The 69,490-nt window shown below is 39.8% G+C and overlaps 1 protein-coding gene across 1 annotated transcript; it reads left to right on the top strand.

The window, feature by feature from the left end:
• The first annotated feature begins 19,447 nt into the window (after positions 1 to 19,447).
• On the top strand, positions 19,448 to 68,775 carry gfm1 (G elongation factor, mitochondrial 1). Its single transcript, XM_060834852.1, has 18 exons — positions 19,448 to 19,550; positions 22,842 to 22,994; positions 26,621 to 26,753; positions 30,354 to 30,558; positions 31,777 to 31,893; positions 33,660 to 33,810; positions 34,162 to 34,316; positions 34,998 to 35,082; positions 37,818 to 37,955; positions 39,275 to 39,376; positions 44,259 to 44,315; positions 45,073 to 45,210; positions 47,689 to 47,771; positions 58,815 to 58,977; positions 61,150 to 61,294; positions 62,314 to 62,474; positions 66,076 to 66,129; positions 66,398 to 68,775. The coding sequence occupies exons 1-18, from the start codon at positions 19,488 to 19,490 to the stop codon at positions 66,527 to 66,529; spliced, it is 2,235 nt and encodes a 744-aa protein (XP_060690835.1). The 5' UTR covers positions 19,448 to 19,487; the 3' UTR covers positions 66,530 to 68,775.
• The last annotated feature ends 715 nt before the right edge of the window (positions 68,776 to 69,490 follow it).

Genomic DNA, 69,490 nt, shown 5'->3' with positions numbered 1-69,490 from the left:
AGGAAATCTACTAAGATAACACCACAATTACTCATAATGCCATGTGTTACTTAGTACAGGAACAAGAAAATTGGTCAGATGAACTTGTGGCACTGGGGCAGCTTCTGGGCAGGGTAGGACCTACACAAGTTGGACAGGTTTCACCTGAACCAAAATGGGTCCAACATTTTTTCTGGGAGAAAAAACTGAAAGAACTGTAAACCAGAAACAAAAACAGAAGTTGCTGGAAAAGCTCAGCAGGTCTACCAGCACCTGTGAAGAGAAATCAGAATTAATGTTTCTGGTCCAGAAACCCTTCCTCAAAACCAGGAGGTTTCCTCCTTGTGGGAAGATTTGTGTTTGGGGAGGTTTTAAACTGATTTTGTGGGGGATGGAGCACAGAGTAGATGTAAAGTCAGGAGCAAGATCCAATCAGATATAGAAGGAATATTAGGACAGTCCAAAAGGTAGAAAAGACATGGGCTGGATAAGGCACGTGGGAGATCTAGAAACTTAGAGCATTGACCAGCAAGTGTGAATATGATATTGTTACAATCACTGAGACATGGTTGAAGAAAGGACAAGTCTGGAAGCTCGACATTTCATGGCATAGAGAGTTCAGGCACAATTGGGGCAGGGAAGGAAGTTGAAGGGGGTGGTTGGAAAGGGATGAAAGAGGTGGGCTCATTGTGTTATTGATAAAGGAAACCATCACTATAGTAATGAGTGAAGATGTTCTAGAAAGGTCGTCAATTGAGGCCATGTAGGTAGAGCTTAGAAATAAAAAAGAGACAATTACCTTTCTGATTTAAGCGGCAGCCTATGAACAGGCGTTCTCAATACTAAAAGTTTCCTGTATTATCACAATCTTCACAATGTCTGGGTAGTCACTTGAGGGTGCAAGAGTTAAGGCTGTCTGCTGATAAGTTTACTTTAAGGCAGACCTTGCCATATTTAAGTGATGAATGCTGTAAGTAAAGCATAACAGTAATATGTATACCCCCTGTATTACATTTCTATAACTTATTGGGTGTTTTTACATTGACTATGTGGACCTCTTGATCAATCCTGGTCTGATAGGTGCCAGTTAACAAAACGTTTGTTGTACTACAGGCCAGCTAACAGTTCAGAAGGAGATAGAGGAACAGCTATGTAAGTAAACCATGGAAAGGTATGAGAGAAACAGTTATACTTGGAAGGAACTTAACTTGGCTAACAGTAACTGGTATTGCTTTAGGATCTAAGAATTGTTTTAGCCTTTAAAAGCCCAAGAACAATTGCTTTTATCACCTCTGCAAGCTTGCCAAAAGCTTAGGGGAATTCAAAAATGTGTTTGAAACTATGTATTCTCTGTGACTGAGCCTGAATAAGCTATTTTTGAAGCCATGAAGTGTGATATCTTGAAGCTGCTATTGTTTCTTACAATAGTCCCTTCACTATTTCATCCTTGCAGCATTTTTGAAGTGCATCCAGGAGAGATTTTCAGGCCAGTACATAGATAGTCCTATGAGAGATGGGGTAGTGCGAGACCCAATCCTAGGGAATGAAACTTGTGAAGTGGTTGAAGTTTCAATGGGTGAGAATTGTGGGATAGGACCATGATTCTGTAAGTTTCAAAGTAACGGTGGAAAGGGATATAAGGATAGAGCAGAAGTTCAGTGTCTAAATTAGGGAAAGACCAATTTAAATGTCATTAGGCAGAGTCTGGAAAACACAGACCAGGTGCAACTACACACAAGTAAGTATGCAATTGGAAAGTGGTTGTCTTTTAAAGTGGTATAGTGAGAATTCAGGGCCAGCATGTTCCTCTTAAGGAGAAAGTGAGGCCTGCAGATTGTGGAGATCAGTGTCAAAAAGTGTGGCACTGGAAAAGCACAACAGGTCAGGCAGCATCCAAGGAACAGGAGAGTCGATGTTTTGGGCATAAGCACTTCTTCAAGAATGTGTGGGGAAAGGGGCTGAGAAATAACTAGCAAGGTGAGAATGGGTTGAGGGAAAGTAGCTAGGAAGGCGATAAGTGGATGCAGGTGGGAGGTGATTGTGATTGTGTCGTAGGGAGGGTGGAGCGGATAGGTGGGAAGGAAGATGGACAGGTAGGACAGGTCAAGAGGGCGGTGCCGAGTTGGAGGCTTGGATCTGGGATGAGGTGGGGGGAGGGGAGATTTGAAAACTAGTGAAGTCGATGTTGATGCTGTGTGGTTGTAGGGTGCCTAGGCAGAAGATGAGGCATTCTTCTACCGTTGAGCCAGACTGGTTCTGTTTCCAAAGTCGGAATTTATAAAATGTCATATGGACTAACTGCCTACAGATTGTGCGTTTCTTAAACAAAATAGAATGTATCTGCAAATGCAAATTTACCCCATGGACGTGTGTGTGTGCGCATGTGTGTGTTTGTAGGTAGGCTGGATAGTGAAGAAAGCACATGGGATGCTTGCCTTTATCAACTGGAGTGCTGAATATGAGAGCAAAGAAATGTTGTTACAACTATATAAATCATTAGTTAGGCCAGAGATGGAATACTATGTGCAATTCTCGTTGACACTGTTGGAAGGACAAGACTGCACTCGAAAAAGTGCAGAGGAGATTCACTAGGATGTTGCCTGTGATGAAAAGTCTCAGGTATGAGGAGAAACTAAATAGGCTGGCTTTGTTTTCCTTGGAGCAGAGGAATCACAAGTTTAAGATAAAGGACAAATGGTGACAAATGATTTAAAGGAGATCTGAGGAAAGTATTTCTCACCCAGAGGGTGGCAAACATATGGAATATGCTGTCTGAGAAAATGACGGTGGCAAGTATTCTTTCAACATTTATGAAGCATCTGGATGAGTACTTAAAATGCTGGCACATTGTAGACTGTCCATCAAATGCAGGTAAATGGGATTGGTGTAGTTTGGTGTTTGTGGGTTGGCACAGAAATGGTGGACTGAAGGGCCTTTTGCCAAGCTGTATGGCTCTCTGATAGTCAGCACATGACAGAGCTCTGCTCAGTTAGGTCACCTTGATAAATGTAAGTGAAGTTCAGCTTGAAACAGGTTCTTCAAAGGCATAAGCTTTGCTGTAACAAGACTTCCCTCTGTCCTGTGAAGTTCTAGTGAAAAAGACCCAGCCACCCATTTCTCAATCTGGTGGTATTCAAGGATCTCTGCAAGAATAAAGCTCTGATTTTAACCTTAAGTGCAAATTAAACAGATGAAGAATGGAGTGAGTGAAAAACAACCTAATATCATCATTGTGAAGCTGGTGTCGTGGAGAAAATGTAGAGAATCACCAGGAGACGCACAGAATTCTTCACGAGTAGGTCTTTTATTTGCAAACAAAAAACCGTGACACACAGAAAGCAGATTCTGAATGCCCACGAACCTCAAGGTAATTGGTTCTTTATATCTTTTTTATCATGTTTTTGTTAGCTTATCAGCATGTCCATTCATGGTAATTAAAAGTACCTCACTCTAGCTATACAATAAACTGGTGATGTTAGTTCCCATTATCCTTTAGTTGTGCCACTATAGTTTTTCCTACATTCTACTTAATGTTATTCTAATGTCACAATTAGATATTTTACTGTCAAGGGTCTCAAGCAAGCTGACTCTACTACTAATTAAATATTTAATGTCATGTCTCAAACATTTATTATTACAACCTATTCCAAACCTGCCATGATATTGTTTAGCGGGCGAGGCTGAATCCTGCCACAGTGACCTTTTGACTGGTGTAGCATTCCACAGACCCCTTGCAACAGACCACCAGTGGTCTTCATGCTTTCGCCTTTCCATGCTTTCATGCTCTTTATTTTCCATATTACCCCTTTAAGACATACTGGTCTCACCTAGAGAAAGAAGACAGTAAGCTCAGACCCTCTTGTTCCCAATACTAACAATGTAATTCCCAACATGGACAAATTAATTTTCGGAGTCTGAGACTTAAAGGATTCTTCCATTCCTGGGATCCCTTGGGCCAAAAACCTGTCCTCCAATAACCAGAACAGGAAAAAAGACCCATGATCCCTCACAATCTAGGACCTGCGCATTCTTCAGAAGTATCATTGATGTCCCCATGTGGACATAATCATTGCACAATGGTAGATGTCAGATCATAATAGTAAAGCAGTGGGGTTCCATCGGAGGAGGAAGCACTTCCTGGGGTAGCTGAAATGACCACAATGCTGTGTAGTGATGCAAACTAAAATAGACATAATAAAAGGTAAGGCAAAACAAAAGACAAAGGTGACAACAAGTAAAACGAAACCTATAGTAAGACCAATCTTGACAAATCATGCTCCCCAAGACCCTAATATATTATTCAACCAATCAAAAGCCTGATGACCAAACCCCACATTGTCTTTTAGCTCTTGTCTGAGAGTCTTTAGTTTTTCCATTGCTTTAGTAAAAGATCCCCAGGACTAGTGTTGCAATGTATAAACGTACAGCAATGCTCCCCAAACGTCATACAAATCCCGCCTTTTTCCGCCAGTATCCAGTCTAAGGCCTGTCTTTTGCCATGTCACTTTGGTTATAGCATCCAATTGTTCTCCCAAGGCCACAAGAGCATCATCAGTATAATTGATAAATCTCTGCTGGTTGTAATAAATGTAATTCATTCAGCATTCTTGTTAACCCCTGTTACTGGGATGAGAGCCTCCCAGCCTGTGTAACCCTGGTATTACCAGTCCAGGTCTGCCAGGTTAATGGTCTCCAAGTCTGAGTATGTAGGCCTGTCATCAGAGAGTGGGGTATCAGGGGTGTCCCCCATGTTATCCCCATCCCCGCTGCCAGGAGAAGAGCTATGCTCCACATCTCCATCACTATCATTTCTAGAATGGTCAGTATCCCCAAGAACTTCACTTGTACCCTGTTCAGAGTCCTGCTGAGGGGTACTAGCCTCCTGTGTGCCTTGCCCAAGTTCCTCAGCCTCAGCTCTACCTACCCTCAATGTCAGAGTTAGTTTGTGCCAAGGGGAGGGCTTTAGTACAATGATTAAAGTGGTACTATACATGTCGTCCTTTCACTTGGATGGCGGTAGGTGATGCATTAGTCACTATGAAAGGTCTCTCTCTGCTCGGCTCATTCCAGCATCTTCAGAAGATGCGCACGTACACTCGATCCACAGGCTTAATAGGTCCTTCCTCATTGACAGGTAACAGTTCCCTTTGTGTTTCCTGCCTGTGGGTAGTCTCATGTATCATTGTTAGCTGCCACATATATTGCTTAAGTTCTAAGCTTAACTGCTCCAAGCTAGGCCCTTCGTAGGGGCCTCTCCATTTGGGCACTGGCATAGATCTGCCGGTGAGCATCTCATGCGGTGTTAGATTGGTCATGCGATTAGTCTGCATGCGATAACTCATTAGCGCCAACGGCAGCTCATCGACCCAATTAAGGTTGGTGCTTGCGCAAATCTTGTTTAATTTGACTTTCAATGTCCCATTAATCCTTTCCACCATACCCTGTGACTGGGGATGGTACATACTCCCAAACCTCTGCTTGATTCTCAAAGACTGCAGCACCAACTTAACTACTTTCTGAATGAAGGCAGACCCATTGTCTAAACTAATTTCCAACAGTATACCAAACCTTGGGATAACTTCATTCGACAGAAATTTCACAACTGTGCCAGCTCCTGCATCTTTGGAAGGGACAGCTTCTATCCATCAGCTAAACTTATCAAGCACCACTAACACGTACCTTTTCCCTCGCACCTTTTTTATCATGAGCATGTAGTCAATTGCTAAATACTTAAATGACCTTCAGGCACTGGTATTGTCCTATAGGGTTCATTATCCCCTTCCTAATATTGTACTATGCACACACCTCACACTGTGACAATAAATAGTCCACTGAAGCCTGAAGGTATGGTGACCAGAAACCATCCCGTTTTATCTTCCTGAGCACTTCCACTCGTGCACAGTGATCCAATCCATGTGCCTCTGAAATAAGAATTGTCAACAATGGGATGGGTGCTACCCATAAACCTTCCTCTGTGGTCCATAAACCTTCTTGTTTTTGCCTAGGAGCCCTCTGCTTCCATAGTGTTTACTCAGCCAAGGTAGCCCTCCCCTATATTTCAATTAGGTCCTCTATCATAAGTTCTGGATCTATCTGCACCTGAGGCGCAATAACAGATGAAGAACAACCCAAAGCTTTCTTAGCTGCTTCATCCACTGCCTGATTACCCCTTATCACCATATCACTGCCTTTTCTGTCTGCTTGGTACTTAATGATAGCTAGTGCCTTTGACTTCATCATTGCAGTTGTCAGCTCTACAATCTGCTGGCAGTGTTGTATGGGATCCCCACTACTCTTCTTAAAGCCTCTTTGCTTCCACACTGCCCCAAATGTCTTGAATATCACTTGCTATATCCCCTATCCAATAAACACTAATGTCTCTAACTTCTTGCATCATTAATTGTGTATTAGCCTTTTCTATGACCAAGGAGGAGAAAGTGAGGACTGCAGATGCCCGAAACATCGATTCTCCTGTTCCTTTGATGCTGCCTGACCTGCTGCGTTTTCTAGCAACACATTTTTCAGTTTTACTACGACCAAGCCTTGCTGTGTATACTCCGATCTTACTTCTAATTGTAGCAAAGCATCCCTACCTAACAGATTAATTGGCATCTCTTTAGACACTAATATTGGCAGAACTATCTCCCTACCTTCCATTTATAATCTTGCTGGAGCTATAAATCGAGTTAACTGTGATTTCCTTGAGAATCCTACAGTTTTAACAAATTTACTTGACATTGGAAGGTGACAGGCATACCGCGGCTGTACACAAGTGTATGTAGCTCCAGTGTCTATCATCACCGGTGTCTGCCGCCCTTCTATATTAATTTGTATTACTGGTTCTTGATTAGCCTCCCATGCTACTACAGGGTAGTGTCCCTTCCCACCCAGGTTCACAGGACATCCCTAACACATCCCATACAGGTTTACAGGTCCTGCTGGGCCTGTAGGTATCTGGGAAGTGGCCACTGTGGATTTCTGCCATCTAGGCCTGCTGTGGGGCAGAGAGGGCCCGGTCCAATAACGGCAATTCCTCCTGAAGTGGCCTGGTTGGTGGAGTCCCCAGTACATCTTTTCTACCCCCCCCCCCCCCCCCCACCCCCGACCCTGATTATTTATCTTAGTCCCCCATTCCTATATCCCTGTCCTTGGGGACCCCAGTTCAGTTTAGGCTGTTGTTTAATTCTGCCCTGCCCCAGATACGTCACCTGCGGGAAAGCTTCTCTAAAAACCTCCATTGCTGGCGTGGGACTTTCGGGCCCCTGTCTGGCTACCTGATAGGACCCCCTTGTGTCGGCACTTGGTTCACGCCAGTGTTGATTACTGTGTAGGTTTTTACTGGCAACACCATTTTAGCCTTCCCTTTTTCTTTCTTTTTAAGCTCTTCGAGCTGCATTTGCACTAGCTTCCTTTGCACCTCCTCCTGCTGTTCAAACAGTTTCTCTTTTTCTTTTTGAAACCTTTCAACTGCATGAGCTACAGTCTCTAAATTCCTGGTGGTGGCTTATTGATGATGTCAGACATACCATCTCCTCCAGTCTTGACCTGACTTGGGAGGGCATTGCCTCAATGATGGAATTTTGGAACAACTGATTAGTCTCTATGTCTTGCTCTGTTTCCAGCCTCCACTTCTTTAACTGTTTCTCCAAGTAGGCAGCTAGGTTTTCTCTTTCTCCCTGTGGATCCCCTCTCAGACCCTGGGGTCCAGTTTGGGTGGATAACAGTCTCTTAAAGCCTACCATACATTCTGTCTCACTCAATCAAACCCGACTCCATCAATCATTGGATTGTCTGCCACATTTTTAAAACGGACTTGAACCATTATTTCCTTTAACTTCGGGAGCCCTACCAACCTCACCAGCAGCGCCTTTAAGTCTCCTATAGCCAGCAATCGCCCTGTGGTTTCATTTTCAAAAACCCTGATCCACTTTCCCGCTCCCTCATGTAAACTGGGCAGTGCATTCTTCCACCCTTCCAGGTCCTGAGTTCCCCAAGGAATGTATTGTAGGTTTCTCCCCTCTTTTATAAGCAGCAGTAGCATCCTTCCCTGTTGGTCCTCTTTCCTTTTACCAGCGCTACTTCTCAATAATTCCCCCTCGGGCTCTGAGCCTGATGCTATTTCTAATTCCTCCCATTCTTTAGGTCCTGGGGCCTTTTTCTTCCTTTGACTCTCTTCATCCCTTTCCACTTCCTCTGCGTCACCTTCACTTCTTTTCTTTTCAGCCTTCCTTTCATATCGCCATGAGTATTCCTCAATTGCTTTTTGTTCCCTTAGCCCACACAGCACACTAATTTCATGTTTCAGCTTTTCTTGCTCTCGTTGTATAGTTTCCATTTGCTTCTGCCTGTGCCTTTTCTCTCTTTCCCTTGGTTCATTTTTGTCTTCCGCACTTCTATCCCATTCTAACTGTCCTTCTATTTCTACTGTTCCCTTTATTACTGGATACTGCTTCAATGCCTCTTCATTCAAGGAGGGAGGAGGTCTATTCAACTCCTCCACATCTGGATATAAGGCAAGGGGGGGGAGGTGGGGCTGATTATCTGTTTCCAGTAACTACTTAGCTTGTTCTTTTGCAGTTTCCCTCGTCACCATGGGTGCCTGATAGGTTTCCTTCAGTTCCTCACCCTCTTTCCTGAAAAGTTTCTGGATTTCCATCTCCTGATCCCTCTTTTGGTTCCTATGTTTAGGTTTATCTTTCGGCTTATAGTTCTTAATTAGTCCTTCCATCTCATTGCACATATGTATATCAAAGGTAACTTCGTTTGGCCATTTAGACAATAAATCCTTCGTTCTTTTTTCCCATTTCTCAGAAATGTTTACAATATCATTGCTTGCCACTGGAAATGTCTTACTCAGTATCTCAACTGCAGTCCTCTCTCCATCATAACATATATTTCAGTCTAGCTAATATATCATCTCTGCTCTCACAAATCACTTCCTCATGCTATTCAAGTCCGGTAGGTCTTCATCAACAGTATAAGCAATCCCTAACGCTATAACTTGCAATCGTCCCTTACCAATCTATCATTTCCTAAACATCCTCAATTGCAGCTAGTTAATACAAACAACCTATTCTTATTCATTCAGCCTAAACCAGTCTAGCATTGCACCTGTGAAATGCACTAACCACTCACAGTTTCTTAGGTAAAGACCGCAGATGCTGGAAGCCAGATTCTGGATTAGTGGTGCTGGAAGAGCACAGCAGTTCAGGCAGCATCCGAGGAGCAGGAAAATGGACGTTTCGGGCAAAACCCCTTCGTCAGGAATAGAGGCAGAGTGCCTGAAGGGTGGAGAGATAAATGAGAGGAGGGTGGGGGTGGGGAGAAAGCAGCATAGAGTACAATAGATGAGTGGGGGAGGGGATGAAGGTGCTAGGTCAGGGAGGAAGGTGGAGTGGATAGGTGGAAAAGAAGATAGACAGGTAGGACAAATCATAGGGACAGTGCTGAGCTGGAAGTTTGGAACTGGGGTGAGGTGGGGGAAGGGGAAATGAGGAAACTGTTGAAGTCCACATTGATGCCCTGGGGTTGAAGTGCTCTGAGGCAGAAGATGAGGCGTTCTTCCTCCAGGCTTCGGGTGGTGAGGGAGCAGCAGTGAAGGAGACCCAGGATCTCCATGTCCTTGGCAGAGTGGGAGGGGGAGTTGAAATGTTGGGCCACGGGGCGGTGTGGTTGATTAGTGTGGATGTACCCTTCCACCGACACTATCATTCGTTTGGCATAACCTTCCACTGACACTCTCATTCATTTGGCCCTCATCTTCACCATGGATATCCAGTCCCACTATACCTGCCAAATGCCAAATGCCTTCTTCACTATCCTATCTACCTGCGACTCCACTTTCAAGGAGCTCTGAACTTGAATTCCAAGGTCTCTTTGTTCAGCAACACTCTCTTGGACCACAATTCTCTATTATTTTGCTTTAAATCACCCCTACCAATCTGCCAGCTTTCTAAATAGGTCTATCGGCGCTTGTAGTAAAACAATTTCTCCTTACTTATTTTGCCCCATCTGTTCAGGCCCTCATCTCCCGCGAGGTGGTATCTATAGGGTCTCATATTTACCACATGGAATTTTATTATCACCACATGGAATTTTTATTAATACCTCGTGGAATTTTCACTGCCACCACGTGGATTTTTATTAACACCATGTGGAATTTTTATTCAGGTAATTGCTACATTCTATTCTTACTCACCTCTTACCCCACTGCGCAGTTTTCTTGACAAATTCTCCACGTCTCCTTCAGCCGCAATTTATCCATCGCCTTTGGACCTTGGATTGGAGAGAACTTCCTGCAGGTTTCCACACCTCCGAGTCCCCAAGGACTGTCCCAAGCCAACAGAATAAAGTCCAAATTCACAGCAAAAATGCTAACCTGTTTTTGTTGGGTACCCTTATTCTGTCAGTCTCCGGAGTGCCCCCAGTGGACCGAGAAGCAGCCTATTACTGCCACCCTCTTTCCAGGTAGGTGTCTGCGTGACCCTGCTCACGGCGCCAAATTTGACATGGAATAAATAGAACATAGAACATAGAACATAGAAGGATACAGCGCAGTACAGGCCCTTCGGCCCTCGATGTTGCACCGACCGAATCCTACCTAACCTATACTAGCCCAATAACTTCCAAATGCCTATCCAATGCCCGCTTAAATGACCATAAAGAAGGAGAGTTCACCACTGATACGGGCAGGGCATTCCATGAACTCACAACCCGCTGTGTGAAGAATCTACCCCTAACATCTGTCCTATACCTACCACCCCTTAATTTAAAGCTATGTCCCCTAGTAACACCTGACTCCATTAGCGGTAAAAGGTTCTTAGTATCTACCCTATCTAAACCCCTAATCATCTTATACACTTCTATCAGATCTCCCCTAAACCTTCTCTTCTCCAATGAGAACAGCCCCAAGTGCCTCAGCCTTTCCTCATAAGATTTTCCTACCATTCCAGGCAACATCCTGGTAAACCTCCTCTGCACTCGTTCTAAAGCTTCCACATCCTTCCTATAGTATGGCGACCAAAACTGCACACAATACTCCAGATGAGGCCTCACCAGAGTCTTATACAACTGCAAAATGACCTCAGGACTCCGGAACTCAATTCCTCTGCCAATAAAGCCCAGTACACCATATGCCTTCCTCACAGCACTATTTACCTGGGTGGCAACTTTCAGAGATCTGTGTACATGGACACCAAGATCCCTCTGCTCATCCACACTACCAAGTAGCCTACCATTAGTCCAGTAATCCATCATCTTGTTATTCCTACCAAAGTGAACGACTTCGCACTTAGCTACATTGAATTCCATTTGCCACATTTCCGCCCAGCTCTGCAACTTATCTATATCCCGCTGTAACCTACCACTTCCTTCCTCACTATCCACAACTCCACCGACTTTTGTGTCATCCGCAAACTTGCTTACCCAGCTTTCAAGTCCTTCCTCTAGATCATTTATAAAGATAACAAAAAGCAATGGTCCCAAAACAGATCCTTGTGGTACACCGCTAGTAACTGCGCTCCAAGATGAACATAATCCATCAACTACTACCCTCTGTCTCCTTCCAGCCAGCCAATTCCTAATCCAAACCTCTAATGTATCCTCTAATGTAGAGAATCACCAGGAGACGCAGAGAATTCTTCAAGGAGTAGGTCTTTTATTTGCAAATAAAAAAATGTGACACTCAGAAAACAGATTCTTGAATACCCACGAACCTCAGGGTAACTGGTTCTTTATATTTTTTTTATCATGTTTTTGTTAGCTTATCAGCATGTCCAACTATGCTAATCAAAAGTACCTCACTCTAGCTGTACAATAAACCAGTGTTGTTAGTTCTCATTTTCTCTTTAGTTGTGCCACTGTCGTTTTTCCTACATTCTACTTAATGTTATTCTAATGTCACGATTAGACATTTTACTGTCAAGGGTCTCAAGCAAGCTGACTGTACTAACTATTAATTAAATGTTTAATGTCATGTTCCAAATATTGATTATTACAACCTATTCCAAACCTGCCATGATATTGTTTAGCAGGCGAGGCTGAATCCTGCCACAGTGACCTTTTGACTAATGTAGCATTCCACAGATCCATTTGCAACAGATCACCAGTGGTCTTCATGCTTTAACCCTTCCGTCCTTGCTAACTTTTCTGCATGACATCAGTCCTCACACCCACTCAACTTTCACCAAGGCAAATAATTGGCAGAATGAGTAGACTTCAGGGTTGACAGGCTTACTCTAGAGGAGATGGGCCTATGCAGTCTCCAATCATCCAGTGCTGTATCTGAGCACAGCTCATTTTACTGAAGAGGAAGTGGTGGTGCACTGGTAATATCTCTTGACCAGAGATCCATGATAATGTAATGTGATAAGGGTTTGCTTCCCATCATAGTAAAGAGATAATAAGGAATCTAGAAGGGACGATATAATTAGGGGCTAAAGTAGAGCCCAAACAAAATTGTGGTTGCTGGAAATCTTAAACAAACCCGAATTGCGGGAGAAACTCAGCAAGTCTGGCAACTTTTGTGAAGCTAAAGCAGAGTTAACATTTCAAGTTTCAAATTGTTAATTCTGCTTTCTCTCCACATATACTGCCAGACCTACTGAGTTTCACCAGCAATTCTACCTTTGATATAGTTCGGGGGATGGATACAGTTCTCTGCAGCCGAGCGTTTGAAATCTGCTGTCTGCCCAGTGCTGGGGTTAAGGATATTTCCTTGAGAGTGCATGGTGCCAGGGCTGTTATGTAAGTGTGAGTAGAGGATTGGCTAATAATGGAAAACAGAAGGCTGAACTTGCTGATTTTCAAATGTCTGGTCTCATGTTGCCCAGTCCAGCACAGCCTGCAGTGCCATTTCTAATGTAATCTTCCACACTTCACCTCATTAATGATACAGCTGTTCTCTTTGACACCCTCTGACCTGTGGCCGGAGAGACAGTGGTGTTCACTGCTGCTCGAACCTTCTGGCACTGGACTATTTTGAGATTAATGGGATTATACTTCTACTGTGTGTTTAAAAATCTTTGAATTTGTGTATAAGTCAATAGCTTAGTTTATTCTATTTTATCTTCAATTCTTTTGATAAATTTTCATTCTTTTGTAAAAGCAAAATCTGCAACATTGTATAATTGTGTTTCAGTGAGAGACACCTTTGTTAAAACCAAAACATGATCTGCCAATCCATGCAGCAGTCTGGGATCTGACTTGTCCAGTTATAACCTCACTGGGATCACAGCAGCTTGATGCACATGCAATACCTTTGCCATGTAAGCTGCTGGCACATGCTGCAGGTGGATGTTGACATAGCCTGGTGCTGTATAATGGCAGGTTCTCCCTGTTGACTGTTCAGTACTCCCAAACAGGACAAGTTGCCTTTGTGCGAAAGAAGCAATGTAAGACACAAAGACTGACAACCTCCAAGTAAGCAAGCAAAGAGCTATAAGATACATCCCGTAGAGATGCATGTGTATCCCTACATACAAAGCGACCTGAAAGAAGTTATTGTGCAGGCAGTATTCCTGAGCTCCAATATGGTGTGTCAAAAGACTGACACAGGAGTGTGAGTTCATCCAGATCTATGTGATGAGGCTGTTGATTTGCATGGACAAAGGATCAAGGAGAGTGGTGTCCATGGAGCATGCAGGGACTTTGTGGTGAAAACAAAGCTGAATGATGAGCAGGACAAGCAGTCAGTGAGCTGAAGCCACCAGCTATCCACTCTGACATACATGCCAGGAATTTGCACCAACTAGTTTCTCAGTGAAGGGGCAGAGAATCATGTCTAAATAAGGCATTGGGGGTTTAATGAAATGCGAATATATGAAAATAAGCAAGTTGCTATTAAATAGCAAGATTCTGAAGTTGCTCTTTGTAAAAAGGGGAAATCAGAAAACTATTTCTTAATTTCAAGACTCAGGCTTTTTAATTATCACATTATTTTCCCAACTTTCCTGCCATTACTAATATCACACTGAGAAGTTGGAAATTGTGCCCAGAAATTGGGAATAAATACATCATTGTCAGGTTGGCAAACTGTGACAAGTGGTACGCCAGAGAGATCAGGCGCTGCGACCTCAGTTATTTACAATTTATATTAATGGCTTAACTGAAAGCATCCAATGTATTGTAGCCAAACAGGTGATATAAAGATAGGAAAGCATATTGTAAAGAGGATACATAGAGTCTGAAAGGGCATAAGTGGTTAAGTAACTGTGCAAAAATTCTGAAAATGCAAACTCAGTATCCACTTTAGTTGGAAGAACAGAAAAACAGAATAGTACTTACAAGGAGAGAGACTGCAAAATGTCGTGGTACAGAGGGATTTGGACATTCTCGTACAGAAATCACAAAAAGTTGACAGATGCAACAAGTATTAGGAAAGCAAATGGAATGTTAGCTTTTAGTGTGATGCTGGAAAAGCACAGCAAGTCGGGCAGCATTGAGCAGGAGAATCATCGGGGGGACTTATGCTCGATACATCGATTCTCCTGCTCTCCTCAGATGCAGCCTGACCTACTGTGCTTTTCCAGCACCACATTCCCAACTATGATCTCCAGCATCTGCAGTCCTCACTTTCTCCTCTTAGCTTTTAGTGCAGAGAATGGATTATAAACATGAGAAAGTCCTTCTCCATCTGTGCAGAGTTTTGGTGCACCCAGATCTGGAGTATTGCGCACAGATTTGGTTCATAATTTAAGGAGGGATGTAATTGTATTGGATGCAGTTGAGACAATAATCATTAGGTTGACTCTTGGCAAGAAGGGGCTGACTTATGAAGAAATGTTGAACAGGTTAGGTCTGTATTCATTGTAGAAGTATTAATGGGTAATCTTATTGAAACACAAAGTATTCTGTGGGATTTGACAGCAAAGACACTGAGTGGATGATTCTTCTTGTGAGACAATCTAGACCTGGGTGCATAGATTAAAAAGGGGGGGCGGTGGGGGGGGGGGGGGGGGGGGGTTCCTCAGTTACTTTAGTGTCTTCTCTGAGAGGGTCATTAATCTTTTGAACTCTGTTCCACAGAGTGCTGAAGGTTGAGTCACTGAATGTATTTGAGGCTGAGTTAGATTTTTAATAGTCAAGGGAGCCAAGAAAGGTTGGAGGGTGGGGTTTGGCAGGCGGGGGGGATGGGGAGGCGGGATGGTTTGGGTGTGGATTTGCAGAAACGTAAGTAGTGTTAAGGAACAATTAGATTAGTCATGATTTTATTGAATGGCAAAGTCGGCTCCAAGACAAAATTAGCTTCCTCTGCTCTTACTTCACATTTTTTATTCATGTATCATGTTGCTGGCAAATCTGACATTGTTGCCTATCCCCAATTACCCTTGAACTGATTGCTGTACGGAATGGCCACCTTGCTGTCCGTCTAGAGTCTTATGTGCAGCAGATCAGTTAGATTTCCTTCCATAAAAAACATTACTTAACCTGATGGGGTTTTTTTTCAAATTCCAGCTTTTTAAAATTTAATTCAAATTTCACCAACTACTATGATGGGAAGCAAACCCTTATCACGTTACATTATCATGGATCTCTGGTCAAGAGATATTACCAGTACCCCACCACTTCCTCTTCAGTAAAGTGAGCTGCGCTCAGATACAGCACTGGATAATTGGAGACTGCATAGGCCCATCTCCTCTACAGTAAGCCTGTCAACCCTGAAGTCTACTCATTCTGACAATTATTTGCCTTGGTGAAAATTGAGTGGGTGTGGGGACTGATGTCATGCAGAAAAGTTAGCAAGGACAGATTTATAAATCATACAATCATAGAATCCATACAGTGTGGAAGCAGGCCATTCAGCCCATCAAGTCCACACCAACCCTCAGAAGACCATCCCACCCATACCCATCCCCCTACCTTATCTCTGTAACCCTGCATTTCTCATGGCTAATCCACATGGCCTGCACATCCCTAGACACTATGGGCAATTTAGCATGGCCAGGGCACCTACCTGCACATGAGAATGTGCAAACTCCACAGAGATAGTCATTGAGAATGGAATCAAATCCGGGTCTCTGGTGCTATGTGGCAGCAATGCTAACCACTGAGCCACCGTGTTGCCTTAGCAGTGAGTGTTGAGGCAGGGGGTAAGGGGAAGAGGTGAGGGGAAGTTTAATCCAGCAAATGGTCTGACCTGATTAGGTCAGTGAACGACTTTGGACATCATCTGTCTTTACAGAATAGTATCTTTACTCACAAATCTGTCAAGCAGCATATTATGTAGAACAACCTGGAGGCAATGCAAAGAAGGGCAATGGTGCATCCAATAGGAAGCTTCGCTCAGCCAGCTTTTCTTTGGTTAAAAAAAAATCTGTTTTGGCTGCCAAACAATTCACAAGATGTGGCACTTGCTGGTGGCCTGAAGGAACCTTCCCATGAGATCTTTGACACAGATCCTGTCTGTTAGCTGTGCTTAAGCTTAAGAAGACTGTTGCTCACTTCCTTCTAGAAGACACATGTGCAAGGTAAAGTTGGAGAAATATGCTGAGTGTTTGTCAAGGTTCATTTGGAGGAGCTCGATGAACAAACACTGCTCAGCAGATAGTTACTGCAGACATACAACTGTTACAAGACCATCAGCTCAGTGATTCAGTTGCTGATCTGCCTAGGCACGTTGCCATACAAGACTGGCACACAATCCATGGCTGTGTCCTGAGCAGTAAACTGAAATTTTTTGCATCTGTCTCAAAGGAAAAATAAGGAATGAACACATTCTAAAACCATGCACTATTTTATTTTCTCAGTCTATCACAAGGATGACTTCTGCAATAACATCCTGCAATAACAACGGGCGGTACGGTGGCACAGTGGTTAGCACTGCTGCATCACAGCGCCAGAGAACCGGGTTCAATTCCCACCTCAGGCGACTGTCAGTGTGGAGTTTGCATATTCTTCCCGTGTCTGCGTGGGTTTCCTCCGGGTGCTCGAGTTTCCTCCCACAGTCCAAAAATGTGCAGGATAGTTGAATTGGTCATGCTAAATTGCCCGTAGTATTAGGTGAAGGGGTAAAGGTATGTGAATGGGTCTGGGTGGGTTGTGCTTCGACGGGTTGGTGTGGACTTGTTGGGCTGAAGGGCCTGTTTCCACAATGTAAGTAATCTAATCTGTAAGTCTGTGTGTTTACTGAAAAACCAAATGTGACAAACACCATTGGGATGGTACTTCAAATCTGTCTACCTTGTGTGTCATCATTCCAATACCAAATAGAACTGTTTCACCAAGCAATCCTAATGTTTCTTAAAGACCCTGGTGGTACCTCTATCAGGTGCAAATCTAAGCCAGGATAGTTGAATGAGGACAAAAGACATGTTGTGAAACACAAATTAGAGAGGGAAAAAAGAGAAGCAAAACCTGAAATACTTTGGAGAATTTAACAAATCGGAAATGTGGGCTTAAAATAAACAGAGCACTGTAGAAACCTAAAAAAACCACAAATATTGAGCAGATCAGGTGGCTGTTGTAGAAAGAGAATTTCAGGTTGATAATATTTTGGTAGTCTTCAAAAATGGTTAGAATTGTAATGGGTGTTAAGGAAGTACAGAAGCAAGGCAAATCGGAAACATGATGCGGTTAAAGACAGGAGGTTTAAATGATAAAAGGGTTTAATGATGCTCAAAGGGGATGGTACTATGACAAAGAAGCAAGGATCTACAGGCTGTGCAGATGGGAATGGCAGAATCATCATCAACAGCTGCTGTCCAGAGAGAAAAAAATTGTTATCTGCAGTTGTGAACTCAATATTAAGTACTGAAGCTTGGAAAGTACTTCATCAAAAGCTATGTTGTTGTTCCTTGAGCTTACATTAAGTTTCAATGGAACAATGTACGAGGCTGTTTTCAGAGTGTGAATGGAGTAAATTAAAATGACAGGTAAGTAGAAGTGAGGGTCATACTTGCATTGAACAGAAAGGTTCTGTACAAAACAATCATCCTATGCTTGTTTTGCCAAAATAATGGAAAAATGCATCACAGTGTGAGCACTGATTACAGTACAAATTGAAAGAAGTCCATGTAAATTGCTGTTTTCAACTGGAGGAAATAATAAATAGGAGAGAGAAAGAAAAATGACAGTTGTTTCATCTTCCATGTCTGCAAGGGAAGGTGCTGTTGGAACAGGATGGGATATTCAGGATGGCTAAAGAGTGGAAAAGTTTATTGTAGAAGAACACATCCTCAGAATGCTGAACGGGGATGAGAAGATATGTTTGGTGGTGACATCACACTGGATGTGATGAAAATGCCAGAACAGTGTGGAATGTGGGTGTAGTAGATGATAAGGATCAGGGAAGCATTACCTTGGTTGTGGAAAGGAGAAGATGGAATGAATTATGGAAATAATGGTTGAAGTATCTATCACGACCTAAAATAATTAGGTATAGATAGAATTGATGGTCGTTGTCTTTTCCCCAGGGTGGAGGATTTTGTGGCTAGGGGCAGACTTTTAAGGTAAGAGAGGAGAGATTTAAAAAAGACATGAGTTATACAGAGGGTGGTTTCCATGTGGAATGAACGTCCTGAGGAAGTTGTGGATGCCGGTACAATTACAGCATTTAAAAATTATTTCAATAGACACATAAATAGGAAAGGTTTGGTGGGATATGGGCCAGGATCAGGGAGGTGGGACTAGTTGGTTTGAGATTATGTTGGGCATGGACTAGTTGGATTGAAGGATCTGTTTCCATGCTGTATGACTCCATGACTGTATGTCATAAACGCAAATGTGTTGCTGGTCAAAGCACAGCAGGTCAGGCAGCATCTCAGGAATAGAGAATTCGACGTTTCGAGCATAAGCCCTTCATCAGGAATAAGGAAACACAGTTATGGAAAGTTGTATTGTCAGAACAAATGTTATTAAGATGGAAAAACTGGGAGAATGGAATTGAGGGAGTAAAGTAACCAAAATGGGAGTAAAGTAACCAAAATCGAAGAAATAGTGAATTTTGATTAATTTGCTATCATACTAGAAATTGTAACAGAGAAGATCAGGGAAGGGAAACTAAGAATCGGTAAACGTGAAAGAAAGTCCGAAATTGGAAGCAAAGTTGGCGTCAATCTCTAGGTTGCAATAAAGGAAGCAACAGTCATCAGTGCTGTGTAAGAATTGATGAGAAAAGGGTTGCTGTGTAAACAAATGACTTTTGCCCGAAACATCATTTTCCTGCTCCTCGGATGCTGCCTGACCTGCTGTGCTATTCCAGCACCACTCTAATCTAGACTCTGATTTCCAGCATCTGCAGTTCTCACTTTTGCCTTTACAAACAGGACAGTGGTCTGGTTAAAACAGGGTAAAAACAATGACTGCAGATGCTGGAAACCAGATCACCAGGGGGCGTGCACGGGCAGAGAATTGAGGAGGGAGAGAGTAGTCCTCCGGCCACTAGACGGTGGGTAGAGCGGAGAGGGAAATGAGTCCTCCGGTCAGTAGAGGGCGGATAGTGGGGAGTCTCTGGGCGGCCGGGCACGGTGGTGGTCCTTTTCCCCGGGAGCCGGCGAGCGTGAACGGTCGCGATGTCCCTGCTCCAGGCGGCTGTGAGATTACGGCGGAGGCAGGGATCCTGTGGTATCCGGCAGGTGAGCCGTGTTTCCCGGAGCACGGAGGCGGTCAGAGTGGGGAGATATGAGCTCTCCTTCACCGAGAGGTTCATCAATAATAACCCGCGGGCCCCCCGGCTCCTGACTCCAACCTTAGACCTTGGCCAGTTTTATTCCTTGTGCTTGCAGCATCCCACCCTTGTTCAGGATAAACTGATTCTTTCCGATACAGCTTGCCTTGGTATTGTTACGGTGCAAAACGTTGCCCTTCGGCCCCTCGCGTCTCTGCCAGCTCTCCAAAACAGCATCTTTGTTTAGTGTCATTCTCTTCCCCAACGCTTCCCCACAGCCTCCCCACCCATTTCCCTCCCCCACTCCCCCTTCCAGCAAGCCCTCCCAAGTCCCCCCCCCACTTCCTCCAAGCCCCTTCCCTCCGTCAAGTGCCTTCCACCCCAAGCTTCCCCCACCCCCCCAGTACCCTGCACTTTTCCCCCCCCACACCCCCCAAGTACCCTGCACTTTTCCCCACCCCCACCCCCCCAGTACCCTGCACTTTTCCCCACCCCCACCCCCCCAGTACCCTGCACTTTTCCCCACCCCAACCCCCCAAGTACCCTGCACTTTCCCCAAGCTCGCCCCCACTCTGCACTTTAGAACATAGAACATTACAGGCCCTTCGGCCCTCGATGTTGCACTGCCATGTCATACTAATCTAAAGCCCATCTAACCTACACTATTCCATGTACATCCATATGCTTGTCTATTGACGACTTAAATGCACTTAAAGTTGGCGAATCTACTACCATTGCAGGCAAAGCATTCCATACCCTTACTACTCTCTGAGTAAAGAAACTACCTCTGACATCTATATCTATCTCTCCTCATTTTAAAGTTGTGTCCCCTCGTGTTTGCCATCCCCATACTTGTAAAAAGGCTCTCCTTGTCCACCCTATCTAACCTTCTGATTATCTTATATGTCTCTATTAAGTCACCTCTCAGCCGCCTTCTCTCTAACAAGAACAGCCTCAAGGCCCTCAGCCTTTCCTCGTAAGACATTCCTTCCATACCAGGCAACATCCTAGTAAATCTCCTCTGCACCCTTTCCAAAGCTTCTACATCTGTGTTTCTATTTAAGTAATCACCCTCTTGAATACCCCAAAAAAGCACATGCGTCACCCACGGACTGGTGAGTCTGTGGAATTCTCTGCCACAGAAAACAGTTCAGGCCAAAACCTTGAATGCTTTCAAAAAGAAGTTGGACACAATTTTTAGGGATAAGAGAATTAAACACTGTGGGATGAAAGTGGTACCCACTTGGTTCAGGCACATTTTGAAAATAATATTGAAGTATCAGTTTGTTGTGTATGGTTGTTTTTATGTTAACTAGATTTTAGTTAAATAATACTTTGTTTCTCTTTACATTTCTTTTTGCAAACAGATTAATGATTATATTGAATGATGGAGAAGGCTTGATGGACTGAATTACTTATTCTGACCCCCATTTTCAATGATCTTGTGTCAATGCTTCCAAGTAGTGTATCTAAACCTTAACTACTTGCAGTGTATGAATAAGTTTGTTTTTTTCTCATTTTACGTTTGCTGCTTTTGCAATACAAATCTGTGCCTTCCTGGTTCTTGGTTCTTTTACATGCAGGAACAGTTTCTCTCCATCAACTCTGTCTTGGCCTATCTTAATTTTGAAAACAAATCAAATTTTAACTTGGCCTTCTATGAGAACAGTCCCATGTTCTCCAATCTTTCTTCATAACTGATGTTTCTCATCCCAGAACCACTGTTGTAAAGTGCACTTTCACCAATGCACTCCCATCCTTCTGAAAGTGTGGAACCCAGAAATGTACACAGAGGTCCAGCTGAGGTTGGACTATTAGGTGAATTCATCATAGCTAGCAAATTTCCTTCCTAAACTTCACTACTGCTCCATTAGTTTGAGGTGCTCCTTAAAAATTTTGGTCACGTCCCTGAATATCATATTTGTTGTGATGCCCAGAGCTGCTCACAGTAAGTGTTACAAATTTAATGATGTTCTTTGGTGCAGACTATTTTATGCATGTATATTTTTTAAGAATAATTTTTGTTGATAAGTTCAGTTGGTGGAATCACTACTGGCCTGCAGTTTGATCATTGCACTGGTCATAACTTGAGGATCATTGACCCATCCCAAGAAGACCCACTTGGTTCAGGCACTTTTTGAAAATAATCTTGAAGTATCAGTTTGCTGTGTATGGTTGTTTTTATGTTAACTAGATTTTAGTCAAATAATACTTTGTTTCTCTTTACATTTCTTTTTGCTTTCTCAATCCAAAATGGGATTGCATAACCTTTTTTGAAACAGAAGTGAGTGGTGCAAACTCCATGGGTGCAGCCTGACTGTGTTGGGATCATAACGGTTGTATTGTGCATGTGTTTGTCGAATAACTGGCATTCGCTTTCAACTTCAATTTCACTAAGTACTACTTTGGGTAACAAAATGAGATCTGTATATCAGTGTTCAAATGAAAAGATCCTAGAAGGTGTATTTTAACAGTTAAATCTCAGGTGCTTAACATAAATTGTTTAGATTAGATTCCCTACAGTGTGGAACAGGCCCTTCAGCCCAACCAGTCCACATCGACCCTCTGAAGAGTAACCCACCCAGACCCATTTCCCTCTGACTAATGCACCTAACACTATGGGCAATTTAGCATGGCCAATCCACCTGACCTGCACATCTTTGGACTGTGGGAGGAAACCAGAGCACCCGAAGGAAACCCACGCACACCCGGGGAGAACGTGCCAACTCCACACAGTCAGCTGAGGCTGGAATCAAACCTGGGACCCCAGTGCTAACCACTGGGCCACCGTGCCACCCTTAGAGACTTACAGCAAGGAAGTAGGTCCTTCGGCTCCACTTATCCCACGCCAACTACGTTTCCTAAACTGAGGCTAGTCCCATTCGCCTATGTTTGGGCCATATCCCTTTCCATCTTTTCTATCCATGTACCTGTACCTCTTCAAAATGTTATAATTGTCCTTGCTTCTACCGTTTCCTCTGGCAGAATGTTCCATATGTGCACCACCTTCTGTGTGAAAAAGTTGTCCCTCTGGTCTCTCAAATCTTTCCCCTCTCACCTTAAACCTATACCTGCTAGTTATGGCGAATATTTTAATTGCGAAGTTGGACTTGCCTATTGATCTATGAATTCCAAACTGTATTATCAGCTCATAAGGCAAAAACACTTGAACAGGGAAAAACAGAATCATTGAAAGAAAATGCACCATCATCACTTGCTGTTCAGTAACAATTAATATTTCTCCAACATTTCCTTGCAGCTTATTGTTTACATCTGTCGACGATGTTCATCTGGAATATTACCGAACAAAATGATTCGGAATATAGGAATTTCTGCGCACATTGACTCTGGAAAAACAACACTAACAGAAAGAGTTCTATATTATACTGGAAGAATAGCAGAAATGCACGAGGTATTGTTAATTTTATTTAGAAGTTTTATGTAATAATAATCTGGTGAATACTCTGGGTTCCAGAGATTTCAAGAATAAAGTTGCAATTAATTTGGCATGAATGTGAATATAGTGTATATAGAAGGTATTTTTAGAATTGCATCTCTCCAGAAACAATATTACAAGCTTCACTTCAAACAAGCTGTAAGTTACATGTGTTTACTTAATTATAAAACCACAAATAAATACTGAAGTTTGCAACCTTTCCCTTCTGTGATCTGATATTTTTAACCAACCTGTTAAGAGATGGTATGAAACATCTCTGGGGCAGGTGGGATATAGACATCTGATCCATGATGTCATGTTATTACTGTGTCCAAGATTACTGAATCTGTGATTTTCACAGCACCATTCAAATTTATCAATAAGAAGTGTTGACCTGAACCACCTCATTTTAAAAAAAAGACTTTAGATTATCATAAATGAAAACAGAAAATGCTGGAAATACTTAGCAGAACAGGCACAATCTACAGAGCGAGAAACAAATTAAGATTTCAGGTTGATGACCTTTCCTCAAAACCAAAAAAAGTTAGAGGGTAAGATCATTGAACTGAAATGCCAACTCTGTTTCTCTTCTAACCTGCTGAGTATTTCCAGCATTTTGTGTTTTTGCTTAGTACTTTCAGGATCTACTGTGTTTTCCTCATTTAGTTTTTAAAATAATTGCTAACAAGCTGTCAAGTGCAAGAGATCAGAAACATAGTATGAATTGAATAAAAAGATGTCAGGTTTTGCTGTATAATGTACAGAAAAGTTTTAAACTGACTGGGCGAACATGGTCATATGCATTTGTTACGAAATGTTCAGTGACAAACAGTAACAGGTGATTTTGTAGTGGTTGAGTCGGTTTCCAAACAATATTATTCATTGTGAAGCAAACTGTAAAATTGCAGATTATCATTCTTCAGAAGTTTCTTCGGTGCTAACCTGATGTTTGACCAAAGAACCAAATTTACTCCACATCCATTTTTATAATAATCCACATGAGAAGGGTACCAGGATTACAGTAGTTCACGCTCATTTGGAAACCAACCAAATGCCTGATTTATCCTGCTTTAACTCCACTTACAAGGGCTGTTGTGGTGTCATGGCAGTGTCCCTGCTACACAGTCATGACATATAGGCTTGGTGCAGGAAAAAGAAAATGCTGCTGTTAAGGCCTTGTCATTATTTAGATTTGTTTCTGTTTACTAAATTCCCTGTTATAGTACCCTTTGTAAGTAACCACAGTCTATTAATTTGCCATAGGAGCAAAGGCAATGAGAGAAAAAGTCTTTTCACATAGCAAGTTAAGCTTTGGAATGCACCACTTAGAATTATGTTGGAGGCAGTGTTATTGAGACATTGAAGAGAGTTTCTTGGTCAGATGGTCCGATGGGCTGAGAAGTGGCAGATGGAGTTTAATTCAGATAAATGAGAGGTGCTGCATTTTGGGAAAGGCAATCTTATCAGGACTTATACACTTAATGGTAAGATCCTAGGGAGTGTTGCTGAACAAAGAGACCTTAGAGTGCAGGTTCATAGCTCCTTGAAAGTGGAGTCGTAAACAGATAGGATAGTGAAGGAGGCATTTGGTATGCTTTCCTTTAATGGTCAGAGTATTGAGTACAGTAGTTGGGAGGTCATGTTGCGGCTGTACAGGACATTGGTTAGGCTACTTTTGGAATATAGTGGGCAAATCTGATCTCCTTCCTGTCGGAAGGATGTTGTGAAATTTGAAAGGGTTCAGAAAAGATTTACAAGGATGTTGCCAGGGTTGGAGGATTTGAGCTATGGGGAGAGGTTGAATCAGCTGGGCTGTTTTCCCTGGAGCGTCGGACTAGACAAAGTTTCTTCCCTGGGGTGGGGAAGTCCAGAACTAGATGGCATAGGTTTAGAGTGAGAAGGGAAAGATACAAAAGAGACTTGAGGGGCAATTTTTTCATGCAGAGGGTGGTACGTGTATGGAATGAGCTGCCAGAGGAAGTGGTGGAGGCCAGTACGATTGCAACATTTAAAAGGCATCTGATGGGTATATGAATAGGAAAGGTTTGGAGGGATATGGACCAGGTGCTAGCAGGTGGGACTAGATTGGTTTGAGATATCTGGTCGGCATGGACGAAGCGTCTGTTTCAATGCTGTACATCTCTATGACTCTATTAGATGAATATCTGGATAGAAATAATACACTAGGTAAAAGTACGAAATTGTTACTAGTAACGATGTCCTTCGAAGAGCCAGCATAAACATAATGTGCCAAATAGCCTCTTTCTGCATCTTCTGTGTTTATGTATAAAATGATCAGGAATGCATATTTTTTCCAGTGTAACGCAAATCTCAGCAAGTACCTTGGATAAAGTCACTAACTTATAATTGACACAGTAGTACCTAATGTTTTTTTTTGGAAACAGTAAGACAATTAAACCAGGAAGTAGCTTTGCCCCAAGTGTGTAAGATTTGTGAATAGCTTTATTTTCACTCCTTGGAATTTTTGCTTTCTGCCCACTCTGTTCTGGATAATGAGAAAAAAATGGTAGTTCAATTCAAGACTTTTTTTTTGGCAGAAGCAAAAATGCAGATTAATCCCCATTTATTTACAGGTGCACAAATCTCTGTTACATAACTGCTCAACCTCTAGCGAGCTTTGAGAATATTTGTAGCTCAGGTTGATGTAGGTTTGCTCGCTGAGCTAGAAGGTTCATTTTCAAACGCTTGATCACCATACTAGGTAACATTATCAGTGAGCATTCAGTTGAAGCATTGGTGGCATGGCCCGCTTTCTATTTGTGTTTAGGTTTCCTGGGGTTGGTGACATCATTTCCTGTTCTTTTTCTCTGGGGGTGCTAAATGGGATCCAAGTCAATGTGCTTGTTGATAGAGTTCTGGTTGGAATGCCATGCTTCTAGGAATTCTTGTGTGTGTCTCTGTTTGGCTTGTCCTAGGATGGATGTGTTGTCCCAGTTGAAGTGGTGCCCTTCCTAATCTGCATGTGAGGATACTAATGAGAGTGGGTCGTGTCTTTTTGTGGCTAGTTGGTGTTATGTATCCTGATGGCTAGTTTTCTGCCTGTTTGTCCAATGTAGTGTTTGTTACAGTTCTTGCACGGTATTTTGTAAATTAGCTGCTGTTTGAGTGTGTTGGTGGGTTTGTGGGCTACCACAATGCCAAGGGGTCTGTGTAGTCTGGCAATCATTTCCGAGATGTCTTTGATGTCCAACCACTGCCTCCCAACAAGTTGACTCAAGTGGTCAGGGGAATGCTGTACATACGCTTGCCTTCGTGAAACGTTCTCTGTCAGCTGGTGAATTGTGATTACCTTGATGTGGAAGAGTGCACCTACTTTCTTGAAACATTTAATGAGCTCTGCATGAGTTTTGTTTTAAATAAGTATCCATGATAACTAATTAACCTCTTTGCTTGCTAAAGCCACACTTGATTCTGAGGAAATCTCAGGAATTCAGTGTCAGAATGGAACCGAACTTAAATCATTAGGTTGTTGGTGTAGCCAAAATCTAATCATTAGTTTGGAATGAAGATCATTTAGGTTGCAGTCTTTAATTCACTAACTTTTCTTCGTAAAAAAGATATATACTACTTTTAATTGACAGGTGAAAGGAAAAGACGGTGTGGGTGCCATAATGGATTCTATGGAATTAGAACGACAGCGAGGAATCACTATCCAGTCAGCAGCTACGTACACTGTATGGAATAAAAGGAATATCAATATAATTGATACACCAGGTAACGTGTGAGGCAAAGATTGATAGCCTTTTAATAATGAAATTGGAGCAGATTTGAATAAATTGGAAAGAGAGACAAAAAGCAGTTGTTAACAGGTGGCACAGTGGCTAGCACTGCTCCCTCCCATTACCAGAGACCCATGTTCAAATCCAGTCTTGGGTGACTGTGTAGAGTTTGCACGTTCTTCCCGTGTCAGTGTCCACTGAGTGCTCTGGTTTCCTCCCACAGTCCAAAGATGTGCAGACTAGATGGATTGACCATGCTAAATTTGCCCTGTAGTGTCCAGGGATGTGTTGGCTAGGTGAATTAGCCATAGTAAGCACAGGGTTAAGTTTGCTGAAGCTGTAGGCTTTAAGTCTATTTCATAAAATGTTTCCTATTTTCCTTCCATGTTATTGTTGTTTCTCCCTCGGAGTGTAAATGTGGAAAAATCCAGGGAGCAAAGACTGTTGGCAGGGAGGAACAGGCAAGAGAATGATTGGACCTTAGTGAATGAGGGGATAGTAGGATGAAAGAGGAAGGTGAGTGGGGGTTGAGCGGAGAGATGTAGTAGGGGAGTAGTTGGGAAGATGATTATGTATTTTGGGGAGAAACGTGCTGCTTATAATGTGTATGTTTGGATGAAGGGGAGTAGATTTCTCAGTCTTTATCATGATAATATGCTGATAGTTTAGCTGAGAACTACCAGTCTACATAAAATCAGACATATTTACAAAGTACTTTAAAATACAATTTCTATATTTATGGTGGCTTATTTCATGTTGATATATGATATGCAAGGTTTAATAATATACCAATTATTCCTATACTGTTGCAGATGGAGTTTAGTTTAGGTAAATGCAAAGTTGTGCATTTTGTTAAAACAAACAAGGGCAAGGCTAATACAATTTATGGTCAGGCCCTGCTCATGTTGTCAAACAAAAATACCTGAAGGTTCAGGTACATAGTTCCTTGAAAATGATGTCACAGTTAGACAGTGATGAAGAAGGCATTTGGTACACTTGCCTTCATTGGTCAGACCATTGAGTATAGGAGTTGAGATGTCATGTTGCAACTGTACTGGGTGTTGCTGAGGCCACTTTTGGAGTCCTGTGTACAGTTCTGCTCACCCTGTCATAGGAAGGATATTACTAAATTGGAGGGGGTGCATAAAAGATTTACACATCTGGAGAGTTTGACTTGTGTGGAGAGGCTGGAACATTTTTTCTTGGAGGGTAGGAGATTGAGGACTGACTTAATCGAGGTTTATAAAATCCTGAGGGGCATAGATGAGGTGAAGAGTAAAGTCCTTTTTCCAAGCGTAGGGGAGTTCAAAGCTAGAGGGCATAATTTCAAGGTAAGAGCAGGAAGATTTAAAAGGGACCAGAGGGGCAACTTTTTCACACACAAGGTTGGTTCATATGTGGAATGAACTGCCAGAGAAAGTGGTATTTGCAGATCCAGTCACATTTCAAACACAGATTTTGGAGAAGATTTGTAGCTCATGTTGTTGATCAGGATGTAAGTTTGCTGTCTGAGCTGGTAGATTTGTTCTCACATATTTCATCACCATGCTAGGTAACATCATCAGAGAGTCTCTGGTGAAACGTTGGTGTTCTGCCCCACTTGTTATTTATCTGTCTTGGTTTGTTGTAGGTGACATCATTTCCAGTTTTGTTTCTGACAGGTTGGTAAATGGGGTCCAAATCTAAATGTTTGTTAATGGAGTCCAGGTTTAAATGCCAGGTCTCTAGGAATTCTTGTCTGTGTCTTTGTTTAGCCTGTCCCAGGATGGATGAATTGTCCCAGTCGAACTGGTGTCCTCCTTAGTCTACGTGTGAGAATACTTGTGCTAGTTGGTTGTATCTTTTGGTGGCTAGTTTCCTGCCTCTCTGTCCCCAGTGTAATGTTTGTTGCAGTCAAGAAACATTGCATTGGACAAACAGGCAGGAAACTAGCCACCAGGATATATGAGCACCAACTAGCCACCAAAAGACATAGCCAACTATCACTGGTATCCTTGCACACAGATGAAGAGGGACACCAGTTCGACTGGGACAGTACCTCCATCCTGGGACAGGCTAAACAAAGACACGCATAGGAATTCCTAAAGAATTGGCATTCGGTTCTCCATTAACAAACATTTAGATTTGGACCCCATTCACCAACCCCTCAGAAACAGAACTGGAAATGATATCACCTACAACAAACAGAGACAGATAAATAGCAAGTAGTGCAGAACACCAACGTTTCATCTGAAACTCTGATGATGTTACCTAGCACGGTGATGAACAAATCTACCAGTGTAGCGAGCAAATTTACAACCTGATTTAAAAGACCTTTGAACAGGTACATGAATAGGAAAGATTTAGAGGAATATTGGCCAAATGCAAACAAATAGATCTAGTTTGGCTGGGGAAACCCAGTCGATATGGATGAGTCGGACCGAAGAGTCTGTTTCCGTGCTGTATGATTCTGTGATTCTATGAGTTTCTCTTCCCATTCCCCCAATCTAGTCTGGAGCATCATTCATGGTGTTGTCCACTAGAATGTCAGTGATGCATTCTGGAAATAGTGGTCTGCGATCTTACTGAACTCTCCTTGTTAGCCATATCAACTATGCATGCCCTGAAATACTGCAGAGTTGAATCCCAGGTTATAAGGAGCCAGGCTAGGAGAAGAGAAGAATTGGAGAAATTTCAAGCTCATGGTTGCTTACCGATTATATCAAGTCGTAATGTTAGAGATCATTGCTTTTAGTTTTGTATGTTTGTATTACTAAGAACATAACTGCTCTATTATAACCGACTTTTCTTTCCGTTTGTTTCAAGAAATAGAAAATGTTCTCAAAATGTGATTAGTTTTTTTGTGGATACAAGCCAGTCAAAAGGTGTGTAGGTCATTGTGATGTATGTTTTGCACATATGATATGTGTGGATGTGCACTAGATGCCAGATTTATTTTATGGGTATATTATTATATGAAGAAAAGTAAGTGATCTATGCACACATTATGTAAATATATGCCTGAATTTTATTTATGAGCCTATATATTGCTGTGCGAAATTAGATATCATATCACCATGCTTACTGTAATTGATTGTTGAAGCAGTCAGTTCTTAGTTTGCGACTGCATTAACGAGAGAACTTTTGTTCCTTAAGGTTATCTCATTTTTGTTTTGTCTGCAGTACTTTCCAACATAGGTTTAAATTAGAGTGCAAGTCATTGATCACAAAGCACTTTAATACATCGTGACGATGTATTCAGGTGCTATATAAATGTTCATTTGTGCTTCAAATTTATATGCACATTAGAAAATGAATTAGTAGCTGTCAGGAAAAGCTTAATGGTTTTTGGATAGCGAATCTCTTCTACCAGTTGCAAGCTCGTTGTCACTTGCAACATAACTAATTTATTGTACCCCATGCTCATCGACTCATGTTGATTGTCCTTTTTTTCAAGTATTTTAATAAATTGATTCTTGAATTTCTATATCTGATTTTTGTAAATTATATATCAATTAACTTCCATCATCATACAAAATGTTAAAAATTATGTACTCCAGGAAACAAAGTTAATGTTCTTGTCTATTAATCACACTATTGTTTGCTGCTTTTACAGGGCATGTTGACTTTACAATTGAGGTGGAGCGTGCGCTAAGAGTCTTAGATGGAGCTGTTCTGGTTTTGTGTTCTGTCGGTGGAGTTCAGTGCCAGACAATGACTGTGAATAGACAGATGAAACGTTACAATGTTCCATTTCTTACATTCATAAATAAACTGGATAGGTTGGGTGCTAATCCTAATCGAGCTGTTCAGCAATTAAGGTTTGTTTTATGAAGTCAAACAAAAATTGACAAACTGACTATTTTGATTTGTTATATTGTGATTTTTTTTTCATGTGCACACTAGTATTTTCTACAACCTCTAGATTTGATAGTAATTCTTAGGTTTTCAAACAATAATTTGGGCATCAAGAAGCGCAGGTGTTGTGTTCTGGGGTTTATGGCAAAAGAAATTCTTTAGTGTGATATCTCATGCACAAGCTTAGGCTGTAGGTTTGAGCACTCTGTTTTTAACACATCATTTCACTATTTTCCAAATAAAGATACAGTCCCAGAGGACCATGAATCTGCTTTCTCATTCGAGAGAGAGAGACAGACAACTGATGGTGAGTGTAACCTGAGAATCACCATGCCTTGGACAAAGTTGAGACCTCCATGGTAAACTCAGTCAGTGCAGTTGATTCATGCTGAATCACAAACCAGTCGACTAAGCTAGCTGACTCCTGAGATGGCAGGAGTGGTGTAGTTAGTTGTACTGCTAGAAAGAGAGCTGTTTAGGTCACTGAGGATTTGGGAGCAGCTGGATAATTCTGTAGTGTTAGAACTCAGGAATGCGTAGACAGTTAAGTTCCTTTATTCCAGAACAGTGAAGCTTTGCTCCATTTCAATTGGACTTATTGAGGAACAACTGGAATATTGTGTGCAGTTCTGGTACCTGTATTTATGGAAGGAAGTATTTGCCAGAGAAGTGGTACAGCAGAAGTACAGTAGATTGGTTCCTAGGATGAGAAAGGCTGAATGAGTTGAACCTATACTCTGGACTTTAGAAGAATAAGATGTGATCTCATTGAAATAAAAAGATTGTGAAAGGACTTGACAGGGTGAATACAGATCATTTCTCCTGGCTGTGGAATCTAGAACACAGACATAGCCTCAGCACAGGGTCTGAATCATTCAAGACTGACATGAGAAAATTTCATTTTGAAAATTGAGAACCTTTGCAGTTCTCTATCTGAGTGTGCTGTGGAATCATTTTCATATATGCTCAAGGCAGGGCTAAATTGCTTTTTTAAATATCTCACAAAATCATGGAATATGGGGAGTGGAAAGTAGAGTTGATGTATAAGATCAGTAGTCACCGTCATCATATTGAATAGTGGAGCAGAATCGAGTTTGATCTTGACTATTCCTGTGCTAATTTCTCACGTTAATTGTTAACAAGATTGCAAAAATGAAAATAAATTTATTTTTGAATTGCAGATCAAAACTCAATCATAATACAGCATTTATTCAAATTCCGATCGGCCTCGAAGGAAACCATAAGGGAATTATTGATCTCCTAGAGGAGCGTGCAATTTACTTTGAAGGCCAATTTGGGTAAGAGCATTTTACAAATATGCAAGAGAATCCTTATGTTACATATGTAACCACTAGAGATTTATACGAGCATCACATTCTGTATAAATACAGGAACAGAAGAAATAATATGTTTCATAAAATTACGTTTCCTGAATAAACTGCCTATATTTTTTCAGGTCATCAGATATTTAGCAGCCATCTTCACTTCAATGGCCAAATGGTGTTTTTTTTTTAACCTCAGCGTGAGGTTTATTATTCCTTGAAGAAGCTTAAATTAAGATTCAAATGCTTATCCAAAATTAAATGATATGGACCAAGCTAACTATCTCATACTGTCTAACCATTGACTTATGCATATTTGCAATGACCCCTGTGCTTTTGTATGTTCCTTATTTTAAAAATCAAGAATCCCAAAAATATAATAACTTTTCTACTCTCTTTAAAATTATACCATATATGGCAGACTTTTGATTTGAATACTTATTCGTCTGGGTTCAACTTCAGTGGTCCCTCCCATGCAGATTTTGAATCTCATTGTCAGAACTTCACACTTACTCTTCAAATTGTGATAATTTATTTGCATGATATGGGATGATAATGAAAATTCCTTGATATGTGTACGAGCTAATGTAAGTTTTGATACATGAGGCACTTTTCCTACATTCTGAAAGGTTGACGGATGAACCTTGCGCTGGAATATTAATCAATTTTATACATTTTTCATATGAAAGTGAATAAAGTACCAATTGGTGTTTTACAACTTACTTTTTAATCAACAAAAAAAGCCAAGGTTGTCTCACAATTCCTATTGTCTTGCTCATTTAATTTCGTATGCTTTATAATTGAGGCCTCTTTTAGTGAGAAATTTTAGTAAGAGGCCTCCTTAAGAAATTTTGTAGATTGATTCCAGACTCTGTGGGCATTTGTTCCTTAAATGCAAAGGAAAGCTGGTCTTCTTACAGCTTTGAATACTAAAGTGTGCTGCCAACGAAGATAATTGCAGCCTTTCTAGGTGTTTATAACAAATCAATAGTTGTGTGTTTGAGAGAAATCTGGTTGATGGATCTTTTCAGTCAAAGACTATATGATGATAAAATGTGATTGACTTTATTGCAAGCTTTTGTAGTATTCCATGTAGTCAAGTCCAAATCGTTCATGCAGAATAAAAGAATAATGAAATAATCCTAATTGATCACCAGGAGATGCACTGTTTGCATCCCTCTATTCTGGAAAAACATCTATTGATATAACTTCTTATTCTTTAGCTAACATCTTGATCCTCCTGGAACGTTTTCTCCTTGAGGCTATGTCTAATTTTTTGGACAGATTTTTTTGTTTGATACTTTACCAGACAACTTTTGAAAATTCTTGCAATATCCTCTGCATTCACTTAATCAAAGCACTCAATCATTTCCTCAATACAGTTGTCAAACATGGGTTGTTTTTTTACAAGTCTATGATGACCATTAGTGAGTACTAATGTTTTTTGTATTCTATGCCTTGTAGATCCTTGCACACTACTTTAGTCACCCTGTTCCTCCTCCTCAACCATAGTTGTTATTTCTTAACTCTCCGGTTCTTGGATATAACATCTAAATTGGAGACAATTTGAAGGATAACAGTCCAATCATGTGCTATTTCTGAACAGTGGACTGATGTGATTGGTTGACATTTTGTTTAGAAGCTTTAATTTAAATTTTAAATTCAAACTCTTTACTAAATGTTTTCAACTGAAAATAGCATAGACTTTTGATTCTAAATGAGCATCTTCCTTGTTTGTACAGCCAGAATGTGAAATATGATGACATTCCTGCTGAGCATCGTGCGGAAGCTGCAGATCGACGTCAGGAACTGATTGAGTGTGTAGCCAATGCAGATGAACTGTTGGGTGAAATGTTTCTGGAAGAGAAAATCCCTACAGTTCTGGATTTAAAGGTGAGTTTTTATTTATTATAAAGGCAGATTTCAAGGAATGCAAACATTTACTTTTTAGAGATTATTTATTACTGGCACAGCATAAGTATTTAAGAAGGAAATGGGAAAATAATTCTGATGCTAAAACATTTCACATTTGAAACATTTAATTATCTTATTTTTCAGCAAATTTATATGTTTGTTTGTTAGGAAAGATATGGAGCTAAGATATTGAAAACAAAGCAGCTTTTAACAAAAATACTAAATGTGTTCTGATTCTACTTCAAAACTAATATTTTGATGGAAAATTTTATTTGCCGGTGGCTGTATTTTTTGGCCTAATACTTATTTTTCTTCCCACACCCTTTTTAGGCTGCTATCAGGAGAGCAACTATCAGCAGATTATTCTCACCTGTATTAGTAGGAAGTGCTCTGAAAAATAAAGGTGTACAACCACTGTTGGATGCTGTTCTAGACTATCTACCAGACCCAAGTGAGGTCTCAAATTATGCTATTGTTAATCAAGAGTAAGTCCTTTCGATTCAGTGTTTATTGAATTTGAATTCACTGTACATTCATGTAACTTATGAATAAGTGATCATGTTTTTATTGTTATTTTGTCCTTAACTATTGGTAAAGGCAGATGTCAGCAGGTCTTAAGTGTCATAGATTTTCTATTCAATGGATGTTCTATAATTCAGTTGTCCCAGCAAGCAGTGGTGTTCGCAGAAAGCAAGGCTTCCTCTGTGCTTCAAGTTTGGATTCCTAAGCATAAATTTCAGTTTATTGTTAGGATTGATAAAAACAGCTTGAGGACAATTTTGAAAAGGTATTAAAATATTTTGGTATCAATTTGCACGTTTATAACATTTTCAGCACAGAAAATTTTTCCAAACGTTTCATGGCATGATGATCAAAATATTACTGGTGAAGGCGGTATGTAGGAGAGGTGTACAGGTGAAGGCTACGAAATTGGGGAGGAACTAGGAAGGAATTTAAATACAGTTTTGAATCTTAAACTTAGTGCATTGTAAGTACTAAAAACAAATGTAGATCAATAAGGACAGCAACATTGGTTCATCAGGGTTGGATCAGGGATCTCATGTGAGCAGCAGAAGTTTTGGATGCACTGATGTTTACATCAATTTATTCGCTAGTATGTCTGAAATCAAAATGACAGATTTTATTTGCTGCTTTGTTTTCTTCAGGAATTCTGAGGACAAAACAAAAGTTCTAATGGACCCCAAAAGAGATGCCTCTCAACCATTTGTTGGCTTGGCCTTTAAACTGGAGGTATTTCTAGAATTTACAGTTCATTAAACATTCAAGTCCAGAGGGTGTTAGAAGTTTAACGCTCTTGTTACTACTCAAACTAACAAGGTGCAGAAGAGCACTTTTTGAAAATCATATAAATTTAGCAGACAATGATAACCATATTGAAAATAATTGTGTGTAATTAATAGACCTACTGCAACACTTGTAAGCTCACCTAAAGAACTGAAGCATCGTACAGTTCTTGGAATTGAGGATTTTTATAAGCTGATAAGGCCTCATTATTCCTTAGTTATCTCTGCTAATTCCCATTAATTTATTTCTTAAGTTGTTGTGGTTCTGTTCGCCGAGCTGGGAAGTTGTGTTGCAGACGTTTCGTCCCCTGTCTAGGTGACATCCTCAGTACTTGGGACCCTCCGGTGAAGTGCTTCTGTGATCTTTCCTCTGGCATTTGTAGTGGTTTGAATCTGCCGCTTCCGGTTGTCAGTTCCAGCTGTCCGTCGCAGTGGCTGATATATTGCGTCCAGGTCGATGTTCTTATTGATTGAATCTGTGGATGAGTGCCATACCTATAGAAATTCCCTGGCTGTTCTCTGTTTGGCTTGTCCTATAATAGTAGTGTTGTCCCAGTCGAATTCATGTTGCTTGTCATCTGAGTGTGTGGCTACTATGGATAGCTGGTCGTGTCATTTCGTGACTAGTTGGTGTTCATGGATGCGGATCCTTAGCTGTCTTCCTGTTTGTCCTATCCGTTCGCCAAAAACGGATACCCCCACAATTTCATTAACAGATGCTTAAGAGAAAGACAATAGAATGAAGACACACCACAACCCAAAGGACTAGCCACACTACCATATATCAAGAGCATTTCCGAACTGACAGCCAGACTACTGCGACCACTAGGACTCATAACAGCCACTCTCAGACAACAACTCACCAGAATGAAGGACCCGATACCCAGCATGAGGAAAACCAATGCAGTGTACAAAATCCCATGCAAGGACTGCACAAAACACTACATAGGACAAACTAACGATCCGCATCCATGTACGCTAACTAGCCACGAAACGACACGACCAGCTATCCTTAGTAGCCACACACTCAGATGACAAACAACATGAATTCGACTGGGACAACACTACTATTAAAGGACAAGCCAAACAGAAAGCAGCCAGGGAATTCCTAGAGGTATGGCACTCATCCACAGATTCAATCAATAAGCACATCGACCTGGACCCAATATACCAACCACTGCAACAGACAGCTGGAACTGATAACCGGAAGTGGCATATTCAAACCACTACAAATGCCGGAGGAAAGATCACAGAAGCGCTTCACAGGAGGCTCCCAAGCACTGAGGATGTCACTGAGACAGGGGACGAAACATCTGCAACACGAATTCCCAGCTCGGCGAACAGAACCACAACAACAAGCACCCGAGCTACAAATCTTTTCACAAACCTATTTCTTAAGTCATGCCATGTGAGAATCCACAACTTTATCAAAAGTTAGTTGTTATCCCAAATCAAAACTGCTTTTGTCAAGAATAATACCAAAAGTTTGTTTACCTTATTGAAAATGTTATTTAATTCATTCAATTAGAGATGTTGCAAAGTGATTACTGAACACGTTTGCAGACACTAATTATCCAAACTATCCAAAAACTGTACATGCTCACTGCTATTTCTCAAAGTGCATGTTGCAATGAATTTTAAAAATGAATATAAAAGTCCTAAGTATAAAACTTCATTTTTCTTAGACAATATAGTCTTCCATTCCTTTTTTTTTCCTTTTTAGATATTTGATACGTATTTTACTTCTTTGTTGAAATAAATTTGAGAGTTGGCATGCTCGTTTGCCTACTCCTGGGTGTCAACAAGCATAACGTTGCTGAACAAAGTCTACCTTCAGCAATGTCACTGCTGAACCTCATTCCAAACAGGATATGCCCTTGAAAGAGTTAGTATTAAATTATAACTTCTTGAATTAATGTCAAACATCTGTCCTGATGGCATATTAAATTGCCATAAAGCTGTCCAGTTTGCCTGAATGTTTGATAAATGTGTGGTAGTTCTCAAGAATGAACAAGGCAACCTGTTGCTGAATCTCTTTCAGCTAAATGTCTGATAGAAAGTTTAATTCCCACTAACCAACATTCATTTACAATAAAGTCAACCTATATTCCGTTTTCATTCTATTAACAGAAGCTTACTTAACCGGCAAGCGCTAAAGGTTTATATATGTTATGTATATTTAAAGGAAGTGAAGGGAGCACAGTTATGATGAAAGTGAGAAATGTAATTGACTGCAATGCAACACAAAGAATTGCAGACACGAAGTGAGGAAAAGGGGCTAGCATTTGCAATAGTCAGAAAATAATTTTGCACTTATTAGGCATGTTCATATGGATTATCTGAAGTTTAGAAATATGAATGGATGAAATTTTAACTCCATCAAAATCCATCCATTTGTACAGAATTAAAATTCAGCCTTCTGTGAGAGAAATTACTGAACTGTCAACATTGAAAAGATTATAATTTCAGCTTCTGAAATAATGAAAACTGTAACCGAAACACACATGCTCTATAAAGTTAGCTTAAACTTGAATGAAGGTATTATTTAATTCCCTATCTTTACAAACAGCATAATTTCAAATTAATAATCTCAATATTGCATACAGTATGTTGCATTAGAGAGTGATACTAATGAAAAGGTGGGCTAAAATCAACTTAATTAGCTTTCCTTTAACTTTGCAGGCTGGCCGATATGGGCAGTTGACTTATATTCGAGTTTATCAAGGTATGCTAAAGAAGAGTGAAAACATTTATAATACACGAACAGGCAAGAAGATTAGAGTACAGCGTTTAGTCCGAATGCATGCTGATCAGATGGAGGTAAGGTTTTTAACCTGATACATTTTATTTTGTCTCCTCTTCCCATCTATCCTGAAATAAGCAATGTGAGTGGATGTTCTGATATCCAGTGTCTGTCTATTTATCCGTACGAGTTATTTTGTGTTAAAAATAATAATAGCCTGTTAGAAATTGGATAAGTTCTGCAGGCTGATGGCTAAGCCAGTCTTCCCAGGTGTGTAGCAATAGGGGCATTGTTTGAAAAATTGGGAAAATCATGTTAGATCAGCAGTAAGGAGATTCCAGATGTCAAGAGCAAGAAGTCCCATTTTCCAGCCTAATGCTAAAGATGGGAATTCTTGCTCGTGAGCAACGAAGAGGCCTATTTGCAATTAATAACATATATTCACATCTTAATATTATCTTGTGTAATTATGTATAGTTTCCCAATCTCCCATTCACCAACAGAAAATGGATGGCAACAATTCCTGACATGAAAGTCAGGTAGTAACTTGGTGACTCTAGTTTGCTGCTTACTTTTCCAGATGTCCAACAGTCACCAGAATCTCATGGCATGCTTAACAGATATTAATGATAGGTTCTGTCCTCCTCCCTCCTCCTTCTAGGACCTTCTGGTCCCTGATCATAAAGTGGACTGCCAATTGTCCTCCTATCCAACTAGTTGGAGGCAATGAGGCAACTGACAGGAACCATGTTTGTTCTTGAGGTTTAAACTATTGTGGATATATAGTGCCTACTATGTTATATATTGTGTGTGTAAATGTGAATTTAGGTGCTTTTCTTAAAATAAGGGTTGATAATGATAGATTACATTTGGGTTTAAGCTCATCTTATAACCATGTGACAAATTAAATAGTGATGGCTGATTCATTGTTCAGCTAGGAAACTGAAGTAAAGTCAGTTAATCATCATATGTTCAGTACAGTGCATTGCTAGTGGATTGCTTTCATTGATTTGGAGATAATGATTAAAAACTGTACAGTCATTAAAGTTAGTTGGATTTTGTTTCTGCATGCAAATGCTAATAATATTTACAAGTTCTTGTATTAGGATAGATACTACAAAGCTAAAGAAAGTTGGAACTGTTTCATAAGCAATGTTTCCAACAATGCAGCTTTCTCCTGTTGTGACAAAATTTAGTTGAAATTGCACGCATTTATCCATTGTGGGCTTTAATCCCGCAAGTTTCCAAATCAGCCAAACTTAGTGTGTTACGGAAATTGTACTTAAAATGGATGAGTAGTTAGCTATTTCACTAAACTTCATATGAGGCAAAGAGACTTTGGTGACTAGTTTTTAAGAATGCCAATTTACATGATTATTTTATTTGTCTTCCATAGGACGTTGAGGAGGTTTATGCTGGTGACATTTGTGCTCTGTTTGGCATTGATTGTGCCAGTGGTGATACATTCACGGCAAGAACAAACTGTAACCTTTCAATGGTAGGGAAGAAATTTAAAATATTCAAGCATTGATAGTTTCTTCAACAGTTCCTCTAGAGAATATCTCTTGTCTCCGAAATCCCATAAATGTTCACGTAAAAATGTGGGACCTTGAGTCATTTATGAGATCAAGTACCTGTCATCATGGATCACTCTGTGGTTGAATCTGTATTACCTATTAGGGTCCTAATGGCTGACATGGATCAGTGCTTGGCAATAATTCCAAAGAGGATTGGATGGTACATGGAGGTTCTTCTCATTTACCAGGAGCACTGTCCTGTCCTGTGTTCAGTCTACCTTCCTTTTCTCCAGTTACTCCCTCATAAAGATTGCCTGTGCCTCATCAATCTCCTTTCAGATTTTCTCAGTATCCTTCTTGGTGATTCATTTGTTTTGAGTTCATTCTGTTGGTTTGAGAACTCATATTGACCTAATTCTGCAGAGGATTTGTCACACATGTAATCTTCTGTTGTGAATGCGTTCACAAAATATTATTTTCAGTTTTCTATCCATCCTCAATTTGGACCTTGTTTGCACTATTTATGGTTCTCTGATTTTCTGTGACAAGCCTTTTGTTGAAGTATTAGAATTCACACCTATGCATTTTATGATAGAGTTTCTTCCCTTCAAATCTGCTGGAGCTCGCGTTTCGCTGTTTTTGCAGTTTATAGAGTTTCTTGTTTAGAGTTTCTTGACCACTCATCTGGTTGATGACTTTATGCCTCTGTTAAATCTTTCTGGGACCTGATTCCCTCCTTGCACCTACCATATCCATTTTGTGCTTTCCTGTTGTTAACTCAGTGTTCCATAAAATTTGCCTTTGTCCGTTATGGTTTTGGTGCAGCCTTTCCTCCTGTGTCAGTCATTTTTCCACTGAATTTATTCCCAGTTTAAAATGAAAGCTTTATTACGTATGCCATTAATATCAATGGAAGTAATGTTTTTGCTACTATTGGTCTGTTTGTTTGTAAATACAGAGGAACCTTGATTATCCGAATGAGATGGGCGGGCAGTATTTCATTGGAATAATTGATTATTTGTTTAGTTAGACCATAAGACATAGGAGTGGAAGTAAGGCCATTCGGCTCATCGAGTCCACTCCGCCATTCAATCATGGCTGATGGGCATTTCAACTTCACTTACCCACATTCTCCCCGTAGCCCTTAATTCCACGTGACATCAAGAATCTATCAATCTCTGCCTTGAAGACATTGTGTTCCGGCCTCCACTGCACTCTGTGGCAATGAATTCCACAGGCCCACCACCCTCTGGCTGAAGAAATGTCTCCGCATTTCTGTTCTGAATTGACCCCCTCTAATTCTAAGGCTGTGTCCACGGGTCCTGGTCTCCTCGCCTAACGGAAACAATTTCCTAGCGTCCACCCTTTCCAAGCCATGTATTATCTTGTAAGTTTCTATTAAATCTCCCCTTAATCTTCTAAACTCCAATGAATACACTCTCAGAATCCTCAGCCGTTCCTCGTATGTTAGACCTACCATTCCAGGGATCATCCGTGTGAATCTCTGCTGGACACGTTCCAGTGCTCTCTTGAGATAAATGGCAACATTGCAATCGCTTTCTTAATTACGGACTCAACCTGCATGTTTACCTTTAAAGAATCCTCGACTAGCACTCCCAGATCCCTTTGTAGTTTGGCTTTACGAATTTTCTCACCGTTTAGAAAGTAGTCCATGCTTTTATTCTTTTTTCCAAAGTGCAAGACCTTGCATTTGCTCACGTTGAATTCCATCAACCATTTCCTGGACCACTCTCCCAAACTGTCTAGATCCTTCTGCGGCCTCCCCACTTCCTCAGTAATACCTGCTTGTCCACCTAACTTCGTATTATCGGCAAACTTCGCTAGAATGCCCCCAGTCCCTTCATCCAGATCATTAATATATAACGTGAACAGCTGCGGCCCCAACACTGAACCCTGCGGGACACCGCTAGTCACCGGCTGCCATTCCGAAAAAAACCTTTTATCCCAACTCTTTGCCTTCTGTCAGACAGCCAATCCTCAATCCATACCAGTAGCTCACCTCGAACACCATGGGCCCTCACCTTGCTTAGCAGCCTCCTGTGTGGCACCTTATCAAAGGCCTTTTAGAAGTCTAGATAGACCACATCCACTGGGTTTCCCTGGTCTAACTTACTTGTCACCTCTTCAGAGAATTCCAACAGGTTTGTCAGACATGACCTCCCCAATGCCTCTCCTCTGGGGCTCGGGGTCTTGTCAAGTTTCCTTTTTCCTCACTCTCCCTGCCTTGCTCCCCCTCTCTGTCTCAGGGTTTGTTTCTGAGCAGAAATACACTTGTGTGTAAGGGCCCTGCAGCATTGCTGAAGCCTCCCGCATCCCCCCAGTCATTTCAGTGGGATCAACACAGCGAGTACTTGCTAAGTCTGCTTCCCGTTCAGGAGACTAGGAAACAGCACAGTGTGTGTGAGCCCCTACCCCGTCCACCCCTAACCTGGCTCCCATCTGCCATTCAATCCAGTCCAACCCCCCGTTCACCCCCCAACCCCACCCACCCCAACCATCCTGTCTGCCCCTGCCCATCCCCAACCCCTTCCAGCTCTGCCCCCAACTCTGCCTGCCCGCCTACCCTGTCCAACCTCACCCCCCCATCGTCCCTCCTTACCCATCCAACTCCAACCCCTGTCTGCCCTCACCCCGCCCCTCATATGCCCCCAGCTGACTCCCTCTTCCCCACTCCCTTCCCTGACCGTCAGTCCCCCGACCCACCTCCAGGGCAGCCGGACTGGACACCAACTCTAAGACTGCAGCTGCGTTTGGGGGCAGGGGGTGGTGAGTCTCAAAGTAGCACACGCGAGCACGTGCATACACAGACAAACATAAGGTTTTGCTACAACATTTTGACAAGTTCTACCTTTGCCCTCAGGCCAATCTTGGAAAGATTATCTGAGGAAGTGAGGTTTAGGGTACACCCCTGTGTAGAACACCATGGAAAGTGTGGAGGGAGAGAAAGAGAGAGGGCGGGTGATCAGTCATTTGGAGACGGTGGCTGGCCTCCCATTGATGTCCAGGACTGTTTTCTGCAGCATTTCAGTAAGCTGAGTTCACTTTTAATCATTGTAAACAAAAGATATGATCAGTGTTGGAAACACCTCTTTGATGCAATGTTTCTATCGGGACCTTGAGAGCATCTTCAGATAATCCAAAATTCGGATAATTGATATTTGGATATTCGAGGTTCCTCTGTTTTACGTTTCAAAAACTAATGGACAGATTTCAACAATATTTGGTAGATGGGTTAGGGTCCAAAGGAAAACTGACTAGTTGTAGTCAAAGATATAGATTGGAATCCTGGAGTTTTTAAACTGATCAACCTGCTACTGTTGGGAGAGAGGGTAACTCAATTTTTTACCCTTTGGAATATTGTGATTTGTCATTATTCTGGCCCAATTTGTCATAGCTGTCAAAATATGAATAGTATTTTCTGATGTGTAGATAATTAATATGCCCTTAACAGGTAAAGAAAATGATTGATAAGGTTAATGGAATATATCTTTATATCTAAAGGACTGGAGTATTCGGACAAAAGTTATGCTGCAGCTATACAAAACCCTGGTTAGATCCTACCTGGAGTACTGTGGACAGATCTGAGCACCACACTTTAGGAAAGATATGTTAGCGTTGAGGGAATATTATATAGATTTGTAAAAATGAGACCTGGACTTCAGGAGTTAGATTATAAGGAGGGATTATACAAATTAGACCTCTTTTCTCCAGAATTTAGAAGGTTAAGGGTAACCTGATTGAATCGTCAAGATATGAACAGAAAAATACAGGATAGACGAAAGTAAACTATTTCCACTGGTTGTAAATTCTAGAATTAGGAAGCACTGTCTAAAAATTAGGACCAGACTGTACAAGAGAGATGTAAGGAAGCACTTCTACACACAATGGGCGGTAGAGGTTTCAAATTTACTGTTACAAACAGTAGTTGGTGCTTGTTCAGTTATTATTTTTCTGACATAGATAATTTTTTCTTAGTTGATGTTAAGAAATATAGGCCAAAGGCAGGTATATGTAATTAGGCCATAGGTCAGCCATGATTTTATTGAATGGTGGAACAGACTTGAGGGCCGAAATGGCTTACCACTGGTCCTATGTTAGAGCAGGTTATTGGATGCAGATTGAAATGAAATTTCTGCAGTGAGATAGAAGTGCTTAATAACCTTTCTCTTTTCAGCTTTGGAGCTCGAGTATCAAGTAGGCAGGGTAAAATGTGAAGGAAGAACTGCACAGTTGTAATAATGTAGAGGTTACATAGTGTGACAAAGGTATGACTTTAGTGAGTGTCTTTGTCAAATGTTTGTTGAACTAGCAAGTCGGAGCACATTAATTCTGTTTCAATTCAAAGCTTCATTTGGGGAAATTTGAAAGAATTATATTACATAAATGTTAATTTGTGATAATTTTAGCATCAAACTATTTCTGCACATTTATTTGAAAAGTACATTTCTACCGTCCATTTACTAATTTGGAAAAATCATCAGATGGTTTACAAAATGTGGTGGGAAAAAGAAAATAAATGTAGTTACTGTCTCCCACATTCTTCTAGTAAGCTAGCCCTACAGCAGACAAATTGAAAAAGTATACTTTTATCAACAAGGGAACCCAGTACTGTATTGTACAGTGGATTTCATATTCTCCTGAACTTGAAGACTGTATGATATCTGGAAGGGCTTCACCAATGATCAGTGGGCACAAAACTAAGTTTGATATTTTTAAGTCATGCGATTTTAAAATGATAACTCTTAAGTATAGTACTGTAATTGAATAATACAGAACTATAAGAATCTGACATCTGAATAGTTTATATTATTAGTAATTATTCTATTTTTAAATGTTACACAGGAATCTATTCATGTCCCTGACCCTGTAATATCGGTGGCAATACAACCTGTCAACAAGGTCTGTAAAATTGGGAGAAAATAATTGTGCTATTTAAACTTTGTAGGTTTGATGTTTTTTAAAGAATATGCTTGATGTAAATTGGAAATTCAGGCTTGAGTCTCTACCTTGCATAATGTTTGTATTCTGATTCTAAATGAAAGCTGATTTATTTTTCTCTCGCTGTGTTTTTATTGAAGCATGCATTTTTTTTCCAGGGTTAGTTACATACTATAAAATGAAAGTCAGATGTAGCAGAAATAAATCAAAATATGCAGAAAATGTAAAAGAGCTTGAAATCAGATACAAGTGCTAAAATATTGTGAAATTAAAGCTATGATATGAAAATTCAGGAATGAAAATGTGAATTTGTGACCTATTTTCTTTACATGAATGCAATAATGATTTAATTTGAAGTATTCTTGCAGTTATTGGATCCAGTCGTTGTGATGAAATAAATACACTTATTTAAATAATTTAGGTCTGTCAAATGTATTTAGTATCAGAAAGATCATTTTAATTAATATTGTACATATTCTTCTTTGAACTGTGATTTTTAGAAAGTAAAAGAATTCTTAGATACTTTCCGAAGAATTCTGAAAGACTTCCCAAACTCAAAGTCTCAATATTTTGCTGCAACTTAATATACATGTTGCAGCTTTGTTCAGGAATAGAAGGATCTAATTTTCTTTTCCAGGTTTTGTAACTATATTGAAACTACAAATACATTGTTTTCACTAAGACAGTTAAAAAAAAATGATAAAATGTTCTGTTTCAGAATGATTTGGATAAATTTTCCAAAGGAATTGGCAGATTTACACGAGAGGACCCCACTTTTAGAGTTACTTATGACCCTGAGAGCAGAGAAACAATTGTATCTGGAATGGGAGAATTACACTTGGAAATATATGCACAGGTATTTCACCTACTATAATTTATATACTTTTAATTTTGGCATAGTTCATTAGGTGTTTTGTGAAAATTGGGTTTCTAACTGACTGCATTTCAGATGTCCACAGTACTACGAGATTAAACACAAATGTTTATTATGTTGTTTGAGTGGTTCTGTCAACACTTAAATTAATTGCATTCAGGTGATATGTTGAAGGAAAACTCTAGATTTAAGCTTTTTTTTCCCCACAGTATTCCCAATAACTGAAGGGTCTGTATCATTTAAAAAGGAGATTGTTAATTAGAAATTTGCCTATGAGTTGAAAGGGGATGGGCAGGAAAGGGGAGTTGAGGCAGAGGTAAGATCAGATCTGAAAATGTGTTGCTGGTTAAAGCACAGCAGGTCAGGCAGCATCCAAGGAGCAGGAAATTCGACGTTTAGGGCCAGAGCCCTTCATCAGGAATGAGGAGAGTGTGCCAGGCAGGCTAAGATAAAAGGTAGGGAGGAGGGACTTGGGGGAGGGGCGATGGAGCTGTGATGGGTAGAAGGAGGTCAAGGTGAGGGTGATAGGCTGGAGTGGGGTGGGGCGGAGAGGTCAGGAAGAAGATTGCAGGTTAGGAGGGCGGTGCTGAGTTCGAGGGAACCGACTGAGACAAGGTGGGGGGAGGGAAAATGAGGAAACAGGAGAAATCTGAGTTCATCCCTTGTGGTTGGAGGGTTCCCAGGCGGAAGATGAGGCGCTCTTCCTCCAACCGTCGTGTTGTTATGTTCTGCCGATGGAGGAGTCCAAGGACCTGCATGTCCTCGATGGAGTGGGAGGGAGAGTTAAAGTGTTGAGCCACGGGGTGGTTGGGTTGGTTGGTCCGGGCGTCCCAGAGGTGTTCCCTGAAGCGTTCCGCAAGTAGGCGGCCTGTCTCCCCAATATAGAGGAGGCCACATCGGGTGCAGCAGATGCAATAGATGATGTGTGTGGAGGTGCAGGTGAATTTGTGGCGGATATGGAAGGATCCCTTAGGGCCTTGGGATGAAGGGCTCTGGCCCGAAACGTCGAATTTCCTGTTCCTTGGATGCTGCCTGACCTGCTGTGCTTTAACCAGCAACACATTTTCAGCTCTGATCTCCAGCATCTGCAGACCTCACTTTTTACTATGCAGAGGTAAGATCTGCCATGATTGTACTGAATAGTGGAATAGGCGCATGGGCTGAATTGATTACTCCTGCTCCTACTTCTTAAGTTTGTATAATGGCTTATATTTGGTCACCTTAAAATTCTATTAATATGTAAATTCTATTTAAAACTTGATATAGCTGCTAATTTCATTGCAATGAGAGCATCGTTTGCTTTTTTTTTCCTATTCTGCCCAACCATTGTCAGTTAAGTGGAAATCTGAATGCTGTCATATGCCATTCATGTTATCACTACATATATAATATAAAATCCTATGCATTTTTTAAGGTACTAGATATTGTGATGTTCAGATTTTAATATCCACTGTATTATTTACACTTGCATGACAATGTATGGTACACTTTATGGACTGGTAAAATTTATCTTGCACCAAACCAGCCTGAGTATAAAACAAGCAAGTGCAATCTCCATAATTGTAAAATCATTATACTGAAATTCTTAGTTATTTTCAAAGACAAGGACGGAAAACAAAAAAAAACTGAGTTTTAAAGCCGGATCAAGATTACTGAAGGCTATACCAGCAAGTCTAAGTCCCTAGGTGAGAGGAAAGTGGATAGCGAAATTTCAGAATTTAACTTCCTGATCTGAATTAAATGTACTGGAAATAATTGAGTCATACAGGTTCAGGAATATATATTTAGGCAATTTTATCTTACTGACAGCAAGTAAGCATACAGAATGAGAATTAAGGCACTTAACTACAAATATATTTTTATGCATCAGAAAAGCAATCAGCTGTGCTGCCTTACCACCTCCTCCATTAGCAGAGTAACTAAAACTTTAATTAACATTTAAACATTAAAACTGGTTAATGCTTGAATGAGGTCAATCAGAAGTATCAGTTTGTAATGCCTACAATTTGACATCAGTAGCATGATAACCCATGTAAATATTGAACAGAAAAAGATCAAGTGCTGTTCTCAAAAGGCTATTTAATAATAACAAGTAGCAATGATGTAAATTAAGACCTGCAGCCGCGCTAAGACTTCTTACAAACTATGCAGGTGGGTTTTGGTTTATTTCCCTTGCCCACCTTTTCATATAGAATCATTGAAACAAATATTAAAATTCCAATAAGATACATAAAATTTTAAAAGTTAAAGTCATATTGAGCTATTGAGTCTGTCTTCAGAATAAATGATCTAACTGAAGTCATGTCAGTGCTCGGAATTAATTTATGAGCAACGGTCTCCCAAAATCACAGCTAGAGCGCGAGTGTAAATTAGGCTAGTAAGTACTTGTGGTGATCCCTTTGTATTGCTTTGACTGAATCCATAAATAATATTTAATTATTTTATATTCTCAATATTTAGAGACTAGAGAGAGAATACAATTGTCCCTGTGTAATGGGAAAGCCTAAAGTTGCCTTCAGAGAAACCATCTCTACCTGTGTTCCGTAAGTAGTTCACAACTGTCACTTGACTGGATTTAATTTTCATTAACTACTTTGTAGTTTAAATTGTATTACAAGATTAATTTAACTGAAGTTCAAGAGATTATTTTCCATGTCTTGCCTGAGTTCTACATTCAGTGCCTGATATATTTACTTGGAATCCTTATTCACTGAGCGAAATTTGCGTTTTATAATCCATATCTTCCCTTACTTTCCCATGACAGTGAAAAGCTAAACAACATAACAGAAGTGAGCCATTTAGTTCCATTTTTAAGTAAGGTAGTTCTCCATCTGTATTCAACTTGATCCGTGGCTCCATATCATTTAGTACCTTGGCTAAAGGCAGCCTGTTGATCTCAGATTTAAAATTGTTAATTGATCTAGCATCCACTGATTTGTACAAGAGTTCTCTACACTTTTATCACTCTTTTCAAGATGAAATATTTACCAGCTTCTCTTTTTGAATAATCTTGTTCTGATTTTAAGGCAATGTTTCCTTGCTAAGCTCGCCCACGGACAGAAATCATTTCTATCAATCCAGTGAAATGCTTTTAAAATCTGGAAAACCTCATTCAAATTATTCCACAACATTGTCTTCCAGGAGTACAAACCTAGTTTATGTAATCTGTTGGCCTAATCTCAGTGTATTGGTTTCATTCTGGTGAATCTGCTGCACAGGGGGCTAGATTAGAGTGGTGCTGGAAAAGCACGGCAGTTCAGGCAGCATCTGAGGAGCAGTAAAATCAACGTTTTGGGCAAAAGCCCTTCATCAGGAATACCTGGTGAATCTGCTGCACTCCTACTAAGGCATTCTGAGGTGCACTGTCTGGAATAGTAGTATAGATTTGTTCGTTTGGTGTTAAAGAAAGGACCATAATGCTGGTGAATATGTAGATTAATTATGTCAGTGACATATTTAATTTGTAAGAAGATTTAGTTAAGTGGCACTACAGTGGCCTTATGCATTCTAACACCAACACATATATTGAATCTCTGTCGTGAGAAATCCATTGCTGGTGCCTTTGCAACTATTCACATTGCATCATTTGAAGCAATTGATTCAATTGTGATCTCTAAACTGCTTTCCCAGCCATATGAGTAAAAACATCCTAACACTATTCCAATTTATACTTGAGGAAAACTGTTAAATGTCTGTCTTGAATTCTGACTTTGACCATTTTTCAGGCATATGCTCACTCTCACTGGAAAGCTTAGAGATGATTTCCTGTTGTGTTATTATCCTGGTCTGTAATAGCTGTAGTAAATTAAGGAGTGAAAAATTGGGAAAAATAATGTGGCTATTGAATGGAAGAAAGTTTTCAGAAGTGTCAATCCAACACAGCGTATCTTGATTCATTGAAAAGAATTCGTGCCCAAGTCATTCACAAATTATGATGATGTAAATTCTCAAAGTTAGACAATTCGAATTTCCAGTTTGTGTATAATTTCATAAATTGGTTCAGTGTTGTTCATTGGCCGTTCTTTATTTTGAGATATCAGTGCATTTTCTACTGCTGAGAATAATCGTGGTTTTATTAAATTACCATTAAGATAAAAATTACACAGTATCAGGTTATAGACCAACAGGTGTATTTAGAAGTACAAGCTTTTGGAGCGCTGCTCTTTGCCAAGTAGCTAGTGCTCCAAAAGCTTGTACCTGCAACTAAACCTGTTGGACTATATCCTGGTGTCATGTGATTTTTAACTTTGTCCACCCCAGTCCACCACCGGCACTTCCACATCATAGCATTAAGTTAGCACACAAGCTTGACCACAGTTTCAGTATCTTGTACTGTTTAAATATGTTATTTATAGCAATAATAGAAAATGTAATTTGAGGACAACACTTGAGCAGCAGTGTTAAACTCATTGCTGGTTATAAATATTAGTTAAATTAGTTCACATGCAATGTTCATAATATTCTCTTTCTTGAACTGTCATACATACTGCTACAAGTGCAATGGAAAATAATCACTTTAGGTAAATGAGACTAGTGTGCGAGTGGTTTGAGCTCAGTTTATGAGAAGACCTTCCATAGCTGACCCTTCAATTCTTTCTGATCCCGACTCTTCAAATTTTTCTGATCCCAACCCTTTAGTCCTTTCCAATCCCGATCCTTCGAATCTTTCCAATCCCGATCCTTCGAATCTTTCCAGTCCCGATCCTTCGAATCTTTCCAGTCCCGATCCTTCGAATCTTTCCAGTCCCGATCCTTCGAATCTTTCCAGTCCCGATCCTTCGAATCTTTCCAGTCCCGATCCTTCGAATCTTTCCAGTCCCGACTCTTCGGTCCTTTCCAGTCCCGACCCTTCAAATCTTTCCAATCCCGACTCTTCGGGCCTTTCCAGTCCCGACTCTTCGGGCCTTTCCAGTCCCGACTCTTCGGGCCTTTCCAGTCCCGACTCTTCGGGCCTTTCCAGTCCCGACTCTTCGGGCCTTTCCAGTCCCGACTCTTCGGGCCTTTCCAGTCCCGACTCTTCGGGCCTTTCCAGTCCCGACTCTTCGGGCCTTTCCAGTCCCGACTCTTCGGGCCTTTCCAGTCCCGACTCTTCGGGCCTTTCCAGTCCCGACTCTTCGGGCCTTTCCAGTCCCGACTCTTCGGGCCTTTCCAGTCCCGACTCTTCGGGCCTTTCCAGTCCCGACTCTTCGGGCCTTTCCAGTCCCGACTCTTCGGGCCTTTCCAGTCCCGACTCTTCGGGCCTTTCCAGTCCCGACTCTTCGGGCCTTTCCAGTCCCGACTCTTCGGGCCTTTCCAGTCCCGACTCTTCGGGCCTTTCCAGTCCCGACTCTTCGGGCCTTTCCAGTCCCGACTCTTCGGTCCTTTCCAGTCCCGATCCTTCGGTCCTTTCCAGTCCCGATCCTTCGAATCTTTCCAATCCCGATCCTTCGAATCTTTCCAATCCCGACTCTTCGGGCCTTTCCAATCCTGATCCTTCGAATCTTTCCAATCCCGATCCTTCGAATCTTTCCAATCCCAACTTTTTGGGCCTTTCCAATCCCGACACTTCGAATCTTTCAAGTCCTGACCCTTCAAATCTCTCTGATTCCAATGCGTTAAAAGAGCTTTCAGATAGAGATGGCAAGCAAAAGTATTTCACAATCACGGATTTTTTGGGGTGCCACTTCACCCACATAAAACAAGTAACAGTCTCCTGTTGAGGGCAGAGAACATAATGTTATTTAACATGTAATTATTGTGCAGGCAATGATCATTGAGAAAGGGATTTCAGTAGTCTCTGTAGCAATTAGTTTTTTTTAATTGATTAATTTACCTGAGTTGGCAACTCATGGAGAAGAATTGTGTAAATAAATCGAAGAAATTTGTCCTTCCTTATCTGGAAAAAAAAATAATTAATTAAAGTATTGAGAAAAATGCCACAATGTTCAAATTATTTCAATTTCTTACCTGTTGGTTAACTTTCTGTATTTGAACCATGTTATACTTCATAACTTCAGTGGATTTTTTCCAGATGATATAACTGGCACTAACTTTTGCCAGAAGCCAGATTGGCATCATATCAGGATGTATAAATCCATGATTATCTAATATCCAGAGAGAAAATGAAAGTTTTAAAACATATAACATTTATAATTGGAGTTAAGTATTCTTGAATACTTTCTCATTCTAAAAATTGGCATGATGACTAATTAAGTGACAACGGCCACTGAAACTTCATACCTGGGATACTGTAGCTGACCACAAGATGCTTCTGTTGCAAATTGAGGTAAAATTTATTATCTTTTTCAAAGCTGCCTTTCATATCATCTTTCATATTGCATTTTAAAGCTGTGTTTGAATTTTTTTTCTTTTGGAAGAGTACATTAGCTGCACAGTTGATAGTAACCTGTGGTGAGAAACAATTATTACAATCATCAGTTTTGTTAGTCATACTATTAGCATTTGTATTTGTTGCATCGTGAGGCAAAGATAGCCACTCATTTAATTTGGTTCCCTCTGTTTAAGTGGATTGTGAAAGATAGAAAGCCCCTGTCACTTAACCCCAATGCCAAAAGCATATTATCAAAATATTTTTTAAAAGTTACTGAGAGTCACTTAGACAATGGAAATTAGAAAAAAGGCAAAACTATGCTATTAGTATTCTACTTACATGTGAAGGGCCTTCTTGATTTTTCACTTCGAATTCTAAGTGGTACTTGTGTCCAATGTTCAAAATTACCTGGATTACAAAAACAGTTTATGTTGAGTCAGTTTTCATAGTAACAATAGCATCCACAATTCAGTGCACATTACACAAAGCATTTTTGTGCATGTGTCAATTTGTGCAAAAATCAGAATGTATCAGATTAGATCCTGTTGATGTGTTAGGAAGCATAGTCCTTTAACAATTGGTGAAATAAAATTCATTGTTATTAATTATTGCTTTCCAATTGAAGTCCCTCCATGATTTTATTGTGGTGGGTTGCCATCAACATGTACATACGAAAGACAACTGAAAATGATTGTTCAAAATCAAAACTTTCTCCATGACCTTCAATTAAATGTTAGAAATGAAATTAAATCAAAGCAATCTAGCTTTTCCTTTTTATGATTTATAATACCCTATATTTTGTAATACAATCTACTGATTGCAATTATAAATGTTGTCATTAGCTTTTTTCAGCTGAAAGAGGAAGACAGTCAACTTATAGACTAAACCTTGCAGCGAATCTGAGATTTCAGAGGCAGAAAAACCAATCAGAAGAACTCTGTATAAAGTAGTTTAGATAGTCCATTACAGTATATCTCCCAAGATTTTTGGCAGGGCAATTATAAAGCAGAGTTTGACACTGAGATAAGGATATTGTGGCTGATGCAAAAACATTTGGTCAGACTTGGATTTTAAGTAGTGTCTGTAAGAAATTTAGAGTCCTTTAGGAAGGGAGTTAAGAACTTGAGCAGCTGAAGAGACAGTGACAAATGGTAGAGCAATTAAAATCAGAGGTGCTTTAAATTTTGTTTCCAGCAATAATTACTCAAACAAATGGCAGGCAACAGAAATGATCAAGTGCATCAAAATCATCAATCATTAAGTTTAAAATAAGAATCTAGCAATGTATAATGAACAACAGCTATAACATAAATGAATCAGTTCAAATTACAAGAAAATCTTTTGACTCCATTTTGCACTTCTCAATTAAATTGAAAGTTTGCTGCTAAAAACATGGTATGAGTGTTTAAAATGACAACATTTTCATTTTAAATAAAATAACAAACATACCTACACAGTATAGTGTTCTGTAGTAGAAATGCCTCTAAAAAGGTTAATATGCCATTTGAGAAGCTGTGAGTCTCTAATTCAAGAGAACAACCCTCTAAAAATATGAAACTGGGCAGGCAACACTGACTCACATGCAACTCTCTGATGGCAAGATTGGTAGTTCTTCACCTAGTAGCTAATGTTTGTCTCTTAATTGGACAAAACTGGGAAGATAATAATGGGGAACACAATCAGTATTTTGCTTCAGTTTCCAAGGTGGAGGACTGTGAAACAATTCCTGACAATAATAGGTAATACAGAGATGTATAGAAAGGAGAAACAATTGCCACCCCCGAGCAAAACGTACTAAGCAAACTATTAGGATTAGAGGCAAAGAAGTTCCCAGGATCTTATCTTGTAACTTTCTGGTTCAAACTTTTTGGCAAAGCTCTTTCATGTATTAGCAGGGAGTTTGCATTTATTTTCAAAAGTTAGTGGGCATCCTTGAGATCATCATGATCACAAACTCTACCACCTAGGAAATGCTCATGGGTACACAGAAACACCATTACCTCCAAACACCCATACCCTCCAAGTCCCATACTACCTGCTGTTCCTTCATTGTCGCTGGATTTAAAATCCAGGAACTGCGTGATCACTTCGGCTACGTAGACTGCACAGTTTAAGAAGGTTGATCAGCATGAACCTCAAGGGCATTGGATGATAAATAGTAGTTCTTGTCAATGAAGCACACATTCAGTGAATTAATTTAAATTAAAAATTTGTTCCAGTGTCCTGGCTCTGTTCGATTGTGAATTGTATTAATCTGACTCTTCAAGACTTGCTGAAAATCTTTAGTTAAATTTGGGCAATGTTTAAGTCATTGGTTAAACATTTGATTTCATTATTTAGATTTCTAGGAGAGCATAAGAAAGAAAAGAACTTAAAACCGTAGGTGCTGATGGGTTGCAAATGTGAGAAAGTTCTTCGTTGCTAGGTGCATGGATTAGAATGCAGTTTTGTTTTGTAAAGTTAAGTTGCCTAACACAGCCTGCTGTGATCTTTGCAGGATGGAGAAGTTTTGGGTTTTCCTCAGTTACTCATATCTGGAAATTTCTTCATATAAAGCTAGATTCTTTTCAAACTGATTCCATTCTAAAACAATTATATACAATCTAAACAGTTAAAATTTGAAGGCAGTATATTGTTTTAAATTTACAATATCCTTCATGAACTTAGTGAAACTATGGAATTTAATATTAACAGCAAATGGTGTAAGCTAAAGTTACTGATCTAACCTAACAACTATTTTGTTAACCACTTGTACTCCAAATTTATTACTGAAAATTAGATATGGCCTTCTGCTAAGTTCCCACATTATTAAAATGAATGCGTCTAGCTTTCTCGAGCACAGGTTCCAGTTCAGCAACTTTCCAGTGAACAAAGGCATTTGCCATTTCCCTGTTCATGTGCTTTGCATTTTAATTCTAACTCTTTAGCTTTAGCCAGGACATGTTGTGTGAAAAAGACAGAAAAAACAATTAAGAACACTAAGATCTGTTACAATCTGTTCAGAAAGCAAGTTATTTAAATTTCTGTTACTTATACAGTATCTGTTTCTTTTAAAAGAACCTTACCTCAATGTAGGCTTTCTTCACTTTATGTAGTTCATATACTCTGGTTGGGGATCCATGGTGATAGTTTAAATAGTGGACTGCTACGCTTGCAGCTTGTTGAGCAAGGCTGGCTTCTGCAGGAATTTCGAGAGCAGTAATTGGAAGGTTGAAATGATTTGTTATTTTTGGCATTCCATACAGTGATGGTAAAAAACAAATGACGAAAGATAGAACTAGGTACATTTTTGAGCTAACCCGATGGTGAGCTAAACTGAGCACTCGCTGGTGGATGATACAGCTTCAACAGTTGCGTCAGGATCACAGTACATTCACAACCTTAGTGGTTTTATATTCGAGTAATAAGTGCTCATGTGTCATGGACTTTGTTACAGTCTATAATGTCAGCTTCCAACGCACTTGTACTTTGCCTTTAATCTGGACTTAATTTATTGTGGCTAATATACTCCGGAATGTTCTGATGACTTCATTCTGCTAATCTTGCTTTTAACCAAAAATTAATTTCCTCTTATGTTTGAACTTAAGCCAAAACCCATTTTAAATCTAAATGTTAGGAATGCTTTTCCACATTTATCATTATTTTGTAATTTGTGTTAATATTCATAGCTTTTAGGTTATTAATTACAAAATTAAGCATACCAATTGTAATTTAGCTTTGGTTCATTCACATTTTGTTATATATCCTCAATGTTGTGAGTAAGGAGGGCCATTTTAAAATTCTTGTCAAAAATCTTAGGGGTTTAGCTACAATTTCAAGAAATTGATGAAGTTTACACATATATGTCCAAAACTCTGTGCTCATTCAGAAATTCAAATGCGAATCATCAGGTATTTTAATTTATTAATTCGATTTAGATTTAGTCAGAATTTGGGATAAATATATAACTTGCTTTGATAATACGTAATCTGAAACCTGAAGTTTGTGGGTAAGCTCAGCTTTGTATGAGTCAGTTAAACTACTGACTGTATTTTTGAGGGGATATTCACAGTATGTGGTGCCCAATATTTTGAATGACAGACATCCATACTGAAGAATTAAGTTTTATTTCATCACTCAGTATTGACCAAAAAGTTTGCAGTTGATTATTGTACAATTTGTTAGAAAGTGATTCTTTAAATTGTTGATCAGCTAAATAAAAATACATAGAGATTAACTAATGGTAAGATTTAGAAGGTACATTGTTGGACTGGAGCTCCAAGTTTTGAAGTAGAAAACAGGAGCCCAATGTTAGCACATAAATATGCCACTGGACATGTGCAATGCTTTTGGAGTTCTGAACTTGGTCGCATTGTAGCCTTTTTGCAAATTTTTGCTCATCTGAGCCAGTTGCATTGCTGAGAAGGAAATGGGAAAAACCTTTCTAGAACTTACTTTAGTGACTGACTGGTTTACTTCATACTGAACATTTTCAGATTTTGTACTAACCTGGATTCCAAATCAGCCAGAACATAACATTTTTTAGTTGCTTTCCTCTTCAGCAACTTGCCATTTCCTTCCTCCCATTCTTTACTTTGTTTGTGTGATGTGTTGGGCATGGTCTTACCTGAGGAAAGAAATTTATTTTCATGAAGCTGCAGGTTAGCAAGTAAGTGAAATGAAGACAACAACTTTGCAAAGCATAGCTCACAATGATTGAAATCTGCTGCTTCATAGTATTTCATCCTTCTCTTCAGATCACTGACTCTTGATAAGTTCTGTTCCATGCAGCTGCTGATTCTCAAAAACCTTGTGGAATTGGCAATTTGTCTTGCACCAACCCAGCTTATTTAACTACGATTGTTGTCAACATTTACTAGACTAGAAGTTGACTTTATCCATTCAGAACTGCGTAACAGTGTCTCAAGCACATTAATTATAAAATGGAAATAGCCAAAAAATTGTTTCTGACATAACGATTTGGAAATTTTTGGAGTGCGCGCAGTTCCCAGGGTTGGAAAATAGTCTGCTGCATGTTAAACCATCAATCCTTCATCATTTGTTGATGATAATTTGTAGCAGTGCTTCTCAATCCTGTTTCTTCTGACCCCATTTCTAGGCTCGAAAATTATTGTGACCCTTGAGTGAAAGCTGTTAGATTGGGAGGACAGCTGTACAGTGTCAGAGTTTCATAGCAGCAGTTGTTGCCTCAGAACATGTGACCCCAATTGGGATCCTGAGCACTTGTTTGGAATGCCCTGATTTACAGAAAATGCACCTGAGATTTTCATACCATTTTCCCCAAAGATTGAGGAGTACTTAATCCTGTAGCTGAAAGTATAAAGCATGCCAGAAATTATACTCATTGCTCAAACCTTTTAATCCAGTGTCAAACCATGTAATTCCATGGGCCCTTTTGAAAACTAAGACAAAAATGCCTGGTCAATAATTTTTGTTTTTTCCGATATTACAAAAAAAAATCTGTTGAAGCTCATTATTGATTGATAGGTGCAGTGCAGAGTAGCCTGTTTTTAGGCTAGTCAACTGAGAAGAGATGTTGTTTGCCAAGTTTTTCACGATAGAAAAGGTTTTGGTCATGAAACAATGTCAAAAATGTATCTAGTGTGCAAGAGTTCTCCACAATGACTTTATTATGCAACCTTATGTTGGGGTTATCTTCTGAGGACAGGTTGAGCAGGTTAGGCTACACTCAATTTAGAAGAATATAAGGTACTCTTACTGAAACATAAGATTTTGACAGGACTTATGTTTGTCAAAATAAGTCAATTCTTGCCAATATTTCCCTTTGCAAGGGTACAGTGCCAACAAGGGAGGTGAGATTTATGGATGACAGGCAGATAAGAGGAATTGGGCTACACTTTGATCAGCTGTTAAAAATCACACAACACTAGGTTATAGTCCAACAGGTTTAATTGGAAGCACTAGCTTTCGGAGTGGCACTCCTTCATCAGGTGGTTGTGGTGGACACCGTTGTAAGACACAGAATTTATAGCAAAAGTTTACAGTGTGATGGAACTGAAATTATATATTGAAAAATACCTTGATTGTTTGTTGAGTCTCTCAACTTTTCGAATATCATGTAAAACTCTGTTATTTCATTTTTAGATTAGAATCAGTCTAAACATTATGGCGCAGACAGAGAACATAGGGGGCTAACACCTTCAACATATTGTCTGGCTAACCCCAATTGTTACAGTTAACCTGAAATGTAACTTTTAAAAAAAGGTTTTGAGATTTACACATGAAAGAAGTGAAACTATCATAGTATTCGAACAGATGAAAGACTCAACAAATTATCAAGGTATTTTTCAATGTATAATTTCTGTTACGTCACACTGTAAACTTTTGCTATAAATTCTGTGCCTTACAATTGTGTCCTCCGAAACCACCTGATGAAGGAGCGGCTCTCCCAAAGCTAGTGCTTCCAAACAAACTTGTTGGACTATAACCTGGTTTAGGTGTTATATGATTTTTAACTTTGTACACCCCAGTCCAACACCAGCATCTCCAAATCTTGATCAGTTGTGATCTTATTGAATGATGGTGCATTCTCGAGCAGCCAAGTAATCATCTCCAATTTCTTATGACACGTGGATTCTGTGCATTCCATACTAAATAATATGTCACAGCTCTATAGAATACTTAGACTTATAGCAAGAGTGTGCAGTCAAGACAAGTCTCCAAGAACCATTTGTACTTTATTTGTTTTAAATGCAGGAGAGTTCTTCTCAGGCAGTACCTCAGGAATGAGGATAACTTCCATTCTAATGTTGCAAATCCTGAGATGACTAAACAATTCAATACTGGATCCACCATCACTGCCATAGATGGTGTGTATCGAAGTGGGTGTGTGGGATGCTCAGATTTCTGCAAACTTTTTCTGTTGTTTATGCTTGTCCTCCATTGGGAGAGTCAGAGATGCTCAAATGGTTTTCCTTCATAGATGCTTCTTTTAAAATTGAGTGGTATTGGACTTGAGATTCCTATATGTGGAGAAACTGCATTTTTTCGAGGAGGATTTGACACCTTGGCAGTATGGGAAGTATAGCTCTCTCGGGCTCTCAGGGCCTGATTTTCAGGGTAAAAATAATCAAATGCACATCTTCCTAAGGCTCAAATATTATTACTGTATGATATCACGTCAAAAAGATGTCCTGTATTTACACTTCTTCATATTGAATAACCTAACCATGTGTTTTATTGAACAGCATAACTTTACTTTTACGGATAATGTACAGAATTGTTATTCAAATTATCTGTTCAATTATTTTTCCAGCTTTGAATTTACTCACAAAAAGCAGTCTGGTGGTGCAGGCCAGTATGGCAAAGTTATTGGTGTACTTGAACCACTGGACCCCGAAAACTACACCAAGTTAGAATTTGCTGATAGAACTATTGGAACAAATGTGCCAAAGCAGTTTATACCAGCTATTGAGAAGGTAATGAATCTAAATACATCCTTCCCTCATTCCTTTCTCCATCTAAAACTGACTTTAGTTTTTCTTGTTTTGCTTCTAGTAATATTACCGTGTCTTTTTGTGGAAGGAAGTTGTGAATTACAGTTTCTAATGTTGCCAATAGATATTTAATTGGGATAATTGCTACCCATGTGGCAGTCTTGCAAAACTAAATTTGAGGTTTGCTGATGAGATTTTGAGGAAAGCGGTCAATTACATTACACTTCAGAGGAAATTAGGGTGGGCCTTGAGAGGATGGGGGGAAGGTAGCTGGGAATGTGATAGATAGATAAAGGTGGGGGGGAGGTAATAGGTTGGAGAGGAGGGTGGAGTGGATAGTTGGGAAGGAAGTTGGACAGGTAAAGAGGGTGGTACCTAGTTGGAGGCTTGGGAGGGGAAGTGAGGAAACTGGTGAAATCCACATTGATCCCGTGTGGTTGCAGGGTCCCAAGGCGAAAGATAAGGCATTCTTCCTCCAGGCATCAGATGGTTAGGGTTTGGTGATGGAGGAGACCCAGGACCTACATGTCCTTGGTGGAGTGGGAGGGGGAGTTAAAGTGTTCGGCCACTGGGTGGTGGGGTTAGTTGGTGCGGGTGTCCCAGTGATGTTCTCTAAAATGATCCGCAAGTTGGCGTCCTGTCTCCCCGATGTAGAGGAGACCACATGGGGTGCAACAGATACAGTGGATGACGTGTGTGGAAGTACAAGTGAATTTCTGTCAGATGTGGAAGGATCCTTTGGGGCCTTGGACATAGGTGAGGGGGCAGGTGTGGGCGCAGGTTTTGCACTTCGGCCCGAAACGTCGATTGTCCTGCTCCTTCGATGCTGCCTGACCTGCTGTGCTTTTCCAGCAGCACACTCTTGACTCTGATCTCCAGCATCTACAGTCCTCCATGCAGTCAATGTTCAACCTCTTCTTTTCTGATTGAATCTTTAAAATCCATCCATATTAATGAATTGAGAACCATCTGCATAAGTTTTCTACATTGAGTAGACGAATGTGGGCAATGCCAAGCTAATCTTGAATAAAAACACAAAGCAAAGCTTTTCATTTATCATTAAGGCATTGTTGTCCAGAAAAGATGACTGCTATGCGAAATAGGAAAAATGAATCGTACCACTGTAGGTTGTTGCCTGGTACTGTTTTAAAGGATTGTTACATTGATGGCACATTTTGGAGGGAATGTAACCCTTGAGCTAATCTGTCTGAAGTAAATCAATTCCTAGTACAAAGAACTAAAAGTGAAAGAGTCTCCGACTCCTGACTAATTGTTCTTTTCTGGCAATCCTTCATTTTTTATGGAGTTCAAAAAATAAAATGTGCAAAATCCTTTATATGAGTGTTTAACCCAAAAATCCATTTCATTTTGAAAATAATAGTTCAGTAATTTGGGTGCCCGTAATCCAATATACTACTTGGCATCATCAGCCTGTCATTAAACCAGAATGTCACCATGCGCTCACAGCTATGAGATCTCGTTCATCTCAGAAAGTAGGAAATAATTATATTAAGTAAATAAATCAATGAGTTGAAACTCATTTTAGGCTATCATCTATTTTGGATATGAGATGACATCACCAAATCCCTGGAGCTTTTTTTTAACTTACTGCATTATCTCGACTTTTGATTTAATGCAGTATTTTACCCATAATAAGTCATTAAGATTGTTATGCAGATAGTAGTATAATGCAATTTTTAATATATTAAAATTATAAATAGTGTAACTAAACAAATAGTGAGAGTCTGTGTTCTAGAAATTTGTAGCTTTGTACGCAATTGGCTGGAAAATGATTACTATTTTGTCATTATTTTTATTTTGGATCTGTATTAATTATAATACTTCAGTTGAATTGTTTTTGTATAATTTCTTTTCCTTATTCTTCCCACCTTTAACATTTTGCTATTTTTACAATGTGCTACTGAAGTGAATTGCAAAGCCTCCATACTTTGTCTGGCTGAAATCCATTATTTCAGTGCAGAAAATGGATTGGGACCTTCTTCATCTGATGAGCAGATCCGTGTAGAAAGGGTATTATTCAAAGTTCAGTGCCTTGTTTAAATGCGCAGTATTTGTTCAAATCAGTGTTGTGAAATATTTCATTGTTAAACCATTGTAAATGCCATTACAAAATGTTATGCATTGCTTCGGTAGGGATTTCTTGAAGCTTGTGTAAAGGGTCCTCTTACAGCTCATAAAATCTCTGGAGTACGATTTGTACTGGAAGATGGTGCTCATCACATGGTGGATTCCAATGAAATATCTTTCATCAGAGCTGGCGAGGGTGCTGTCAAACAAGGTTTGTATAGCTAATACACATAGTTCATGGAAATGTGAAGTATTAACAATAAGTGGTCTTATTGCTCACTAATCTTCTTAAAAAGGAAGTTGGTTGAGTTTTTCCTCAAAACATTTAACTTGGGCATCTTTGATCAAATCTGCTCAAACCTATTTTTCTGAACAGTTAATCTGTTGACACAAAAATGCAAGTGGTTCTTTAAAAGAGAGGCTGATTTAACAGAGGTTCATGTTTAATTGTATGTATTTATGTCTGTAAATGGATGATAAGCATCCTGATAACTTCAAAACTGTACATTGGATGTTGTTTCTAATGAATGTCTCAGGTATCTTTTCCAAATTCTGTTCACAATGAAAACAGTGTGCACTTCTAGATGCAAGAAAATTGTAATTTGATTACACCTGTCATTTTGTGTGATTTACGATTTGATTTCGTGTTTTTCATATTGTTTTCTGTCCAATTTGATCTTTATAATGTTTATGTAGAAGTCTGGTGGAATCATGAAAATAGTGTGTTACTGCATCGTATTTCCTGTGTTCAGTTTTCGTAATTATTCCAAAGGCATCTAATAGTGTCATAGGATGCTGCCTTTTCTGGAAATCAGTGTGTTCAAAAATCTTGATTACACCTAACTTCTTCAGCATTTACTTTTACCAAATGGTTGTAAAATAGTGAACATATTCTCATTGCTTCAGACAGCCAGTCAGCTCATGTTCTAAACATAACAAAGTAGTTATTTGCAGATGAATCAATCCAGTTAAGTATCAAGAGCATATCTCATGTTACACTTAGTAGAAATATAGGAAATAAAGATGAAATGTGAATGTGTGAACATAGAAAGTTGATGGGGCAGGAAGAGAGCATCTAGCCCTCCAAATTTAGCTGCATGTCATTTGTTGATAGTATCTTGAGTAGAACCTTCCAAGTCCCCGCAGTTATTTAATTTCTTGGGAGATGGAAAATACCCTGCCTCACATGTGAAATAATTACTTGCTTCCTGGTTTTTTTCTATTTTTCAGCAATGGAGAAGACTAATGTGGTTATTCTGGAACCCATTATGTCAGTGGAGGTTGTAGCACCAAATGAGTTTCAGGGAATTGTCATAGCTGGAGTTAATCGTCGACATGGTGTTATCACTGGCCAGGATGGAGCAGAGGGATACTTTACACTTTATGCTGATGTATGTACAATGCATTGCCAAGCTTTATTTTATAGAAAATTGCTGATAACATTATTGGATAGCAATGGTCACATGTTGCCTTATATAGATACTTAACTGTTTTGTAAAACAATTCACTGTATACTGTTGATTGGCTACAAACGGTTTCAAAAGGACTATGGTTCAGGAGAACACTGCAAAGGATAAAAGGAATTTTGTGTTGTGCAATGGAAAATTCCTTTTTTTAACTGCAGCATTTGCACTGGATCATGTGATACCTTAAGATGCGTAGAGTTTTGCAGCATAGGAAGTGGCTATTTGGTCCATGTCTGCATCAGTCAACAAAACTTGGCAACACTTACCCTATTTTCCATCTTTTGGCCTATGGCCTTGGAGTTAACACAATGGAAATCTGAATTTTCAAAGAACAAAGAAAATCACGGCACAGGAATAGGCCCTTCGGCCCTCCAAGCCTGCGCTGATCCAGATTCTCTATCTTAACCTGTCACCTATTTTCTAAGGATCTGTATACCTCTGCTCCCTGCCCAGGTGTCCAGGTACATCTTAAATTACGCTATCATGTCCGCCTCTAGCACCTTCATTGGAATGCATTCCAGGCATCCACCACCCTCTGCATAACTTTCCAGGCATGTCTCCCTTAAAACTTTCCCCCTCTCACCTTGAACCCATAGTCATTGAGTCCCCCACTCTAGGGGAAAACCTTCTTATTATCCACCTGTCTATACCCCTCATGATTTTGTAGACCTCAATCAGGTTCCCCCCTCAAACTCTATCTTTCAAATGAAAATAATCCTCATGTACTCAACCTCTCTTCATAACTAGCGTGCTCCATACCAGGCAACATCCTGGTGAACCTCCTCCAAATCATCCACATCCTTTTGGTCATGCGGTGACCAGAACTATATGCGGTATTCCAAATGTGGTCGAACCAAAATCCTGTACAACTGTAACATGACCTGCTGACTCTTGTACTCAATACCCCATCCGATGAAAGAAGCACCCCGTATGCCATCTTGACCACTCTATCGACCTGCATTGCCACTTTCAGGGTACAATGCACCTGAACACCCAAATCTCTCCTGTACATCAGTTTTCCCCAGGGCTTTTCCATTTACTGTATAGTTTGCTCTTGAATTGGATCTTCCAAAATGCATCACCTTGCATTTGCTCGGATTGAACTCCATCTGCCATTTCTGTGACCAACTCTTCAATCTATCTATATTCTGCTCCATTCTCTGACAGTCCCCTTCACTGTCTGCTACTCTACTAATCTTAGTGTCATTTCCAAACTTGCTAATCGGACCACCTACTCCTTTCTCCAGGTCATTTAATGTATATCACAAACATCAGTGGTCCCAACACTGATCCTTGTGGAATTCTACTGGTCATAGTTATCCATTTTGAGAAACTGTCTTCCACTACTACTCTTTGTCTCCTGCTACCCAGCCAAATCTCTATCCATCTCACTATCATCTACTGTGGATTCCATGCAACTTCACTTGCTCCATTAGCCTACCATGGGGAACCTTAAAAATGCCTTACTGGAGTCCATGTAAATGACATCTACAGCCCTTCCCTCTTCAATCAACTTTGTCACTTTCTCAAAGAATTCAATTAATTTGGTAAGACATGACCTTCCCTGCACAAACCATGTTGCCTATCACTGATAAGCCCATTTTCTTCCAAATAGGAATAGATCCTATCCCTCCAGCAGCTTCCCTACCACTGATGTCACACTCACTGGTCTACAATTACCTGGATTATCCTTGCTACTCTTAAACAAGGGGACAACATTAACAATTCTCCAGTCCTCCAGGACCTCACCCGTGTTCAAGGATGCTGCAAAGATGTCTGTTAAGGCCTGAGCTATTTCCCCTCTCACTTCCCTCAGTAACCTGGGATCGATCCTATCTGGACCCGCGGACTTGTCCACCTTAATGCCTTTTAGAATACCCAACACTTCCTCCTTCCTAATGCTGACTTGACCTCGAGTAACCAAACATCTATCTCTAACCTCAACATCCATCATGTTCCAGTTCTCAGTGAATACTGACACAAAGTACTCACTAAGAATCTCACCCATTTTTTTTGACTCCACGCATAACTTTCCTCCTTTGTTCTTGAGTTAGCCAACCCTTGCTCCTTATATAGGAATAAAAGGCTTTGGGATTTTCCTTAACTCTATTTGCTAAAGATACTTCGTGACCCCTTTTAACCTTCTTAATTCTTTGTTTCGGATTGGTCGTACTTTCCCGATGTTCTTCCAAAGCTTTGTCTGATTTCAGTTATCTTGTCCTTATGTACGCGTCCTTTTTCCTCTTAGCTTGTCTTTCAATTTCACCTGTTATCCATGTCTCCCTAATTTTGCCATTTCTGTCCCTCATTTTCACGGGGACATGTCTGTCCAACACTTTAATCAACCTCTCTTTAAAAGCCTCCCAAATGGGATTTTTACCTTCAAACAGCTGCTCCCAATCCACATTCCCCAGCTCCTGCCAAATTTTGCCATAGTTGGCCTTACCCAATTTAGCAGTCTTCCTTTAGGACCATTCTTGTCTTTGTCCATGAGTACTTTTTAAATGTTGAGAGAATTTCTGACCCATCAACTGTTTCAGGCAGTGCGGTCCAGCAAACTTCCTCCAACTTTGAGTGAAAAGCTTTGCTCATCTCTCCTTTTAACCTTAGCTTAAATCTATGCACCCTAGTTATTGATTCCTCAGCTGAAAGAAAAAAAAATGTGCTCCTGTCCACCCAATCTCTACCCTCATAATTCTACTTACCTCTATTAAGTTTCCTCGCAACCTTCACTGCGCCAAGGAAAACAATGCAGCCTATCTAGTCTTTTCTCATATTATTTTGACCTTCCAGCCCAGGTAAATCTCCTGTACACTCTGTGTAGTGCAGTCACATCTTTCCTGTGTTGATGACTAAAACTGCAGACAGTGCTCCAGTTGTGACCGAACCAGCATTTTACCATTTCTGCATCATCTCCTTTCTATTGTATGCTGTGCCTTGGTGACTGAAGGCAAATATTTCATAAGCCTCCTTAAACATCTTAAGCACCTACTCTGCTATCTTCAGGGATCGGTGGATGTGCATACCAATGCCTGATTGTTAGTACTTCCCATTGTTCATAGTGTAATCCCTTACCTTGTTAGGTCTCTTCAAATCATTCTCATTTTTCAGATTTGGTTTCATTTGTGACTGCTCTGTCCAACTGATCAGTCCATTGATATCCTCTCTATTTAGCACCCTACCAATTCTTGTCATTCACAGATGTCTTGATCAGACCTCCTGCATTGAATTCCAAATTGTCAAGATGTGTCACATTCAATGAAGACCCCAGTAGTGAGCCTTGCAGACATTCAGTCCTCTATCATCACCTTCTTCCTAACTTCTAGCCAGTTTTGAACCAATATACCATTTTGCCTTGGATCATGTTGGCTCTTACTTTCTTGGTCAATCTGCTGTGCTTTTTTCTGTCACTTTTTAATCTTATAAAGTGTTTAACTTAATGAATGAAATCGACATTGACATGAAGAATTTATTCCTGCCAATATTCTCATTATTCAAGTGTTGAAAAATGGCTCCTGTTTTACAGATACCACTGAATGACATGTTTGGATATGCCACAGAACTGCGATCATCGACAGAGGTATATATTCAAGCATGTAAAAATATCTGATTTGCATGACTTCCAATTTAATCTCTTCCTCCCCTGAGGCTGTTTGTTCTTTTTCTTATCTTCTTAAAAAAAGTGTTTGACATAGCATTAAGAACATAGGGGCATGAAGATTTGTTATTTACTATAAATACAGCTTTAATTTTTACTTGATTAATTCTTACTTTTTCATTATATGAAATGTGGATGAACATTTAAAAGTTATTTTTCTTTTCATAACCTTGTTAACTATCTTTTCCAGGGAAAAGGTGAATACACTATGGACTACAGCAGATACCAGCCATGTTTGCCCAGTGTACAGGAAGAGCTGATCAATAAATACCTGGAAGCAACTGGTCAATTACCTGTTAAAAAGGGAAAAGCTAAGAACTAAATATCATTATTGGTTGATTTTTCACCTCGGCGCGTGCACAGTTTAATAACTGTTTTAAGAATATAAATATACTGGCATTGTTGTTGGAAATATTTTCACTGGTGACACTTACCCATAAGGATTCCTTAAAATTGTCCCTTTGACAAGACTTGCAGCAATCGATACATCTCGAATTAACATTAAACTGTTGCCAATTTTTGAAGGAGATTGATTGATTATCAGGTGGTTACATGCTGACATGTATTCCTTAATGTTGCTGCTTCGAAAGTGAAATTAGTTGATACCTTTTTGAAAAGGATGTTATCTGTGATTTCAAGAATGGTTGAACCACAGAGAATTATTGTTTTTTTAAATTGCTTATCACTTTAAAAAATTAAGTTGTCCCTATTGATTCCAGCTGCAAATTTTTTGTGGTCCAGATATCATTTTTCTGAAATATGAGATCCCTATCCAAAGCATAAAATATCCCTCAATTATCATTCTAATATTTTGAGTATAGCAATTTTTGTCAGATAAATTTAACTTGCATTGCTTTCAGAAATATATCAATTTTCTTTTTATATTTCTGTTAATTTAAAGGAGTACTATATTATTCAAAAATGTTTTGGCCAACTAATTTTTTATAGAAGAGTCATGTTCCAGCATGTTGTTGTGCCATTTGCACTGTTATTTATTATTTAGATATTTACTATGTTCTGTTTTAATCTACAAAAAAAATCCCTTGTGTTTTACAAATCTTGCATCCTTTTAAAAATGCTGTTCTGTACATGAAGGATATTTTTATCTGGAACTGTTAACTCAGGCTTCATGAAGTTGTGTTCTGATGCTTTTGTCTTAAAGAAACAGATGGACTGTTTTTCATATTTTGGATTCGCAGGCAATATAGGTCCAACTATGAAACTAAAAGGAAGAATGATATAGATCGTGAACTTGGTTAAATGAAAATGTTTGTGATTTTTCCCTTTGTTTGCCTGAAGATGTTTATTTCTTGCAAGCTGTTCATTTTCTCTTGTGCTACATAGCTTCATTATCTTGTACATTACTGGATTTAAGTCTCCTGCCATTACTATTCTGTACCTGTTCCTGGGAAATACGTGAAAGTGGTCTTTGGCTCCTAGCTGTCCACTTTCTATTACTCCCTTTGGCACTCCCTTCCAAAATTAATTTCCAATCTGACCCATTTTAACACTTGAAATGTCATTTGATTACAGCAATCAAAAATAAAACAGCAATAAAGCAGTAAAACACAATATATTTAAAGATTGTATATATGGATCAACATGCATTGTATCATATAAATGTGGCAATCTCTTTTAAGACGACATTGTAAAAATGGTATTTTTGTATTCACTTGTCCATTAAATCATCGGAGATCCTCTAGAAGCAGTGGAAATAAGTTTTGGGTGTTGAGCTGGCTGATATTGGAACTCCTGTTGTTCTGCAGCATCTAGGGGCTGGGCTCAGACAGATCACAGCTTGGTAGTGGAGACATTGCTGCTGGGCCTGTGGTTAAGGCGAGGAATTCAAGACTCAACCATAGATTGGAACCCCTGACATATGAGAAATACACCACATAGATTAAGGCAACGTCAGCTATCATCATGGTCTTTTTACTGATGTGGGGTGCAGTCTCTGGAGGAGGGGGTGCCTCAGCCTGGGCCTCAAGTCTGCACTGTTTAATCACATTGAAGCAAACTGCCCAGTTTCAGGTTTTTAACTTCTTCTTGAAAATACATTTTCAGTTTGAATTCTTACGTATGTAAAATTGTAACACATCTGCTCTCAATGACAATAAGGACATTCTTTCCATTCCAAAAAACATTTGACCTGTGTTATCCAGGCTGAAACTAGTCATCAATATGGAAGAAAATACTAGTGTGACATTGGTGCATCAGGACATACTGCATTATGCCCTAATGGCCTCAACTGCTTAATAAATTATATCTGCAGACATTTATTCCTTTACATTTGTAGAGTTGAATTCTATAAATGAGAACATAAAAGATCAAAGTTGAGATTTGTTTGAGGTAAAACGACAAAAATAAAACCTTTTCTTATTTTTGTATCAAGGGTTTGCTTCTGTACTGAAATATTTATTGTATAGCATATTAAGTGAGCAGTGCTTAACTTGAACACAGCTTTGCTTTTACGAGATTGTAATCTAATTCCCTTTCATATTTACTGCATTTGGCTTTTTATATTTAAAGCTGAATTGTATTTACAGAAAGTTATCAGTAAGTACTTTATTATTCATTTGCCATTCGTATTAAAATCTTCATTTTAAAAAATCTACACTATTGAGTATTACTGTTGAATAACAAAATTTAAGACTGGTAGACTTTCTTTTCAATTTATTGGCTACAAATAGGGGCCCAATTTTGGCAGGTGTTTGTAGGGTGTTAATGTGGTGCATTAGTGGGTAGTGAAATAGCAGAACTGCACTAAATGAAAAAATTGTACACATGCAACATTTCTGATTTTGTTTATTTTAAGTTTGTCTATCCATTGTACCTGCGGTTTCCAAATTCATGAAAATTTTCCAAGATTGTGCATACAGGTAATAGTCTTTGTTTCTGAACCTCCCGTCCTGTAGTGATTCTAGCTATCATATTCAATTCCACTAGATAAAACGTAAAGTTCCATAACTGAGTGAAAACTGAGAATATTTACAATGTGATCTGAAATTGTGTTCTATAAGGTTCGAAAAGTACAAGAGCAAAAACTGACAAATTACCATTAAATATAATCCTGCCAGTTGTTTAGGACTGGTTTTAGAAGGTTTTCATTAATGGTTAAACTAAATAATGTTAAGCTCTAAAACAGTGTTTATCTGTCTTGAGTGCTTAGAATCAATTGAAACCTGACTCAGTAAAGAAGGAGAAAATTTGCTTTTATTTGCCTTTTACCAAGTTTTAAGAATATCTCAAAACATTGACAGTCAACGAATGCATTTTGAAGAAA

This window comes from Hemiscyllium ocellatum, chromosome 13 (genome assembly GCF_020745735.1).
Source record: "Hemiscyllium ocellatum isolate sHemOce1 chromosome 13, sHemOce1.pat.X.cur, whole genome shotgun sequence".
NCBI lineage: Eukaryota > Metazoa > Chordata > Chondrichthyes > Orectolobiformes > Hemiscylliidae > Hemiscyllium > Hemiscyllium ocellatum.
Note: the sequence above shows the minus strand (reverse complement) of the source record. Positions and strands in the feature narration are given on the sequence as shown.

What these genes read in the sequence shown, in the direction of transcription:
- gfm1 (XM_060834852.1), top strand. Translation starts at nt 19,488, where the DNA reads ATGTCCCTGCTCCAGGCGGCTGTGAGATTACGGCGGAGGCAGGGATCC. An exon ending in CAATATAATTGATACACCAG is followed by an intron (nt 26,754 to 30,353) that starts GTAACGTGTGAG and finishes CTGCTTTTACAG; the next exon opens with GGCATGTTGACTTTACAATT. An exon ending in CTACAGTTCTGGATTTAAAG is followed by an intron (nt 33,811 to 34,161) that starts GTGAGTTTTTAT and finishes CACCCTTTTTAG; the next exon opens with GCTGCTATCAGGAGAGCAAC.